Source organism: Heterodontus francisci, chromosome 20 (genome assembly GCF_036365525.1).
Source record: "Heterodontus francisci isolate sHetFra1 chromosome 20, sHetFra1.hap1, whole genome shotgun sequence".
NCBI classification, from domain to species: Eukaryota; Metazoa; Chordata; class Chondrichthyes; order Heterodontiformes; family Heterodontidae; genus Heterodontus; species Heterodontus francisci.
The window spans coordinates 33,214,091-33,286,179 of record NC_090390.1 but is presented as its reverse complement, the minus strand read 5'-3'; the positions used below and the strand labels follow the sequence as shown (position 1 = coordinate 33,286,179).

The window sequence follows — 72,089 nt, the reverse complement described above, 5'->3', positions numbered from 1 at the left end:
ACAATGGGCTGGATTTTATATGGCTGTTGGCGACTGGATGGGAGGTGGGGGATGAGCAGTCAAAATGGCGTGGGGTGACATCAGTCAACGTGTTCTACGTTGTCCTGCCCCCATGCCATCTTGTCTGCAGTGGATACCATGGCAGATGGGAAGTCCACTGAAAGGTCCATTAGGTGATCCATTAAGGGCAACCTCTTGATTCCGCTGGCATTTAGCCAATGTCTGAGGCGCCTAGAGGCCTCATATTGGGCTCAGGGTTGGGGGTGGTGGTAGTGGTAGTTGGTGCCCTTCTCTGGGAAAATCCATAGTCCACGGAGGTCCCCTCCCTAGTAACAATGGACCCCCGCCCTCACCAACCACCCCCTCGCCCACTCGTCGTGCCTGACTGATTGAACATCTCCAAATAGCATTTGATCAGAACCCCTCACTGAGTTTTGCAGTACTTGATTGGGTGGAAATCTTTGGAGAACCCAGAGAATATTCAAAAGCGATGAGATCTACGAAAACTTGCTGAAAATGAATGATTACAGCTTTTTGGATAAGCAACTAATACTTTGGTCGTACGGATTGTACCAGCTGTATGAGAAGAGATTGCAGCTGAATGCCATTTAGCGTTTCAAGGAATGCTTAAAACCCAAATTGAAGCAAATTGCTGAAGGTCGAGTGATTAAATATTCAAGAGACAGTGTAGCCTTTGGTATATTGGGCTGAATTTTATTTTGGCAATGGACTGGAAAACTGGGAGGTTGAAACTGATTGGCCCCGGCGACCCTGACCCCACTTACCTTCCCCGGGGCCTTGTCCATCATTGCCGCTCCCAATGGTGCTGCTGGTACTGTTGAGCTGCCGGTCCTCTGATTGGCTGGCAGCTCTTGGGGTGGATCTTGTCCTTTAAAGAGGACAGCGTCCCCAACAACAGGCAGTTAATTGCCTGCCCACTGTTGAATTCGGCAGGGGGTCCGATAGAGGGCTGAGGGGCCCAGAATTAGCCACAATACTCCAGCTGAGGCCTAACCAATGTTTTATAAAGGTTTAGCATTAGCCTGTGTACTTTATGGAGGGGATTTTCTCCTGGTGGTGGGGGGGGGGGGGGGGTCTCGACGTTCGGAGTAACTGGCGCTGAGATCCCCACATCACCTCTTCTTCAGAAGGCCCGCTGAATTTGGTGTCAATCAGGCACTTAAATGGACAGTGACGGGCCTTTTACAGAACCAACTACCCTGTCGCAGGAGGTCCAGCTCTTTCAGAGCTTCTGGCCAATCAAAAGCCAGCAGCTGCAATGCCTCCACAGAGGTGGTGGCTGCTGCTGCAATTGCACCCACCAGAGCCTGAGGGGCATCACTAGAACCAGTCTCGGGTAGGTTAGGGTGGGAGGGGTCTCGCGGGGTGGGGATCACGGGGATGGGGGGGGGAGGGGTTCGGCAGCAAGGGCAGGGGGGCTGCCTTCAGTGGGTGAGTGCTTCCTGATGCCAGGTACCTCGTTCAGGCACTAAATCCCTTTTAACAAAGGACCTGCCCCGCCCCCCCACCCCCAGAGCCAGGAAACAGCCTGCAGAGTCTTTCATGCCGCGCTTCCCTGTGTGGTGACAGGGTCATCTGCGGCATGGCTAACCCCCCCCCACCCCCCCCCCCACCTGCCAAGAATGAAGCATATTAATTTCGCCACATGGGCATTAAATTTCAAATTCTTGCTAGGAAGAAGAGAATGCCTGTTGCAAGGGGTAGCCAGGCCTCTGACTAGAAAGGCCTTTTTGGCATATTACCAGACTGTGTATGTAGGCCAAAAAGCATTCCCTGACTCACACAATACACTGAGCGAAGACATGGTCAGACCAGTTAGTCACATGACTAACTGGCTGTTGCAGAGTTTGAACTGAGAGTTTTAAATTGGAATTGAATCTTTGAACTGGGAGAAACCTCTTTGCTCCTGGACTGAAAAAGATCTCCTGCCTGTCTGTCTGCTCCCAGCTCTTTCTCATGGAACTCCAGAAACCCACTGAAGACATATGAACCACAAGAGAGAAAAGTCTCCTGCAGTGAACAAGGTTAAAGAAGAATACTGGGCCCCAACGAAAAGCGAGATCTACCTACAATCAAGGACTACAGTGAGCTCAAAGAACCGTAACAACAATTCCTCAGATATTGCCTCAAACGTTTACACTTTATTTTTTCTTCTGCTCTTTTCTGTCCCTATCTGCATGTGTGTATTGCGTATGCATGCTAGTGTGGGCACATCATGTATCTGTAGGCGTTAACCAAATTAGAGTTCAAGTTTAAATTTAATAAAATTTCACTTTTCTTCCTTAAACCTAAGAAAGCCTGCTTGTTCCGGATTCTTTGCCTTATAATTGGAAAGCGGTGAACAAGGATTCACCAAGGGGGAGCTAAAAACACAGTGTGTTTAAAATTAAACTCAGTTAATAAGACCAGGTGAAGGCTGAAATGGAACCCGAGACCTCTTTCTCACCTGGTTGTAACATTGGGGGTTAATTGTCTAGCTAAAGGCCTCCGTTGGCAGTGGGGCCGTTCACAGGCCTTCCTACCCTGGACTAAATTTTGGCGGAGGTGGTGGAAACTCCCCCCCCCTCATGCCCCCACCACCACCCAACCCTGCCACCATCCCACCCGATTTTTTGCTCTGCCCACCTCCAAACCCGCTGCGGGCGAAAGCATAAAATTCCCCCCTATTAGAATGATACTTTTTATGCCTTTTTAACAGCCTCCTTAATTTGTCCTGCCTTCAAAGACTTTTGTACATACACCCCAGATTTCTCTGTTTCTGCACCCTCTTTGAAATTGTATCATTTAGTCTATATTTCTTCTCCTCATTCTTTCTTCCAAAAGTAATTACATCACACTTCACTGTGTTAAATTTCATCTGCTATGCGACTGCCCACTTCACCGATCTGTTTCTGTCCTTCAGAAGTCTGTTACTACCCTCCACATTCCTTTCTACATTTCTGAGTTCTGTGTTATCTGTAAGCATTGAAATTATACCCTGTATACCTAAGTGCAGGTTGTTGATATATATCAAAATGAGCAGTGGTTCTCATACCGACCCCTGGGGAACGCGACTGAACACGTCCCGTCATCTGAAAAAACAACTGTTCACCATTACTCACTGTTTTCTCTCCCTTAGTTGATGTTTTATTCACACAGCCCTTTATCCATGGACTTCAATTTTGCTCACAGGTCTATTATGTGATACTTTATCAAATGTCTACAGTTGCTGGGTTTATCCATCTTTTTATCTTTCTTAAACAGGGGTGTAACATTTGCAATGCTTCAGTTCTCTGGCACCACTCCCATATTGAAGGAGGTTTGGAAGATTGTGGCCAGAGCCTCTGCAATTTCAATCCTTACTTAGATATGAGATGCCCTTATATATTCACATTTCTTTGAGCCTTACCACCTTCCAGAACCGCCACAATAAAGCCTTACTTTTAAGCAGCCCTGCTGTTGCCTCCTTCCTCCTGCACTGCAACATCCAGGTGCACTTTGCACAGTGGCAAGTCTGAAGCTTTGAGCATTCAGGGCCTGGGAGGAAGGTTTCCAGGGAAATTCCAAAGGGAATCAACAAGAGAAAGGATACTTGGTGAGCGAATAGCAGTTTTATTATGCATAACAACCATCGCAAAAATTTCCATTTCTGCAGCATTATCACCCATGATCCTCTAAGTGCATTAAGGTGATCTTCGTACATCTTTTCCCAGTACTCCTACATGGTGCTCCAGCTGCGCTGTCAGCTCAGGTGGAGGCAGGCTGCTGACCTTGCTGCCCCCTGCTTTGGGATTACTTTGGCAGCCGTCCTCTGGCTCCATGAGGCCTGGAGAGCCCTGGAACACTGAGGGACTCATGCAAACATGCAGGGACAAGCTCATTCAGCGGGGATGATGGAGGCGCTGGCGTCACTGGCAGAAGGGCTTAGGAGCCACTGTCACACCAGGAGCACCCTGAGAAGAACCTCCAGATGCAGCAGCCAGCTGCTGCCCCCCCCCCCCCCCCACCCCCTTTTAAGGCACACTTGTACCTCCCTACAACTTGAGAGGGCCATGGTCCTGATGGAGACTCCAGGTGCCTTGTCCCCCTCTTGCCTTGCCATTGCTGCATGGAGCTCATGGACAATGTGATGGCGTGTAGGTCTGTGTGCATCTCTGGCAGCGACTGATTGTTCTGCAGGATGAAGCCCTCCAGGAGAATTGCCAGTCTCTCAATGGAGGAAGCCAGATGTACAATCAGAAGAGACAGTGCAACCTGGATGGGCTCCTTCATCATCCAGGCTTGGGTACACATAGCCTCTGGCATCTCTGCCGGATGTTGCCTGACCTCTTGCTGCAGCTGCAGCATTTGCTGTGTTGTCGCTGACACCAGAGGCTCATCATCAGCCCAGGGCTCAGCATGGGCCTGGCCTCCCACAGTCCTCCAACTGCCAGGAGCTCAGCTATCACAGCCTCCATAGGCTGCCCTGGCACGTCTGTGCTGTGCCTACCAGGTTGTGTGTCCATATCTAAATGCACACAACTACCCATTGACGTGACAGTATTTGTGCTAGTGGAGGGTCCGGGGGAATGATGTGATGGTGGACCCTTTGAAGCTGTCTCCTTCTCCTTAGAGGTGGCTGATTGTCCCCAGCCTGTTGAGCTCTGTCTTCTCAGTCACCTTGGCCTGCATTAGAAATCATAGACATAGAAAGATTAGGGTCTGCCCATCGTCTCATTCATACCACCCCAAATATACCTCTCCATTGATGCAAAGGGGATCACAGGCTTCATGGCTCTTAGCCACCAGAGACACACTTGTGCCCCGGGAAATACTCGCTTACTCTATTGGGTAGGTGCCCCGTGTTGCCATCAGCTATGGCGTGGCCATCTTGTTTCCCTGCCAGTTCCATGGCCTCCTCCTCCATCAGTGTTAGGACATGTAGAAAAGGAACTCTACCACCAGTCTTGGCAAGCTCCTTCTTGTTGTGGGCAGTCTTCTTCTGCAGACACAATGATGAACAAAGTTAGTCTCCCAGCGGGTAAAAGCCCCAGACCTCTGATGATAGTCCATCAAACCATGATGGGGGCACACATATGTCTCCCGCATGTGGCCATTCTCGAGGGACTATGTAGGGGAATGCATTGACAAATGGGTACCTCTAACTGAGGTGCGGCTGTGCCTCAGGTCCCATTGGTGACTCCAGAACTGGTTAGTTACGGCTGGGTGGTCCCTCCCTCTCAATGAAACAATTTCTCTCACTCTGACACAAGCTTGGTTCAAAGGGTTAGAATTGAACACTCACCTTGGCAGATGGGTCATTGACTGTTTTCCTGCACTGGATCCAACTACTTGGGATGACCCCATGGCTGCTGACCTCCTCCACCATCTCCATCCAGCCTTGCTTGGTCAGGCAGGGTGGTCTCCTCCTCCCATCCCTGGGAAAGAGGACCTCCCACCTTTCCCTTGCAGCCTGAAAAGAGTCCAGATGGAGGCTACCTGGGGTTTTCATTCTGCCATTTTGCCTGCAGGCTTCCAAGACAATGCCTGGCGCTCTTGAATGCAGAGACTGGGCTGCATTTTACTGTGCTGCGGCCGACGTAAACAATGGCGGCCCACCCGCGCAGACTGCATGTCGCGGACCTGCCGCAATATTCAGCGTGGTAGCTCATTTAAATGGCCGGGGCTGACCACCCTGATGACATGGAAAGGGCCGGCTGTCTGGCCCTGGCAATGGCATCAGACGCCATTGCGCAGGTACTGATGCCATTTTTAAAGGCTTTCAAGCCTTATATCTCAATTGTAATATTTCAAGTAATAGTGACTTAAAATAGATTTGAAAAAATCAAATAAATCTTTCTAGCCCCTCTCCCAACCCCCAATAACCATATAATTCATTCTTTTCCCTCTTCCCCCCACCCCGAAATACTTTTCTTGTCCATCTGACCTTCTCCCCACCAAAAGTTCATACACTATGCACTTTACCCCTTCCTTCCATCCCTTTCAACAATTGGTTGAGTTTGACTCTGCTCCCCACCGCACTGAAAAACGTACCTCCTCCCCCCTCCGCCCCAGTGTTCTGCCTCGGATCCCTGGACGGGGATCTGAAGGTGCGAGAGTGCCAGCCACCAGCGCCAATATCGCTCCAGAATGGACGGTGGGAGCAGGTAAGTAATTAATTTGTTTATTTAAATAAATTTCAATATGTAAATGGGGCTCCCATTGCCGAGCAGCAGGAGGGCTGCCACGAGGCCTTGCCGCCACCAACAATATCGGGCCAGGCCTTCCCTGCGTTGAGAAACATAGCAGGCCTCTGCTGAAGGCATTTTCCGGCCCCCCTCACCCCGCCAAAACCCCCAATGTTGGAGGGGGGACTGTAAAATTCAGCCCACTGTCTTGAGGCTTACAGCAGTAAGGCAGGAACTGTCAGCCCTTTAATTATTGCACCTAGAGATTCCATGGCATCATCTGTTGCCATGTTCGCCACCTCAGCTGTCGCCTCCATCCTCTCACTGGACGATACAGGTGAGGTCCGACTTAACCGATTAATGAATTGACCTCTGCCCATTGGACTTTTGAAGAATGAGAGGTGATCTTATTGAAACATATTAGATTCTGAGGGGACTTGGCAGGGTGGATGCTGAGAGGAATTTTTCCCCTTGTGGGGGAATCGAGAACTAGGGGACAGAGTTTAAAAATTAGGGGTCTCCCATTTGAGACTGAGATCGGGAGAAATTCCTTCTCTCAGAGGATCATTAATCTATGGAATTCTCTTCCCCAGAGAGCAGTGGAGCATGGGTCATTGAATATAATCAAGGCTGACTGAGATAGATTTTTGATCAGAAGGGAGTCAAGGGCTAAGGGAAGCAGACAGGATAGTGGAGTTGAGGCGACAATTAGACCATTCATGATCTTATCGAATGGCGGAGCAGGATCGAGGGGCTGATTGGCCATCTCCTAATTCTCCTAATTCTTGTGTTCTTATAAGTCAACATTACCATTGACCAGAAACTGAACTGGAGTAGCCATATAAATCCCATGGCTACAACAGCAGGGCTTGGAATCCTGCAGCGAGTAACTCACCTCCTGACTCCCCAAAGCCTGTCCACCATCTACAAGGCAGATTGTTGCAAATGCTTCAGCTGTATCTTTTGCACTCATGTACTGGGCTCCCCCAACATTGATGATGGGGATATTTGTGGATACACCTCCTCCAATTTTGCATTGCGAGATCTGTTCTAAATCTATCGCCTTTCACGTGGTGGTAGTGCTACACAACACGATGGCAGGTATCCTCAATGTGAAGGCAGGGTTTCGTCTCCACAAGGGCTGTGTGGTGGTCACTCCTACCAATACTGTCGTTGACATATGCATCTGAGGCGGGCACATTGGTGAGGACGAGGTCACCCTCTTGTTGGTTCCCACCACCTGCCGCAGACTCAATGTAGCAGCCTGTAAAATCCGAGGTAAGTGCATCTTAATGTATCCAATTTATTCATTTACATATTTAAATGCAGGTCCCGTTGCCCAGCAATGCAGGGGCCACCACAGAGCTTAAAGGGACAGAACACTAGGATTTTTTTACATTTCACTGCAGCTTATCTTTTACCTGCGGGTATGTAATAACACAATAAACTCCCAATACCACTTGCTTCCTATAGATCCACAACTTAACTTTACAGAACATTAAATTGACACATGCACACTCAATAATCACATGCACACTTTCATATCCCCATGCACGCATATGAATTCCTGTAATGGTTATAAACTCAAAGTGCCAAAGAATATTTTAAAACTCGCACACATACATTATTACCGGAAGCTTCCTTTGCATTCTCCATTCTCACAACATTTGTCTTTACAACTTGAAACATAAGTCAGAACTCAAACAGAAGCAAGAAAAATAAATTACGTTCGTAGTTTTGATTCCTCTTTCCTTCAACTGCTTTTACCTTTCTTTTTACAGAAACTCCCAACCCCATATATCTCCGTATCGTCCGGGTCTTCCAGCTTTCTCTCTTCTTCTAGCTATTTTTTAATTCATTCATGGGATGTGGGCATCGCTGGCTAGGCCAGCATTTATTGCCCATCCCTAATAGCTATGTTATTAACCCCTTCACAGCCATCTCACAACCAAGAAGCTTCTTATCTCTCTCATCAAGCTCCTGACTAACTTTGACTGTCTTGGCCTCATAACCCCTATACTGATGCTGATGTGCCATCAGCCAAACTGCTGTTTCCAAGGCTCGCCTACAAGTGGACCCCTGTGTCCACTGTTCAGCCCCCACACCAGTTCACCCCTCTCCAGGATGATCTGTACCCACATGCTTTAGAGGCGATTTCCCTGTCACACGTTTCGTGACAAGCCCATCCAATGTCCGAATTGTCGTTTCTTTACCTTTCGGGGTTTCGCTCGTGGTCGGTAGCTGTAAGACTCTTAAAAAGGGTCTCACTTCCCTATAACGTCCTGACTCCATACTGAGTATCAATCGCATGAAACAGACTTTGGATAAAATTTCCATTTTATGTGGAACACTTTTATTAACTCACCAAGCAATAGTATATACTTACAATAGCAGTTGCTTAGTAGACCCACATACAGAAACTCACTCGGGGTGGTCATGTCTGCTGAACATGTCTTCTGCATGACTTCCTGTGAGTGACCATATGGGCTTTATACCCCATTCTGACCCTGGTCCCTCGATCTATAAGGTAATGTTTTGAATTGGATCATCTGATTGGGTTTGAGTGCCTTATCAAATTCACCATGGTTATGCAAGGCTACCTGCATGTGGTCATATCCTGCTCTCAGCAGGGGGAGTTCTCAGGTGCACGTTACCCATGGATGTGATATCTGCATCTTTTGATGAGGCAAGAAGGAAACCATTCACACATATTTCAAAAGGCCATTGTCCATGAGAGTGGTTGTAGACAGGCTGTTTGATGTTCCAACAGCCCAGGCTATCACATCAGTGGCATATCCTGATTTGTTTGTCTGTGTGTATATGTGGGGTCCTAGTTCACTTACATTGTCTTTTATTTTAAAAAGTCCAATATGAACCCCAGCGACGATGTCTTTGGTCAGAATTCATCTCCTTTTGTCCCGATATCCTTCACCTTCAAGTCTTCACCACTCCCAATAAACATTTACCTTGTCAGGTAGATAGAAGATTGGCTAGCTAACAGGAAACAGACAGTAGGCATAAATGGGCCATTTTCTGGTTGGCAAGATGTAACCAATGGTGTGCCACAGGGATTAGTGCTAGGGCCTCAATTTTTTACTATTTACGGTTGCTATTTATATAAATGACTTGGATGAAGGGACAGAAGGTATGGTTGCTAAATTTGCTGATGTTACAAAGATAGGTAGAAAGTAAGTTGTGAAGAGGACATAAGGAGGCTATAAAGGGATATAGAGAGGTTAAGTGAGTGGGCAAAGATCTGGCAAATGGAGCATAATGTGGGAAAATGTGAAATTGTCCATTTTGGAATGAAGAATACAAAAGAAGCATATTATCTAAATGGTGAGAGATAGCAGTGCTCTGAGATGCAGAGGGATTTTATTTTTATTTATTTTTATTTAGAGATACAGCACTGAAACAGGCCCTTCGGCCCACCGAGTCTGTGCTGACCATCAACCACCCATTTATACTAATCCTACACTAATCCCTACCACATCCCCACCTGTCCCTATATTCTCCTACCACCTACCTATACTAGGGGTAATTTATAATGGCCAATTTACCTATCAACCTGCAAGTCTTTTTGTGGTGGGTGGAAACCGGAGTACCCGGCGAAAACCCACGCAGACACAGGGAGAACTTGCAAACTCCACACAGGCAGTACCCAGAATTGAACCCGGGTCGCTGGAGCTGTGAGGCTGCGGTGCTAACCACTGCGCCACTGTGCCGCCCTTGTGTCCTAGTACATGAATCTGGGTGTCCTAGTACATGAATCGCAAAATGTTAGTATACAGGTACAGCACGTAATTAGGAAAGCTAATAGAATCATTTATTGTGAGAGGAATTGAATACAAAAGTAGGGAGGTTATGCTTCAGCTATAAAGGGCATTGGTGAGACCACATCTGGAGTCTCCTTATTTAAGGAAGGATGTAAATGCATTGGAAGCAGTTCAGAGAAGGTTTACTAGCTTAATACTAGAAGAGTAAGAGGCAACTTGATTAAAACATATAAGATTCTGAGGCGGGTTGACAGGGTAGGTGTGGAAAGGATGTTTCCTCTTGTGGGAGAATCTGGAACTAGGGGTCACTGTTTAAAAATAAAGGGTTGCCCATTTAAGACAAAGATGAGGAGAAATGTTTTCTCTGAGGGTCATGAGTCTTTGGAACTCTTCCTCAAAATGCAGTGGAAGCAGAATCTTTGAATATTTTTATGGCAGAGGCAGATAGATTCTTGATAAGCAAGGGGGTGAAATGCTACAGCGGCTCGGTGGGAGTTGAGGTTACAATTAGATCAGCCATAATCTTATTGAATGGCTGAGCAGGCCCGAGAGGCTGAGTGGCCTACTCCTGCTCCAAATTCGTATGTTCGTATGTACATGCACCCCCAGGTGCCTATGTTCCTGCACACTCTTTAGAACTGTGCCATTTAGTCTGTATTGCCTCACGCTATCACTTCTGCCAAACTGCATCACCACACACCTATCTGTACTGAATTCCATCTGCTACCTGTCTGTCCATTCTACTAGCCTCTCTATGTCCCATTGCTGGCGATTTGTATCATCCTCACTGTTTGCCACTCCTCCAAGTTTGGTATCATTGGAAAATTTTAAAATTCTACTCTGTATTCCAAGATCCACATCATTTATATATGGTAAAAGTAGAAGTGGCCCCAACACTAAACCTTGGGGAACACTGCTCTCTACCATCCCCCGTCTGAAAGACAACAATTTGCCACAACTTGTTTTCTGTCCTTAAGTCAACTTTTTATCCAATTGGACACTGACCCTCCTATTCCATGGGCCTCATTTTTGTTAACCAGCCTTTTATGTGGTACTTTTATCAAATCCTTTCTTAAAATCTATATGGACAACATCCACCACATTCCCTTCATCAGTATTCACTGTTGGTTTAACTGTTGATTTTAACTTTTAAACATTCCTTGAAATGATGAATGGCTTTCAGCTCGGATTCCTTTACATACAGCTGGTACAATCAGTAGTTCAAAAGTATTAACTTATGAACTTAAGTATTAATTTCTTCAAAAAGCTGTAATCGTTATGTCTCAGCAGATTGATGGCGATCTCATCGACTTTGGGAGATTTTTCCGGAATCTCCAAAGATTTCCACCAGATAAAGTATTGCTAAAATAAGTGAGTGTTTCTGATCAAATGCTGTTTGGAGATGCTACTTGCAAAGTTTCTGTAATTTTCTTCAGTCTTCATCAGCAATGTATCTGGAACATGTTTTCTTCAGTGTCGTCAGCTTTGTTTTGTATCGTAAGCTTATGTGCTGGTGAAGGAGTGGAGAATATGATTTAACCTTGAATGCCTTTTTCAATATTTGTAAGGATAGTCAACAGATCCTTGTTTTCTTCAAGCTTTAGCTGCATACCAAATCTAGTAATCTGTAAAATTCCTCTATCTGATTAAATTCCTGAAGTCTAAGAGCCAATATGATCTTAAGAAAAGAGTTATTTGGGTTCAGTACTAATGCACTGTATAACTGCTTCACTGTTTTGCAGTGTTCAGGAAGCTGTGGTCTCCAAATATTTCTCATGTTTCGACTTAAAGAAACCTTTGGAGACCACAGCTTCCTGAACACTGCAAAGCGGGGAAGCAGTTGCATGAGCTGCATTCCATTCAATGTTATCAGGATCCTCCTCCAGAGCCTTCTCAAGACATTCATTTGTCTTTTCATATTACTTCCTGCCAAATATCAACAGTGACTAACCCTTCTCCCCGTACACTTCAGGTATCATTGCTGTATACTGAGAGCCATCAGCAAATTGTTGACAAATCCTCTCTAGCTTGTCGAGGTAGGACTGAGCCTCTGCCAGTTCTCCCATGTGATAATATACCCAGGCTGCGATTCCATAGATGACAAAGCTCCATTTTTCAATTTCGAATCTGTGATTCTTGCTCAGCATCTCTTCAGCTTCCCGCACATTTTTTAAAATTCATTCCTGGGATGTGGGAATTGCTGGCTAGGCCAGCATTTATTGCCCATCCCTAATTGCCCTTGAGAAGGTGATGGTGAGCTGCTTTCTTGACTCGCTGCAGTCCATGTGGGGCAGGTACACTCACAGTGCTTTTCGGAATGAAGTTCCAGGATTTTGGCCCAGCCACAGTGAAGGAACAGCGATATAGTTCCAAGTCAGGATGCTGTGTGGCTTGGAGGGGAACTTGCAGGTGGTGGTGTTCCCATGCAACTGCTGGCTTGTCCTTCTAGGTGGTAGAGGTCACAGGTTTGGAAGGTGCTGTCTAAGGGGCCTTGGTGCACTGCTGCAGTGCATCCTGTAGAAGGTACACACTGCTGTCACTGTGCACCAGTGATGGAAGGAGTGAATGTTTGTAGATGGGTTTCCAATCAAGCGGGTTGCTTTGTCCTGGAAGGTTTCGAGCTTCTTGAGTGTTGTTTGAGCTGCACCCATCCAGGCAAGTGGACAGTATTCCATCACACTCCTGACTTGTGCCTTGTAGATGGTGGACAGTCTTTGGGGACTCAGGAGGTGAGTTATTCACCACAGGATTCCTAGCAGCTGACCTGTTCTTGTAGCCACGGTATTTTTCTGGCTATTCCAGTTCAGTTTCTGGTCAATGTTAGCCCCCAGGATGTTGATAGTGGGGGATTCAGCGATCATAGTGTCATTGAATGTCAAGGGGAGATGGTTAGATTCTCCCTTGTAGGAGCAGGTCATTGCCTGGCACTTGTGTGGCGTGAATGTTACTTATGTTTGAAGGAAGGTCATTGATGAAGTAGATGAAGATGGTTGGGCCTGGGACATTACCCTGAGGATCTCCTGCAGTGAGGTCCTGGAGCTGAGATGATTGACCTCCAACAACCACAACCATTTTCCTTTGTGCTCGGTACAACTCCAACCAGCAAAGAGTTTTCCCCTTGATTCCCATTGACTCCAGTTTTGTTAGGGCTCCTTGATGCCATACTCAGTCAAATGCTGCCTTGATGTCAAGGGCAGTCACTCTCACCTCACCTCTGGAGTTCAGCTCTTTTGTCCATGTTTGAGCCCTGGCAGAATCCACACTGAGCGTCACTGAGCAGGTTCGAGCTAAGCAAGTGCCTGTCGACGACACCTTTCTTCACTTTACTGATGATTGAGAGTGGACTGATAGGGCGGTTATTGGCCGGGTTGGACTTGTCCTGCTTTTTGTGTACAGGACATACCTGGACAATTTTCCACATTGCCGGGTAGATGCCAGTGTTGTAGCTATACTGGAACAGCTTGGCTAGGGGCATGGCAAGTTCTGGAGCACAGGTCTTCAGTACTATTGCCAGAATGTTGTCAGGGCCCATAGCCTTTGCAGTATCCAATGCCTTCAGTCATTTCTTGATATCACGCAGAGTGAATCGTATTGGCTGAAGACTGGCATCTGTGATGCTAGGGACTTCAGGAGGAGGCGGAGATGGATCATCCATCGGCACTTCTGGCTGAAGTCTGTCGCAAATGCCTCAGCCTTACTTTTGCACTGATGTGCTGGGCTCCCCCATCCTTGAGGCTGGGGATATTTGTTGAGCATCTTCCTCCTGTTAGTTGTTTAATTGTCCACCACCATTCACAGCTGGATGTGGCAGGACTGCAGAGCTTAGATCTGTTGGTTATAGGATCTCCTAGCTCTGTTTACGCAGTTTGCCACGCAAGTACTCCTGAGTTGTAGCTTTGCCAAGTTAACACCTCATTTTGAGATATGCCTGGTGCTGCCCCTGGCATGCCATCCTGCACTCTTCATTGAAACAGGGTTAGTCCCCCAGCTTGATAGTAATGGTAGAGTGGGGGGGTATGCCGGGCCATGAGGTTACAGATTGTGATTGAATACAATTCTGCTCCTGCTGATGGTCCACAGCACCTCATGGATGCTCAGTTTTGCATTGCTAGTTCTGTTTGAAATCTATCCCATTTAGCATGGTGGTAGTGCCACACAACACGATGGAGGGTATCCCCAATGTGAAGACCGGACCATGTCTCCACAAGGACTGTGCGGTGGTCACTCCTACCAAAACTGTCATGGAGTGATGCATTTGCAGCAAGCATATAGGTGAGGACGAGGTCAAGTATATTGTTATATAAATTATTGAATGACTGCTCACAGTTTCTGCTCATTCAGTTTACAAAAGCAAACAGATTGTAAGGCATGGCTTGCTATTCCACAACATCAGACTTTATTTTTTTTATTCTTTCATGGGATGTGGGCGTCACAGGCCAGGCCAGCATTTATTGCCCATCCCTAATTGCCCTTTAACTGAGTGGCTTGCTCGGCTATTTTGAGGGCATGTAAGAGTCAACCACATTGCTGTGGATCTGGAGTCACATGTAGGCCAGACCAGGTAAGGACAGCAGATTTCCTTCCCTGAAGGACATTAGTGAACCAGATGGGTTTTTACAACAATCGACAATGGTTTCATGGCCATCATTAGACTAGCTTTAAATGCCAGATTTATTAATTGAATTCAAATTCTACCTTCTGCTGTGGTGAGATTTGAACCCATGTCCCCAGAGCAATAGCTGGGTCTCTGGGTTACTAGTCCAGTGATAATACCAGTACGTCACCACCTCCCCTATTATTGTTCCAGCAAATCATTCCACTCAACATTTTCCATTTGTAGGTTTCTTCTGAAGTGACATTGTAGCTGAATTAATTTCACTTTCTGGGAGTCCCTTTCAGTGTCACTATAAGAAATATGTTAAAATATTTTTTCATTTTATTAAACATTCAGCAATAAATAGCGATGAAGAAATTATTTCACACTGGCCAACCTAGAAACTCAGAAAAGCTAATAAGCAGCTCCAAAAAAAGCTGACAACCAGAAGCTGAAACACACAAACAAACAAAAACAACAGATAGGAGAAGACCAGCTGTACCACAGAACTTGTCCCAAACCATCTTGGTGCACTTTAAAACCATGATCTATTCACCAGGACTCATTACTTTCTTTCGATTAATTAATGTCTTATTCACACAGCCCTTAATCCCATGGGCTTTATTATTTCTCACAGGTCTATTATGTGATACTTTATCAAATGCCTGGGATTATCCAGGGCTGTAACATTTGTAATGCTTCAGTTCTCTGGCACCATTCCTGTATCTAAGGAGGTTTGAAAGATTGTGGCCAGAACCTCGGCAATTTCCATCCTTACTTCCCTCAGAAATGCAAGATGCATTCCACCTGGACCAGGTGACCTTTCTACTTTGAGCACTGCCAACCTTTTAAGTACCTCTTTATTTTTATCCTCTCCAATTCCTCTATTTCATCCTTCTTTACTGTTATATTGGCAGCATCCACTTCTTTCGAGAAGACAAATGCTAAGTGCTCATTTAGTGCCTCAGCCGTGCCCTCTGCCTCTACAGAAATATCTCATTTTTGGTGCCAAATGAACTCTAATCTTCCTTTGACTACCCTTTTAATATTTAAAAACAGACCAACAGTAGGACATCCTAAAATGCTTAACAGCCAATGAATTACCCTTGAAGTGCAGTGCAAGATTGTTAGGTTGCTAAAAGTTACTAAGCTGCATATTCATTGTTAAAATCTAGCTATTATGAACTAACAAATTATTTATTATTATAAAGTACCATTTAACTTTATTAGAATCCTTCTTTGTAGTATGGTAAAGTGGGAAAACTTAGGAAATAGGGCACAGTATAGACAAGATGTCAAGGCAGAGAGATTCTGTCTTATGTCAAGTTTCAAAATGCTTACTTGCATGCTGACAGGGGAAGGGAGGGGAAGATGCGTTTGGTAGTGGCAGGGTTCCCCTTGTCCTCACTTTCCACCCCATCAGCCTAATCGGTAACTGAGATGCTGTTCCTCGAGCTTGCGTTGATGTTCACTGGAACACTGCAGCAATCCAAGGACAGAGATGTGAGCATGAGAGCAGGGGGGAGTGTTGAAATGGCAAGCAACCGCAAGCTCGGGGTCCTGCTTGCGGACTAAGCTGAGGTGTTCCGCACAGCGGTCACCCAGTCTGCGCTTGGTCTCCCCAATGTAGAGGAGACCATATTGTGAGCAGCGAATACAGTATACTACATTGAAAGAAGTACAAGTAAATCACTGCTTCACCTGAGAGGAGTGTTTGGGGCCTGGGATAGTGAGGAGAGAGGTATTACACCTCCTGCGATTGCAGGGGAAGGTGCCATGGGACGGGGATGAGGTGGTCGGGGTAATGGAGGTGTGGACCAGGGTGTCGCGGAGGGAACGATCCCTTCGGAATGCTGACAGGGGAAGGGAGGGGAAGATGCGTTTGGTAGTGGCAGGGTTCCCCTTGTCCTCACTTTCCACTCATCAGCCTCCATATCCAAAGGATCATCCTCCGCCATTTCCACCACCTCCAGCGTGATTCCGGTTGCTTGCCATATCAACACTCCCCTCTGCTCTCATGCTCACATCTCTGTCCTCGGTTTGCTGCAGTGTTCCAGTGAACATCAACGCAAGCTCGATGAACAGCATCTCATCTACCGATTAGGCACAATACAGCCTGCCGGACTGAACATTGATTTCAATAATTTCAGAGCATGACAGCCCCCCATTTTACTTTCATTTTTAGTTATTTTTTCTTTTTTGCTTTTTTACATTTTTTACAATCTTTTTTTTGCATTTATTTCATTTCATCTTAGGTTGTTCAGTTTGCTTACCCACTGTTTTTTTTTCATGTTTGCACTTGCTGCTGTTCAATATTCAGTCTGTTAATACCTTATCTGTACTAATGCTTTGTCTTTCAACGCACCATTAACATATTGTTTGCCTTTGCTCCATGACCTTTTGGTCAGCTATGTGGCCTAGTCCAATCTACACCTCCTTTGTTATCTCTTGCCCCACCCCCACCTCACTTGCTTATAACCTGTGACATTTCTAATATTTGTCAGTTCCGAAGAAGGGTCACTGACCCGATCCTTTAATACAAGACTGATTACTGATTGGTATGAGGGGAGGGTTAACTGGAAGGCTGCCAGAATAAATTGAAATCTGACTTTGCCACTATGTGGCAGAGGATTTGAATAACAACAAGAAACTATGAGAGAGAGAGACCGAAAGCTTGAAGACCACAAGCCGCAAGAAAGAGAGTCGTGCACTCTGCCAACCAGTCTCGAATACGGGTGAGACTGTTAATTACTGCCTAGGTTTGTGACTGTGGTTTATCTGAGAACTGAACAAACTTGTCCTTACTTTTATCTCAAGAAAGTCGATTCACAACAAGCTGTTGTAATGCCAAGTCTCTTCCCACCTCAGAAGGGAGTTTAAAAAATCCTTATCTTATTAAAAATCTTACAGCAGTCACTGCTGGAAATGCAGCAGCCACTTTGTGTACAGTAAGATAACAACAGCAGCAATATGATAATGGCCAGAGTATTTGTGTTTTAATTATGTCAGTTGAGAGATAAATATTGGTCAGGACGCAAGGGAGAACACCTCTGCTCTTCATTGAAATGAGTTCAAAGACAAAATCTATTTGGTTAGAATCAAGGAAGAATAGAGAAGCTATAACACTGCTGGGAGTACACAATAAATAATCAAATAGTGGGGTAGAGATAGAGGAGCAAAATTGTAGGCAAGTTGCAGAAAGATGCAAGAACAGGAGAACTCGTCCAGTAAAGTACAATTAGAAAAGAATATGATTTTAAATCAAATCATAATCTGAAAAGTGCTTTATGAATGCAAGTCATTGGAGTTAGAATTGGAGATGAGGCGGACGTAGAAAACACAATGTCGCATTGATTGCCTGTTACACGCCCCCACCCAATATACAGTTCCACTGATCTCAAATGAACACATCATCCGACACGTGTTACCGCAAGCAGCAAAAGTGATTTGTTCTAATTTGTCTGTCCCTCCTACAGCCAATTTCATCCACATTCTTTCTGTCTTTATCTAATCAGGTTAATCTGAATTGTCAACTATCTGCATGTTGTATAGTTTGAACAGTGCGCTGATTAAATATCCGTCTGTTGATTAAATGTGCAGATTAAATTTTGGCAACAAGTCAGTGTTTGCTGTCAGAGCTCCATGACTACAGGCAGTCAGTGCAGGTTAAAGTGTTCAGTTAAGACTATTTACACTTTGAGAGTCTTTAAGCAGAATCCAGTTTACATTCCATGACGGTGCTTCTGATATGACCTCCTTTTTCCTCAACCGAGGATTTCCCCCCACTGTGGTTGACAGGGCCCTCAACCGTGTCCGACCCATTCCCCGCACCTCTACCCTCACCCCTTCCCCTCCCTCCCAGAACCGTGACAGGGTTCCCCTTGTCCTCACTTTTCATCCCACCAGCCTCCATATCCAAAGGATCATCCTCCGCCATTTTCGCCACCTCCAGCGTGATGCCACTACCAGTCGCATCTTCCCCTCCCTTCCCCTGTCAGCATTCCGAAGGGATCGTTCCCTCCGCGACACCCTGGTCCACTCCTCCATTACCCCCACCACCTCGTCCCCGTCCCAGGGCACCTTCCCTTGCAATCGCAGGAGGTGTAATACCTGCCCATTTACCTCCTCTCTCCTCACTATCCCAGGCCCCAAACACTCCTTTCAGGTGAAGCAGCGATTTACTTGTACTTCTTTCAATGTAGTATACTGTATTCGCTGCTCACAGTGTGGTCTCCTCTACATTGGGGAGACCAAGCGCAGACTGGGTGACCGCTTTGCGGAACATCTCCGCTCAGTCCGCAAGCAGGACCCTGAGCTTCCGGTTGCTTGCCATTTCAACACTCCCCCCTGCTCTCATGCTCACATCTCTGTCCTGGGATTGCTGCAGTGTTCCAGTGAACATCAACGCAAGCTCGAGGAACAGCATCTCATCTACCGATTAGGCACACTACAGCCTGCCGGACTGAACATTGAGTTCAATAATTTCAGAGCATGACAGCCCCCCACTTTACTTTCATTTTTAGTCATTTTTAGTTATTTTTTCTTCCTTTTTTTTTTGCATTCCTTTTTACATTTTTTACAATCTTTTTTTGCATTTATTTCATTTCATCTTAGTTTGTTCAGTTTGCTTACCCAATGTTTTTTTCAGGTTGTTTTTCTTCAGGTTTGCATTTGCTGATGTTCATTATTCAGTATATTCACACCTAATCTGTACTAATGCTTTGTCTTTCAACACACCATTAACATATTGTTTGCCTTTGCTCCGTGACCTTTTGGTCAGCTATGTGGCCTGGTCCAATCTGCACCTTCTCCTTTGTTATCTCTTGCCCAACCCCCACCTCACTTGTTTATAATCTGTGACTTTTCTAATATTTGTCAGTTCCGAAGAAGGGTCACTGACCCGAAACGTTAACTCTGCTTCTCTTTCCACAGATGCTGCCAGACCTGCTGAGTGAATCCAGCATTTCTTGTTTTGATCCAGTTTACATTGCTTGCTGCAGTCTGGGTGTAAACTTCCTGTACAGCAGAGAGCTTTGTGCATTTCAGAAAACAACATGGTCAGAGCGGTCTGACAAAAATCACTGATTAAATATTAGAGAATGTGGAGAGCAGAATCTCAATTCTCTAAACATTGAAATTGTGGTTATGTAGGTTTCGAAAATACTCAAGGATTCAACAAGCCCCTTTGCAAACCACATATGACATCACACTTTCCTTCCTACTTCGTTGAAATCCCTATCCCCTCTTAGGTCTCCCCTACTTTTCCCTCCATTCCTCATTCCTTCTCCCCTACATTGCCCCCCATTTTGCTCCCTTCCCTATCCTCTCCGAGCTGCTGTTGGAGAGGAAGAGGGGAAATTGTGCGAGAAAAAGTGAGAAGGAAGTGAGAGTGATAGGCCGGCAATATCTTGCTTTATTGTCAATGAGTATTGTAGGACTATTCAGCTCAGCTTCTTTGACCTCGCTGTGATTCTCTCTCCTTCTCAACTGCTGTCCTCCTCCGGGCTGCTGTCAGGTCTGGGTCATCTCTACACTGCTCTCTTGAGCTTCTCTCTTGAACTTTTCTCCTCTCCAACCATTTTTCAGGGCTTTCTTGCCTCTTTGCTTTCCTGCATGTGCAGCCCCCACCGCCCCCAGTCTTCCCATGTTCTATTTGACTTCACTGCCCCCCTCCTCCCCCAGCGCCCACTTCACATGTCACCTTCTGAAGTGACATACCGCAGCTGCTCACGCTACTTCCAGAATGTGCGCTATTGTGCTGTAAATATTCAGCAGGTCTGGCAGCATCTGTGGACAGAGAAACAGAGTTAATGTTTCAGGTCAATGACCTTTCATCAGCCGAGGGCTAGAGTGATGCCAAGTATTGAGGAGAATTTTACAGAAGGCAATTGAAGGAGCAAGTTGGAGAGAATTTTGGGAGGGAGTTCTAGACAACACAACTCAGATGCCTGAAAGCCTTGCCATTGACGGCGGAGCAGAGGGGAATGGGGTGGAATACACCAGAGGCCCAAGTCCAAAGGCCGGGCTTTAAGTCAGAAAGGGTGCTGAGAGAGGAAGAGTGGGGTGAAAGCATGATCAGTCTGTGGACACTGTCCAGTATGGCCCTTCAAATGTATCACGCGTCGTGGTGATGTGCTGCACTCTGAACAACTTGACGTCAGAGAGAGGAATGGAGTTGGTATTGGAAGATGCAGAGGAGGATGAGGAGAAAGAAGGTTACAATCAGCTGGCACACCGTGCCCATCCAGAGGTGCTGCTGTGGCCTGTGCCCATTGACCTGCAGACCAGGGAAGCCCAAGCTGCCCTCATCCAGGCAAAATTTACCTGAGTATGGGGCTTCCTAGACTGCACTCTTGGCATTCGAGCCTTTGTGGCAGAAGTGCTGGCTGCTATCACGAGCTCTCCAAACCATAAAGATCTCCTTGACAGAACAAATCCCATGCTGCTACCCCTCCACTTTATCAATGTGTACCACAACATTCACTGATATCACATCCAGGCCATTCCTAATGGTGATTGTGCAATGGGACAATAAGAACTACTTAAGACGCCCACATCCCATGAATGAATAAATAACTTAGGCATTGCAAACACTTTCATTGTAATAAAGCACATCAAGTTGACAGCGGCACAAAATAAGGCACCCAAGTGAATCCTATAGTGCAGATGGACTCATTTGTGCATTCTCTTCTGTGAACTTCCACGTGCTGCTACCCCTATTGCTGGAGCAGATGTGGATCCAACCTGCTCAGATCTGTGCTCCGGTGAATAAGGTGCCCATCCTCTGGGTTGCAGTGCCAGTGAGGGCCCTGTCACAGACTGGCCCACCTGCTTCTTTCTCTACAGGGGGCAGGACACAGCATTTGTGTCTCTGTCAGAATGCCTAAGGGGTGGCCACAGGGTGGGGTGGCACTTTGAGGAGATCCCCCCATTGCCATGATCCCTGCTACCCTTTGTTCTTTCAAGGCTCACCTGCACGTCTCTGCTAACTGAGAGCGAGACAGCATCTGGCAGCGTTTCCATACATTTGTGAACAAAAACTGCAACCGAGTGATCAATATTGCTTAGGGTTGCAGATGTATATGAAGGTCACTGGGCTGATCCTGTATTCACTCGGTGGCCTCTTCATGAGGGTGGCCACTCTTTCAATGGAGGAGGTCATGCGCTCATATACCTGAGACATGATGGCACTCATGACATGGATGGACTCCTCCACCTTCTGCCCAAAGGTGTGCACAATCACAGGAAACTCTGAGAGATGCCCTCGTGTCTCCCTTTGCTGCTCCATATGCACCTGCTTGGTATATGACCTCGGAAGCTCAGCATCTGTGTGGAGCTGAGTATGTCTGGAGCTGCCCTCACTCCTCCAATGGGGACACCCACAGCTCTTGTCATTGCCTCCATCATCTGCTCCTGCTCCTCAGCTTGTGCCACCCATTCTCTCAGTGAATGAGGTCCCACAAATGTGCATGTATCTGCACTGGTGGAGGGTGCACTTCACTCAAGTGATGCTCCATCCTCAGACTGCTGACATTCCTCTGAGGTTTGTGCTGCCTCCTCATGCGGCTGCTGCACCTCCAGCAATATTCCCACGGGAGGGACAAAACCTCTGTTAGTGAAGCTCAGAGGTCTCAATCTTGTGAGATCTTGCTGGTATTCAACTGTGAACTTTTGGATAGTAACAATGGCAGGACAGGTGTTAGGTTGCAGCTGTGGTATGTGGGAGCTTTTGGATGCCAAGGCATCCAGGGCAAACACATCTGCAGAAAATGTAAGCAGCTAGAGGAATTCCAGATCAGGATTATTGATCTGGAAGCCGAACTGCAAACACTGCACAACATAATTGAGCTTCATGGCAATTGCCAATTGGCAGAGGGCAAGTAAGATTCGTGAAATTAATATGTGGCTCACAGATTGGTGTGGGAGACGTGGGTTTCAGTTCGTGAGGCACCCGCACCAGTACTGGCGAAAGTGGGGGCTGTACCATCGGGACAGTCTGCACCTGAACCATGCTGGGCCCAGTGTTCCAGCAAACCGTATAACTGCGGAAGTAGAGAGGGCTTTAAACTCAACAATGGGGGCGAGGGATCAAGCCTGGGCAGATGGAGCAAATCAAAGGGTAGAGTCAAGACAGGAGAGCAGAATAATAATATGGGAAATGAAGGTCAGAGAATGGCAGGAAGGGACAGAAGGAAAAACCTAAAAATACACCAACAGTCAAGACTAGATGTTACAAAAAGAACAAAAAGACAAAGATAAAGGCTCTGTATCTGAGTGCATGTAGCATTCATAACAAAGTAGACAAACTGATAGCACACATTGAAGTAAATTAATGTGATCTGATAGCCATTACAGAGACATGGCTGTAGGACGATAAGGATTGGGTCCTGAATATTGAGATGTATGTGACATTCAAGATGAATAGCAAGATATGTAAAGATGGAAGGGTAGCACTGTGAATCAAGGATGGCATTGGTGCAATAGTTAGGGATGACCTTGGTTCAGGAGATCAGGACACAGAATCAGTTTGGGTGGAGGTGAGGAATACTAGGGGAAAGAAGTCAGTGATGGGAGTAGTCTACAGGCCCCCAAACAGTAACCACAATGTAGGACAAAGTATACAAGAAGAAATAGTGGGTGCTTGTGATAAAAGGATGGCAATAATCATGGGTGATTTTAATCTACATATAAACTGGAAAAATCAGATTGGCAATACTATCCTGGATGAGGAGTTCATAGAATGCTTTTGAGATAGTTTCTTAGAGCAGCATGTTCTGAAACAACCAGAGAGCAGGTTATATGAGATTTGGTATTGTGTAACATGACACAATTATTGGCCTCAGAGTAAAGACAACTCTAGGTAGCAGCGACCACAATATAATTGAATTTTACATCCAGTTGCAAAGAGAGAAGAGTGGGTCTAAGACTAGTATTTTACACTTAAATAAGAGCAACTATGTGGGCATGAAAGCAGAGCTAGTTGAAGTGAACTGGGTTACTAGGCTAGGAGATAGATCAAGAGAGGAACTTTGGCAGACATTTAAGGGGATATTTCAGAATACTCAGAATAAGTACATTCCTACTATAAAGAAACATTTTCAGGGGAGGACCCACCATCTATGCTTAACTAAAGAAGTTAAGGAAAGCATTAGACTTAAGGAAAAAGCATATAATTGCGCAAAGATGAGTGGCAGGTCAGATGATTGGTCAGAATATAAAGAACGGCAGAGAATGACTAAAAGGTTAATCAGGAGAAAGAAAGTAGAGTATGAGAGGAAGCTAGCTAGGAATGTAAAAACAGATAGCAAGAGTTTCTACAGGAAAAGAGTATGTAAATTGAGTGTTGGTCCTCTGGAGAGTGAGAATGGGGAGTTAATAGTAGGTAATATGGAAATGGCAGATGAGATGAACAAATATTTTGCTTCTCTCTTCACTATCGAAGATACAAAAACCATTCCAGTAATAGCTGTAAATCAGGAGGTGGAAGGAAGAGCTGCGAGCTGACAAACCCTGGGTCCAGATGGGCTTCATTAAATGGGCTTAAAAGAGGTGGCGAATGAGGAAGTAGATGCGTTGGTGTTAATTTTTCAAAATTCGTTAGATTCTGGAAAGGTTCCAGCAGACTGGAAAGTAATAAATATTAACCTTCTATTCAAGAAGTGGGGAGGCAGATAGCTTGACCTCTGTCATGGGGAAGATTTTAGGATCAATCATGAAGGAGGCTATAGCTCAGCAGTTAGGAAAACTCAAGGTAATCAGGAATGGTCAGTATGGTTTTGTGAAAAATAAATCATGTTTAACCAATTTATTGGAGCTGTTTGAAGGAGTAACATGCGCTGTGGATAAAGGGGAGCCCGTTAACGTACTGTATTTGGATTTCCAGAAGGCATTTGAAAAGGTGCCACATAAAAGGTTATTGCACAAAGCAGGAGCTCATGATGTAGGAGGTAACATATTAGCATGTATAGAAGATTGGCTGGCTGGCAGAAAACAGAGAGTATGCATAAATAGTTCCTTTTCTGATTGGCAGGATGTGACGAGTGGAGTCCCGCAGGGTCTGTGCTGGGGCTTCAACTTTTTACAATTTATATCAATGGCAGAGATGAGGAGAGCAGTGGCATGGTAGCTAACTTTGCAGATGACACAAAGATAGGTAGGAAAGTATTTTGTGAAATAGACATAAGGAGGTTGCAGACCAGTATCGATAGATTGAGTGAGTGGGCAAAAATCTGACAGATGGAGGATAATGTGGGAAAATGTGAAGTTGTTCACTTTGGCAGGCAGAATAAAAAAGCAGAGTATTACTTAAATGGAGAACGACTGCAGAGTTTCAAGGTGCAGAGGGATCTAGGTGTTCTAGTGTATGAGTCACAAAAAGTTAGTACGCAGGTACAGCAAGTAATAAAGAAGGCTAAGGGAATGCTATCCTTTATTATGAGAGGAATTGAAAATAAAAGTATGGATGTTATGCTTCAGTTATACAGGGCATTGGTGAGACCACATCTCGAATACTGTGTGCAGTTTTGGTCTTCTTATTTAAGGAAGGATGAAAATGAGTTGGAGACAGCTCAGAGGAGGTTTATAGATCGATACCTGGAATGAGTGGGTTGTCTTATGAGGAAAGGTTGGACAGACTGGACTTGTTTTCACTGGAGTTTAGAAGAGTGAGTGGAGACTTGATTGAAGTATATGAGTTCCTGAACGGTCTTGACAAGGTGGATGTAGAAAGGATGTTTCCTCTTGTGGGTGAGTCCAGGGGGCACTGCTTTAAAATTAGGGGTCACCCTTTTAGGACAGAGATCAGGAGAATTTTTTTCTTTCAGAGGTTGGTATGACTTAGGAACTCTCTGCCTCAGAAGGTGGTGGAGGTGGGGTCATTGAATATTTTTAAGGTGGAGGTAGATAGATTCTTGTTAGGCAAGGGAATCAAAGGTTATTGGGGGTAGATGGGAGTGTGGAATTCGAAACACAAAGAGATCAGCCATGATTTTATTGAATGGCGGAGCAGACTTGAGGGACCATATGACCTACTTCTGCTCCTAATTCATATGTTCATAACTGCACAAATGAGGGGGTTGATCCAATCTGATTGAATTGTTAATACATTATGCTTTCACCCACTTTCTGTATCACCCCCATCTCGCCTTTAGTGACAGCCTGGCCTCCTGCCACCCTGCCAATCTCTAGGCCTTCCTCCTCCATTGGCATCAGGATTGCCAGCAAGGGGGCTACATCCCTGGTGTGACTCCTCTCCCAGGCACTGCATGCTCTCTTTTCCTACAAGGTGAAGGAGAAGAGTGTAATTTGTATAAGGGATGCACTGGGTGCTTCATGAGGCACTGGCACATATAATGATGCTCACACTCGAAAAGACAGCAACTGTTTATCAGGTTAGCTATGAATGAACGTGGTGTGAGCACTTTCGACTGATGAGGAAGGACCAGGACACACATTCCTCTGAGTTCCTGCCAATAGTGTGACTTACATCCAATCCGTGCAGAGGTCTGTTGAAGATAGGACAGATTCATGGCTGCCATCTGAGTGTTGCAGGGCACTCACCTTGTCAGACATCAAAAGGTCATTGAAGCGTTTCCAGCACTTTAACCATGTCCTTCTGACAACACTCGAGTTGCTGATGTTCTGTGCAACCTCCAGCCAAACCTGGCTGGTCATGATGGCTAGCCCCATCCTCCTGCTTTCAGGAAGCAAATCATGCCTCTGTACCCTCCCTACCTCCAACATTACCTCCAAGGAGTTGCATGTGAAGCATGATGTAGTCCCACCCCTTCCATTTCGGTTCATACTCTTGTGTTGCCAGTCTCTTCAGTAACACTCTCACCGCATTCACATTGCAGCCTGCCGGATGACCTTTAGATCATGCCTGCTAATTCGCTCTCCAGCCTCCTCAACCCACCCACCATTCCTAATTGGATGGCAATACCAGAGGTGGGTTCTTGATTGGCCTCCTCTGGAAGATTGAACCGGAAAGCATTCCATTCTCATCTCCGGGTTACAGACCCGGAAATGAAGCTCTGTTGCCTATAAAACTTAAGTTGGAAAAATTCAGCCCATAGTCACTGTTATAATGTTGGAAATATGGCAGTTGATGTGTACACAGCAAGGTCTCATAGCCACAATGTGATCATGGTCAAATAATCTGTTTTTAGTGATATTATTTTGTAGATATATTGAATTGCATACAGCCTACAGGACAGTAACAGGCCATTTGGCCCAACTGATCAATGCTGACATTTATAATCCACAAGCTTCCACCCACTCCTCCTCACCTAACCCTATCAGCATATCCTTCTATTCCTTTCTCTCTCATGTGCGTATCTAGCTTATCCTTAAATTCATCTAAGCTATTCAACTTAACTACTCCTTGTTCCACGTTCTTACCACTATTTGGGTAACAAAGTCCCTCTTGTATTCCCTCATGGATATACTCATGACTATCTTATATTGATGGCATCTAATTTTGGTCTCCCCCACAAGAGGAAACATATTCTCTACATCAGGGGTGTCCAACCATGTTGCGTGAGGGGGGTACATTACAATTTTTGTATTACATAGGGGACCGGTGAGACAATTTCGGAAAGATAAAGACATTAAAAATGTTATCTTACTATTAATCAAAACAAAAACAAATTTGAAATTTGCGAAGAATCTTGAAATGAGAAGACTAATTTATTGACATATTTTCTCATCACTCTGTTTGACACTGATTTAGTGAGAGAACTGGCATTTCTTTGCTTGCACAAGTAGTCACTGTTTGCCCACACACATGGCATGATGTGGAGTCTTGTGGATAGATGTCCATCTGTCAGGAATGATCTCAATCACTGTCTCTCCCTCTCTGTCACTCTGTCTCTCTGTCTCTCTTTCTCTCTCTCCCTGTGTTCCTCCTCATTGTGTTTCCCCCCGTCTCTCTGTCCCCCTCTCTCTCTCTCTCTCTGTCCCTCCTCTATCTCTCTCTCTCTGTTCCCCCATCTCATTCCCTGTCCCCCTGTCTCTCTCTTGCTCTTTGTCCCCCAGTTTTCTTCTCTGTGTCCCCTTTCTCTCGCTCTGTTCCCACTCTCTCTGTCCCCCATTTCTCTCTCTTTGTTCGCCCGTTTTCTCTATCCCCATTCTCTTTCTCTGCCCCTCTCTCTCTCTGTTCCCACTCTCTCTCTGTCCCCTGTCCCCTCTCTCTCTCTACCCTCTCTTTCTGTCCCCTTGTCTCTCTGTCCCCCTCTTTCTCTGTCCCCCATTTCTCTCTCTCTGTTCCCCCCCCCCCGTTCTCACTATCCCCACACTCTCGCTGCCCCCTCGCTCTCTATGTCTACCTCTCTCTCTGTCCCCGTATCCCCTTTCTTTCTGCCCTCTCTCTCTGGTCCCCCTCTCCCTCAGCCTCTCTCTTTCTCTCCCTCTTTACTCCTCTCTCTCTGCCTCTCTCTCTTTCCCTCTCTTCCTCTCTCTCTGTCTGCCCCCCCCCCCTCCCTCTGTCTCCCTGCCCACCCTCTCTGTCTCTGCCATCTGTCTCTCTGTCTCTCTGCCCCTCTCTCTCTGTCTGACAGTTTCAGGGAGTGGGAGTGCTTAGCACAGCATTTTATGGTTGATCAATTTTTTTAAATAAAGGATTGCGCTGTCAGTTTCACAGCTGACAGTTGCTGACATCGGAAAAAGCGGTTTCTCAACTTTGGACAGACTCTGGGTTTTCTGGTGCCCTTTTATAACAAATTCGGAATCCGCTGGAAAACCCCGAATCTGTTGGAAGTTCAGAAACCACTGTTCCCGATGTTAGCACCTGACAGCTGTGATATTGACATTTGCAATTTATTTAAAAAGCCAGTTTGGAGGAAGAAGACAATGGAAACATTTTCATCTATAAAATACATCCACAGGCCAGATGGAAACATTTGGCGGGCCGGATCCTGGGCTGCGGGCTTTATGTTGGACAACAATGCTCTGCATCAACACTACCAAACCGTTTAATAATATTAAAGACCTCCCAGATCACCCATAAGTTTTCTCGCTTCAAGACAAGAGAGATCCAGCCTGTTCAGCCTTTTATCATGCTCATATAATATGAATTTATGAACTTTAAAGTTGAATTTCTGAAGTGTAAACCTGAAATGGACACTTTCCTATAAAACAAAATGGAGTTGAAAGGTCAGGTGATCTTTTCTTTCCTGCCAATACACACAGAACTGCAAGAACCCCAAACTAATTTTCATGTCTTTACAAGGCTTGGCGAAGTCATTAAAATGCAAATGACCCTGTGGTAAAGGCTGCATTTCTCCAAATAAAAAGAACTGGCTTCACAACACTGCTGCAGATTTTTTGATTCTAAACTTGAAATCCAGAGATTGGATGTGAAAAGCTCTATTTTATCAAGATGGTGTGTGAATAAGTAATACCTGGACTCCATTGTCTGACAATGACCTAAATATGGGAAACTATTAATGAGGGCAATGGAAAGACATGCTGTGGTCACATGACTAGATTTGTGATAAGGATTTTGATCAGGTATATTCTGGGCAGATGGGCAGAAATATCTTTTGCCAATGAAGAGAAAGGACCCTGCCTAGGACCACCAGCTTTTAATCCTCATGTGGGCAGAGACTGGAATTTTCTTGAACTCCCCACTGAGGAATTGTACCAGGGCATCGCCATTGAACTTTAACTGGAATATTACGATAGAAATCTGCTACTGCGGATGCGAGCAACAGCAAATCCGTCCTCGTTAACCCCCAGAGCTTTTCTTCAGTGGACAAAAAAGGATTACAGGCTTGCATCGTTTCAAGTCTTCACCCCAGGGAAAAGCAAGTGTAACAGAGAACTCTTGAAATCATAAGACCTAAACACATGCTACTTTTATAATCGCAATCTTTTCTTGAGTGTGTATATCTGTATGAATGTGAGAGAGCTTGCAGTTGTGTATATTCAAATGTTCAACAATAAATATTTACTACCTTTTAAAACTTGAGAAAACTGTCATTTTTTCTGTCTGTTCCTCAAAATTAAAGCATTCAGGGGTTAAAACGCTTTTTAAAACACACTGTCTTTGGTCAGTCAAGAGGTTCAAAAAGGGGGAGCCATTCCTATCATCTCTCACCTGTCCTTAACACTTCACAGATAAGTACATCCTATAAATTCTGTTGTTTTTGTGAATTTTTTAATGCATTTTCTCCAGTGCCTCTTTATCTATTCAATAATATGGAGACCAGAATTGCACAAAGTACTCTGACTGTGGTCTAACCAAAGTTCGCTGCAATTTTAATATACAAGATAAATATTGGCCAGACACCAGGGAGATCTCCCGAGTCCGTCTTTGAAATAGTGCCATGGTATCTTTTACATCCAACTGAGAGGGAAGATGGGAGCATGCTTTAACTTCTCATCTGAAATTCGGCACCTCCGACAGTGCAGCATCCACTCAGTACTGCCCACAACCCACTGACTCAGAGGCAAGAGTGCTACCACTGAGCCACGTTTGCCACCTTTGCTATATGTTATTTACACGTGAAAATCTCTCTTACCTCATGAGATCTGAATGAATAGGCCAGTTTCCTGTTTACTTTTACACCCCTTGTTTGATCAGCTAAAAAAACAGCTCAGTGTATTTCACTTTTTGAAGATATTTACGTTCCATCTGCCCACTTTAGTCAGATGATTTTGCAGAATTGTACTTGACACAGGAGGTTGAAAGCAACAGATTCTTTATCAGCTGCAGAAAATGTATTCATTACTGTGACCAAAACAAAAGACCTACTTCTGCCTCAGTCCACCCACCCCCTTGCCCCAGATTAATTACTTATTCATGTATTGTTTAGAACTTGGTGTGTGCTTACTCTGTGAACATTATATTTTGTTGTCTAACAACAATGGCTGCACTTCGTAAATGAATTCATTTGTATGTTAATTACTTGGAATTATGATGACAGGGGAGTGAGGAATTTCTAAAAACTGTTTTCCAGGAGTACAGACAGCAAAGGGGGAATTTTATGCGCCCTCGAAGAGCTGAATATGTCGTGCGCGGGGTGATTTAATTCGGCGGGAAGTGATTTGTTGGATTCCCGACAGCGGGATTTTTTTTACCGAAATTAAGTCGACGGCGTGTTTGTGGTTCTCCAGGGTTCCCACTGCACGGTGGCGGATTGTAGTTTTGCATTCATTTACATGCTATGAATACTCATTACCCTATACTTAGTTACAATTAGCTCCTACCTGCCAGATTAAATGAATAGCGAGCTCTATTCCTGTGCCCGCTGGTTCATGTTTGTTTCAACGTGACGTACAGCAATCGGCTTTGTGCAGGTGAACCTGAGGTCAGTGTTTTTCTTTCTTAAACTCATCAGCAAAATGAACGCCATTATTGGAATGGAGGTTTGCCTCCAGGCTGGCATTGGAATGGATGTTTGCCTCCAGGCTGGCATTGGAATGGATGTTTGCCTCCAGGGTGGCATTGGAATGGAGATTTGCCTCCAGCTGGCATTGGAATGGATGTTTGCCTCCAGGGTGGCATTGGAATGGAGATTTGCCTCCAGCTGGCATTGGAATGGATGTTTGCCTCCAGGCTGGCATTGGAATGGATGTTTGCCTCCAGGCTGGCATTGGAATGGAGATTTGCCTCCAGGCTGGCATTGGAATGGAGATTTGCCTCCAGGCTGGCATTGGAATGGATGTTTGCCTCCAGGCTGGCATTGGAATGGATATTTGCCTGCAGGCTGGCACCAGCAAGGGTAATTCTTTTCAGGGAATGACGGCAAAGTTATGGGAGTGTGTACATGCAGGAGCAGGGGAGGGAGGAGCGGAGAGCAAAAGGTGGGGTGATCGGGTGCATGGAGGGGCGGGGGAGGGTAATTGGGGAGGAAAGGATGGGTGATCGGGTGCCTGGAGGATCAGGGGAGGAAAGGGTGTGGTGACTGGATGCATGGAGGAGCTGGGGAGGGAGGAGGGGAGTGTCCAGGGTGCGCAGTGGTTGTTACTGCTGCTGTTGCTGGATGTGGGTGGCTGTGAGGATGGTGGGTTGATTTGAGTTTTACAGTCAGCAGATAGTCATGAAGGGCCGAAAGGGAGGGATGAGTGCTGCCAGCAGTGGGGACCTTTGGAACGAATGCAGGGTACTGGCTGGCAGAGGGAACAGTCACAGTCAATGGGGTAAATGGATTCTGTAGGCGGCAAGGTCAAGTCCTATGGTTGGGTATTCTACAACACCAAAATGGGGGGATTGGAACTTCACGATAATATTAAGGTCGATTTGAGGAGGATTAAGAGTCAGAGTTGGCACGTCAATGGTAATGGGAGTAGGAGCAGGGGGAAGGGATGGCATGAATAAATAGGTTATGACACTTTCCAAGGTAATGGGGGAGTTTCAATGGTAAGGGAAGGAAGGGTTACAGTTACATTGGGTGGTTCAAGGGTGATGGGTTCAGGCTGGAAGGTTGCAGGAGGTTGGAAGGTGGGGAGACCTTCCCGAAATTGTACACACACCATTTTCTTCAACAATCATGCAAACCACGTGGACAGTCAAGGATTGCAAAGAGAGTGGGAGGAAACAAATGTGTATTCCTCTGGTTGCAATTCAAAGGCACATAAAAGCGAACTGCTCATTGCCTCGATGTTGCAGCTGACAGTCAACAGTGGGCTGAATTGGAATGCTCTGCTTATTTAATGTTTAGAAAAACTGCAGAGACATGGGTCTCATACACCCAATTTGCCTAGTACCATGGGAAGATGAGCAGAGGGAGTGACTAAGGAGGGCTATTTTCCCTGAACGCATGACGCCTGAATGCCAGCAACAAGCAGAACAAGGTGAGGATGCTCTGAATGATAACATTGAGTGTTACGACCAGGTGAGAAAGGTGTCTAGGGGTCTTTTATTGTCTTCACCTGGTCTTATCGTCACAGTGTTTGATTTTTAAACACATTGTGTTTGGAACTCTCCCCTTGGTGAATCCTTATTCACCACTTTCCAATTATAAGACAAAGAAATGAGCACAACAGGTTTTCTTCGGTTTAAAGAAGAAAAGTTAAATTTATTAAAACGTAAACTCTAATTCGGTTAACGCCTACAGATATACAACGTGCCCACGCTAGCATGCACATGCGATACACACATGCAAATAGGGACAGAAAAGAACAGAAGTAAAATAAAGAGATTTGAGTCAGTCTCTGAAGGAGGTTTCTTGTTACTGTTTCTGTGTTTCCAGCTCGCCGTATAGTCTTCGATTGCAGACAGCTCTTACTTTTCGTTGGGGTCCAGTATTCTTCTTAAACCTTGTTCACGTAGGCGACTTTTCTCTCTTTGAGTTTACATATCTTCAATGGTTTCCAAAGCTGGTGAGAGCGAGATGAGAGCAGACAGAGGAGAGATCTTTTCAGTCCAGGAGCAAACAGCTTTCCCGTTCAAAATTCTGTGACCAGTTCAAATTCAAAAAAACCAACAGCCAGCCAGTCATGTGACTGGGGGCAGCACAGTGGTGCAGTGGTTAGCACCGCAGCCTCACAGCTCCAGCGGCCCGGGTTCAATTCTGGGTACTGCCTGTGTGGAGTTTGCAAGTTCTCCCTGTGTCTGCGTGGGTTTCCTCCGGGTGCTTCGATTTCCTCCCACATGCCAAAGACTTGCGGGTTGATAGGTAAATTGGCCATTATAAATTGTCCCTAGTATAGGTAAGTGGTAGGGAAGTATAAGGACAGGTGAGGATGTGGTAGGAATATGGAATTAATGTTGGATTAGTATATAAATGGGTGGTTGATGGTCAGCACAGACTCGGTGGGCCGAAGGGCCTGTTTCAGTGCTGTATAATTCGATGACAGACAAGCATAGTGCCACCCAGCTGTTCAATGGCACAGAGGAATTGGAGGATAACGGTGTTATCAACTGTGTCAAATGCTGCAGACAGGTTGAGAAGGACAAGGAGAGATAGTTCACCATGATCACAGACACATAGGATATCATTTGTGACCGGTATGAAATGTGTGAATTGCCATTCACCAAATGTTAATAAGTGGCCATAAACATTACTGACTGCCAGAAATTATCTTGCAGATTTTACCCCAGATTCTGTTTCGCATTAACTGTCCCTCATTCACACAGATCAACAACACAAATAAAATCTTCGCCACAGTTTCATTTTATTCATCATTTTAACATTTAATCTCTGTTTATATGATCATAATTGAAATTTCTGTTTGGACAATCAGTATCTGAAGCCATTGTATTTTATTCTTTTTAACCTATTTCGTATGCTAGATGCTACCTCGCTCTTTGTCCATCACATCAGCAAAATGGTGACAGTCTTTAGAAATGGACTTTCCCGGATATTGTCCAAGCTGCTCTGTGTTGGCCAACGAGGGACTCCAATGGTTTGATGAAGAGCTGGTGAAGCTGACAAGTTACAGGGCAGGGAGACTCCCAGTGACAGCGGCTGTAATCTGAATGAACCCTCTGGATGGGAGTCCAAACATCTGTCAGCAAATCCTCAGAGCAACAGAATCAAGTTGTTAATTTATTTGAGGGGTTGCAGGGATCATTGGCCCTTTCTCAACCGTCACATGTGAAAAGCTTTTTACACAATGAGGAACTTTTCTGTGAAAAGGCCGCAAGTGAAAGATAGGATGACAGTGGTTTTATTACAAGCTCTACGGGCTGGATTGGATATATTTATTACATCATCATTACCATAAGAAGAGTATAAGTCACAAGGTCAAAGTGCACTGAAGTTTATGGTACTTCTAGCTATAATATTTTGCATGCATTGCTGTTAAAACACACTAAACAGATGACAATCATAATGAAACACATATTTTTCATATTTATTTGGACGTCACTGTGTATCAATATTTCCAGTTAGATTATATAAGAACATCATTTGGGTGATTATAAACCTACTTATTTGGGGAAACTGGTTTAAACTGCCTGCTCAAAGTGGGCGGGGTCCTCACTGACACACATGCACTGGGGTCTGGTGACATCATCAGGCCATGAGTGCGATGCTAACTCTGGTCTGAGCTGGGGAAGCTGCTGCAGCTTTTCCAACAGGATGAAGCAGCTCTGGAGAGAATCAGGATGTCAAGAGACAAGAGTTTTACCTTCCTTTCAGCAGGAATGCCTCACCAGGCCCCAAAATGAAAGTTTAGGGCTTCTCTCATCCACTCCTTCCAAATCATGAGACCCTCCCCGCAGCTCCTTCAAGGCACCTCCCTGCATGGTGTGTGGGCAGGAAGTGAGCTGGTGGCACAGTAATGAGGCTCGGGTTTTAAAATACCCCGGGCTCGATAGTTTCCAATTCTCCTTGCCACTCACCCACCCAAAATCGTTCTGGAATTAAAATCAGGGCACATGTAAAGTTTATTATTGCTTTTAGAACAGTTTCTATAATTCATCAACAATTATTGTTGCTCTGTCCTCAATTATCTCAAATACTCCAAAACTCACTTTAGTTTGTTTCTTTCCACCAACAGCAAAAGGTCTAAAAAGACAGATATAAATGCTGTTTAGTTAATTCACTAGTGTGGTCAATATTCCTGAGTGAAGACAGGGATTTAGAATAACTACAGCAAGATTATATTTTGAAAATTATACACACGAGTAAAATGTTCATTTGAAAGACGGTGAAATCAGAATATCAGTAAAAACATACCCTACCAAACCTGTTTATATATTAGAAAATATCAATGCACTTTTCAAAATTTTGTTTAGTTTTTCCTAGGAAACCTAGATAGAAAGACGTAATTCACAAAGAGCACTGAGATATTCTTCATTGCCGGGATCAAACTGCAAAGCTTTTTCAAAGCATTCAATAGCTTCATGTTTCTCCCCATCCAGCTGGTGCATGAACCCAAAAACACCAAAGGCCTTGCTGTCTCTTGAATTCCTGCTAAGACGTCTTTCTGCTATCTTCTTCAAGTTTTTGCGACAATTTTTCTGTTGTATTGAATCATACTGGACTTTCAGTCCTTCTAGAAAATGGCTGATGGCATTTAATTCCGATCTTTTCTTCAGTTCAAATAACCCAGCCTGTAAACATATTGCCTGCCTGTTTTCTGGACGAATACCTTCCAATTGCAGTAAATAGTTGTAGATCTCCTCTGCTTTGAGATATTCTTCATTTAATAAACAGATTCCTGCAAAATCCAGTTGTTGATAAATAGATGTTAATGGGCGATTCTCAAATGCCTTTTCAAAATGGCACTTGCACAATGTGACCAACTCAGCTTTCTGTTGGAAAGCAGGATTGTGATTACTGCTTGAATATTTGATCAGTTGATATAGTTTTGTTCTGTAACACTGACCTATTTGATAGTGTAAGAAGGTAGAGCATGGGGTAATTTCTAATGCTTTCTTCAACAGCTCCACAGCTTTTACCACATCTCCTACTTTTCTGTAAAATATTGCTGCATAACGAAGCACATATGGAAGGTCAGGGGAGATCTGCAATGCTTGTTCAACTAATTTCAGACCTTCCTCCTTTTGATTGAACTGTTGTAGTTTGAGAGCCAGCAGCACCATGGCTACAGAATGATCTGGATCAAGCTCCAGCACACGTCGCAACTGCTTCACTGATTCACTGGGCCCACGATTCTCTGGGGTACCAGAAAACTCTTCCAGACGAAACAGAACAGTTGCATAGCCAACATTCCATTCAGTATCATCAGGATCTTCCTCCAGAGCCCTTTTAAAACATTCCATTGCCTCTTCATAGTATTGACTAGCAGAACTCAACAGTGACCACCCCTTCTCCCCGTATACATCTGGTGTCATTGCTGTATACTGAGAGCCATTAGTATGTCGCTTACAGATCATCTCCAGCTTGTCGAGGTAGGACTGGACCTCTGTCAGTTGGCCCATGTGATAATATACCCAGGCATAGTTTCCATAGGTGATGATGCTTCTTTTTTCAAATTCATGTTCATGATTCTCTCTCAGAAATTTTTCAGCTTCCTTTAAGTTTTGAATTGCCTCTTCACAGTTGCCTTGCAGACAGTTTACAAAAGCAAGTTGGTTGTAAGACCTAGCTTGATATTTCACACTGGCCTTTATTGAATCTTGTAATCTTTGCTTCATATCATCCAAGTCAATGTTTTCTTTCTGTGGAGCCCACGTGAAGTGACATTGAAGCTGATCGAGCTTCACTTTCAACAAATCCTTCTGTGTATTACTGCAAGAGAGCAAAATACATCAAAATTCATGTCAGACTGGCAGAGGCGGCCCTCCCTTCCATCCAGTTTCTATATGTAAGGGCTGTTCCTGACCCCTGGACTCAAAGACCATGAAAGTTTTGATCACACAAAGATGCCCTCTGCAAAGAGCCCTGCAAAAGGAAATGTTATGACTGCAAAATCTTGGATGTACTTACACTTGTTTCCTTCATGCTGGCTGAAACACTAGGTCCTGGTCAGTTAGACATTTCGCCTAATGCAGAGTAACATTTCAACCACATTCACTGATATGAATAGGAGTACTAGTTGAAGTACTCAATTAGCCTTTTGGTTTACCTAATACATGTCCTTCTCATTCATACATTTCATTCCTCATTAAATTGGGAGTGCTAGTTTTTAAACACTTCCCCTCACATACAGGCAGTCCAAGTAACTCTATTAACTGGGTCGCCAAGCTACTCCTTGACAGGGACCCTACTGACTGTGAACCAGGTCATTCCACACCAACATGCAGCATACGAATATATCCTTAAAGCAGAAAAGAAGGCTCATCACAAAGTTATTTCCCTCAGCATTTTCAAAAGACCATGTTTCATGAATTGACTCTTATCCTGCTGAAAAGCTTCCACCATACCATCCTACAGATGTTAAACCAAGGCATCATTTACCTGTTCCATGGTTCAGGTAGATATTAAAGATTAAATGGCACTGTTTAACGAAAAGCAGGAAATACTATTTTCCAACATTCTCCCCTCAAGCAATACTTGCTAAAACAGAATGAGTGGTCATTCATCTCATTGCTATTTTTGGAAACTTGCTGTGCATTGAGCTTCCGAGGCCATATCCTCTTCATCACAAAGACCACCTACATCCAGCTCTGTAACATCTCCTGACCAGTCCCTGCCTCAGCACATCTTCTGCTGAAACCCTCATCATGCTTTTCTCACCACCAGACTGGATTACTCCAAAGCTTTCCTGGCCAGCTTCCCAGCATCTACACTTGAGCGACTTCAGCTCATACAGAACTCTGCTCCCTGCACCATCCCACTCACCTATCAGCTTTGTGCTCACTGACCTACATTGGCTTCCAGTCCACCAAGGTCACAAATTTAAAAATGTCATCCTAGTGTTCAACACCCTTCATGACCTCACCCCTTCCTATATCTGTAATTTACTTCAGTCCCATAATCCTCTAAGAGCTCTGCATTCCGCGAACCCTGTCCTCACGCTGCACAGAGGCACAGTGATTAGCACCGCAGCCTCACAGCACCAGCGACCTGGGTTCAATTCTGGGTACTGCCTGTGTGGAGTTTGCAAGTTCTCCCTGTGTTTGCGTGGGTTTCCTCCGGGTGCTCCGGTTTCCTCCCAGATGCCAAAGACTTGCAGGTTGATAGGTAAATTGGCCATTAGCAATTGCCCCTAGTATAGGTAGGTGGTAGGGAAATATAGGGACAGGTGGGGATGTGGTAGGAATATGGAATTAGTGTAGGATTAGTATAAATGGGTGGTTGATGGTCGGCACAGACTCGGTGGGCCGAAGGGCCTGTTTCAGTGCTGTATCTCTAAATAAATAAAATAAATAAAGTCAATTCCCAATTTCACCCCACCATTGGTGTCAGTGCCATCAGCGCAGAAAGGCTCAAAACTCTGCAATTCTCTCATTAAATCTCCCAACTTTACTCTCCTCCTTTAAGACTCTCCTTAAAACCTACTTCTTTAACTAAGCTTTTTGTCACCCCCTCCTTCTTTGCCTGGTATCAATTTTTGTCTAAATGCCTTCCTGTGAAGTGCCTTGTTATATTTTACTCTTTAAAGGCACTATATAAATGCAAGTTGTTGTTATCATACAAACTGAGCTGTCACATTTCTCCAGAAAGCAACAGTGACTGTATTTCAAAAGAATTCACTGAATGTGAAGCATTTTAGGATATTCCTGTTGGAAGTGATAAGGTGTTACATCAATGCACATTCCTGTTTAATTCACATTGACACACTTCATCCCTGAGCTATCCCAGTTCAGTCTTGTACTCTACTCCACCTGCCTGTTTGTTCATGTTGGCTCTCTTCTCTCTTCCCCCTCAATCCACGCTGTCATTCTTACCTGCTGCCCCATTTCCTCCCTTTGCCTCTCAGTCCAAACTAATTCACCTGTCTTTTCCCTCCAGTTCATGTGAGATTTCTTCTTCCCCACGTTCCCATTCTTAATTTCAGCAAGAACGTTTCCTTCTCCTACCCACTTTAAGCTGAACTCTTCGCCAACATTTCATGCTGCACTCACTCCCACTCATCACAGTTTATGCTGTACTCTCCCTTTGAGTTATAATTCTGACTGATTCATTTGGTACATATATAATTCTGAAAATCACCATTTTACATTAGTAAACCGCTTCTTGATTACCGTGGTACACAAAGTAAAACTTCTGCTCTTCAATGTCAACGACTTGAGGGCATTTACAGAATACAAGTTTCTCCAACAGTATAAAATTCTAGTTTTACTTTGTACATTCAACAAAGCACGAGTGGAAACTAATTTTTATTTGGATTATTACTGATGTAATATCATAAATTGATCTGCCTTTTGCCTCATGCTTTCTGATAATCGCCAGTCTCAATGCAGCACCATGTACTCTCACTGTGAATAAATAATTCGAGCTCTATGCATTTCAACTGCTTTGTTATTTGTTAGTTTATTTCTGAAAACCAGCTCTTTGTTCAATAGTCTACATGTTAATTTAAATACTGATGGAATTCCAATGATCTTTACCTCATAATGCCGATCAGATGGAAAATGTTGAATTCTTTTTTCAGCTTCACCTTTAGTTCTAATGGTGATTTGATCGAGAAGAGTGTTTGGTGTGTTATGTTTCCAGCTCATTTATACTGTCGCATTATATGTCATTTCCTGAATGTGAATAGAAACTGAACCTAAAATTCAACAGTGAATCAGCGTTTTTTCACAGGAGTGATGTCATTCCAGAAATATGGGGCTGAATTTGCCAGGACAAAAAGGTGAGGGAAACACTGCCTTGGCTCTTTGGAGATTACCATACCCCCACCCCCAACCCCACCCCAGCATAATTTAATGGCGTTGGGGCAATTAACTGCCCGGTGCCGTGTCGTTATCCAATCAAAGGGCTGGTAGCTCGGTAGTATCAGCAGTGCCATTCGGAACAGTACAACACCAGGCCTGGGAACAGGCCCATCGCTGGAGCCCTGGACCCGAGTAAAGTGTGCTTGGGTCGCCAGGGCCAGTCCAGCAGGACTCAGCGAGGGTAGAGGTGTGGTGTTCACGGAGGCATGGCCTTTGCCACCGCGGGCCCTCTATGAGTCACGGGTTGCCCACGGAGACGGCTCCCCCCCCACAAAGTCTGCAGGGAGGCCACCTACTTTTACTGGGTGATCTTGTGGGAACAGAATTTTCGAGAACAGAACTATTGGGGACATTTAAAGTGAATTAGTCAATCATGTATTGTTAACAAGCTAGCTTCGGAGCTGCAGAGACAGCTTATCAGAAATGACTTCATAACTTCAGGGCTGCAGAGGCAACTTATCAGCAGAAACAGACTAACTAGCAAGCAGAAACTAACAGGAATCTCACCATTGGCCTTGCAGCTGGTACAGCGCAATAGCAGAAAGAGACATTATGCTTCAACAACACTCTTCTTATCTCATCACCCAGACATGACACATTCCTAAGGAACAGTTAGTGTGAGAAACATACTGACCAGGCAAACCCACGCCCCTTGTCCGAGGGTGGCTCAGCCTAACGGTCCGAAGAGATAGGGGAATAAGAAACTGCTTGACGAGAGGATGACAAGGCAGTACCCCAATCAGGCCCTAACACCAAGAAACTGCAGAGTTTGTAAACCAATTGGAAACATAAAGGGGGTGTCACTGATTTGTAAGAATAACTATATTAAGGCTTGATTTGGCGTGAAGAGTTAGTTCAGTTCAGTTTAGTTCAGTGTTAGTTCAGTGTGTGTGTTGCTTTTAGTTTTAGTTCAGTTCATTGTTAAGTTTTCTGAAGATGTAACAATTATGTCCTGCAATAAAGTTTCTTAAAGCTACAGCCGGACTTCGTCTCTCTTTGTGCAACTAATGGGATCCAACAACCTCCATATGTGGCGGAGGCCTTCCCACCATTCATGTAATTCTAGCAGCGTGGGAAGAGGCCCTTAAGTGCCTATTAATTGGCCACTTAAGGGCTTCAATTGGCCTCTGGGCAGGAAAGCTGTATTCGGCCTTTCCTGTCCCCAACTTAATCACAGGGCAACCAGCACTCTGCCCCATCTTCTGTGGCTATTTTATGGCCCCGTTCCACCCATTGTTTCTCCAGGGGCCCCATAAAATTCCACCCATTATGTGTAGTCAGAGAACTCCATTTAGTCTATCATAAACATAGGTAAGTTTAGCAATGGAAAAAAACTACACGATCCAAACTGCCCAAATATTTTGGTTCATCTCAATTCTGCCTCCTCTGTTAGTTACCTCCAGTTGTCTTTTGAACACACTTATACTCTCTGCTACAATGGAATGTAGTGTGGATCATTGGGTATTGTTGCAATGCCCTGTGACATTAACCCATTCATGCTTGAGATTGACTATTCCATTCTCTCTGCAATCATGCTCAGTGTGCTTGGAAGGTCTGTCAGTATATTGCACATTCTCTGCTGTTCCTCAATGATTCTCCTTTTCCTCAATAGCTGCCAGATTACAGCATCTTTCTGCAGTTGAGCAGAGCTAGGACAAGGCTGTGCCATCCAATGTGGACTCTCCACAGTCCCTGCTAACAGTTTCTATTCTTGTTTATTTGTGAAGTGATGGTCAACAGGTGAAAAGCCAATTATTTGCCCAACCGGATGTGAGCACCTAAACATGAGTGGCTCGATGTCGCAGGGCATTGCAGTGGTGGCCGGAATTTTATGCCCCCCAAACGAGTGGGCCGGTGGTGGTGCAGTAGGGGAGGTCATGGACAATTTGGGGATTGGACAGTTGAAATCTTCAGCTTATCACCCACTGTCACAGGGGGCTTTACAGAGATTCCAGGAAACTCTCAAAACAATGAATACTGTCACAAATATCCACATGAATGGGATAAAGGACTAGACTTTCTTTTATTTACCTCCAGAGACTCACCGAATAAATCTACAGGCTTCAGTCCTTTTGAATTGATTTACAGACATGAAGTAAGAGGTACTCTAAAACTTATAAAAGACAGATTCTTGGAACAAAAGAATGAATCTTCAATACTTGGCTATGTGTCTGTGTTCCGGGAAAGGCTGACAAAAGCTTGTGGTGTGGCTCAGGAACACCTTAAAGTATCCTAAGCCAATATGAAAAAATGGGCAGACAAGAATGCAAAAGACTGCGATTTTCAACCGGGGAATGAAGTATTAGTGTTGTTACCGTTACAGGGAGAACCATTAAAAGCACAGTTCAGTGGCCCATACAGAGTGATCAAAAGACTGGATAAGGTAGATTACTTGATTGACACCCCTGATCACTGGACGAAGAACCAGTTGTGTCACATCAATAAGCTAAAGCAATATTAGCACAGGAAGGAGGATAAGCCAGTGCAGGTATGTCAGGTAATCGGAACTGTTCAGAAGGAAATGGATAGTAAGATTAAGGTAGAAGCAGGGCTAGGAAATTCTCAGATTGAACCTCCAACAATCAGATTAGTGAATACAGAACGGCTAGAAAAATTAGACCACATGCTTTTCCACTTAGAGACAAAACAACGTGAAGACCTAACCAAGTTTTTCACCATGTTTAAAAGAGTTTGTAGGGATAGGCCATGATGTACAACGTTAGTCACACATGATGTGGATATGGGGGGAAGCATTCCTTTAAAACAACATCCTTACCGCTTGAGTCCAGACAAACAGGCCCAAGTAAAAGCAGAGATCCAGTACATGCTGGGAAACAATTTGATTAAACCTAGTCAAAGTAGTTGGAGTTCACCAGTAGTTCTAGTATCTAAACCTGATGGGTCAACCTGATTTTGTATAGATTATAGAAAAGTCAATGCGGTAACGAAGGCAGACCCCTACCCAATTCCACGTTTAGAAGACTGTATCGACAGAGTTGGCAGCGCTAAGTTTCTTACCAAGATCGACTTGTTCAAGGGATACTGACAAGTTCGTTTGAGTCCTTGAGCCAAAGAGATATCAGCTTTTGTAACACCTGATGGTCTTTATCGGTGCCGGATGATGCCATTCGGGCTAAAAAATGCCCCAGCCTCTTTTCAAAGATTAATGAATCAGGTGGTAGCCAGTGTTCCCAACTGTATAGTATATCTCGATGATGTACAAATATATAGTTACACTTGGCAAGAACACTTAAACCAGCTAAAAATTCTGTTTAAAAAGTTACAAGCTGTGGACTTAGTGATAAATTTGGAAAAAAGTGAATTTGGAAAAGCAAGAGTAACTTACCTCAGACACATAGTGGGGCAAGGACAGGTATTTCCAAAAACGGCAAAGGTACAAGCGTTAAAGGAGTTTCTTACCCCGAAATTTGAATGGGAAATAATGAGGTTTTTAGGGATGTGCGGTTTTTACAGGAAATTTGTATGGAATTTTAGTACTGTGGCTGCTCCATTAACCAACTTGCTACAAAAAAAGGAAAACAAAGTAGTATGGTCAGATGAGTGCCAGGCAGCTTTTGCAAAGCTAAAGGCAATCCTAACTAATGAACCTGTGTTGGCTGCTCCAAATTTTGCTAAATCCTTTAAAATAGCAATCGATGCTAGCGGCCTGGAGGTTGGTGCACCTCTATTGCAAGATGATGAATCGGGCATAGAGAAGCCAGTGGGATATTTTTCCAGAAAACTAAATTGTCATCAAAAAAAGTATTTCACTGTGGAAAAAGAAATATTGGGACTTATACTGGCTCTCAAACATTTTGAGGTATATGTCCGCCAGGACTATAAAGAAACACTAACATACACTGACCATAACCCATTAATGTTCGTGGAAATGTTTAAAAACTGAAATGCTAGAATCTTTAGATGGAGTCTGTGTTACAGCCTTATCATTTAAAGGTTGTACACATTTCAGGGAAAAATGTCATCGCCAGTGCTTTGTCACAGATTTAGCCATCTTAACTTATGTAGATGGCAATGGTATAAAGAAAATACTGCAAATTATTAGTAGAGTGAATGGTGCATAAATGCAGGAAAAAAAATTAGTGTTTTTCCAATTTCTATTTTTTTTGAACTTGTAATGAAATGTATTTCAAGATTGGCGCTTCATTTTGCCAGGGGCAAAGGTGTCACGGTCTTTTTTTTTTCTCCTTGGAAGTATTGTGTATGCCTTTAAGGCGGTAAAAAGATCAGTGCACCTTTAAAACTGAAAGTTTCGGAGACTCAGTCTGCCAGTGTGCATTCTGGTTGCCAAACAACAGCAGCAAGAGAGAGGTCACATGATTTAATGTTGCAATTTGATTTTGAAAACTAACTGGCACAGACTGGTTTGAGCAGAGAGAAAGAGTTCTGATGCAATTTGAACTGAAGGAGCTGTGTTATTTCTCTCTCAAAATTCTACAAAGTGAAGCTATGTTTTCTCTCTCAAGATTCTACCAAACAACAAGCCAAATTAATTCCCTAAGAAAATAAGAAAAGCTTTTCTCTCTTAACAAAGTATCAGTATTGCTACAACAGCCGAACTGTTAAATTCCTATCTTTGAAGAACCTTTTTTTCCCATCAGACCACTGTGAAGACTTCAAGTGACCTTGGACTGCTTCTACATTGGAAGACCCCAATCTTCAGGAACATAATTTGCAAAGACTATTTTTATTTTTTCAGTCAGCTAATTAAAAACTGAATTCTGTTAATTTTAGTATATTTATGCGAATGCGGGAGTTAGATTTTTAAATAAGAAGTTATAAGGTCTTTTGACATTGGTTTATCTTAGTAGTGTTTAAGATTTTAGTTTTTTAATAAACGTAAATTTGTTGTTGTCTAAAGATACCTGGTTGGGTCCATTTCATTCAAGGGTGACTGGAGTGTTCAATTTGGCTGCTTTTTCCAATTTGGAAAGCTTAAAGAAATCTGCTGCAACCTGTGGAACGATGGAACTGAATTGACAGTGTGTTGTTCCCACCACGATCAGAATCATATATTTGAATTGGCGGCTTTGTCCTGCGCGGTCACAACAGTACAAGCACTATCGGGGAAAGAGGGAGCTCTTCCATTGGGATGGCTTGACTTGAGCTCTGGGGTGACCATCGTCCTACCGAATTGAATAGTTAGGGCTGGAGAGAGGGCTTTAAACTAAATAGTGGGGGGAAGGGTTCAGATCAGGGGAATTTTAGAAAGTTAAAGAGAAAGTACAAGACAATTGTGCAGAGTAGCGATATCGATAATGATAACCAGAGTGTAACAGGAATGGACAGAGTATACTGACGTATGATTGCAACAAAAATATTTATATAGTGCCTTAAATGTAATAAAATATCCCAAGGTGGTTTACAGGAACATTATGAAACAAAATTTGGCACAGAGCCACATAAGGAGATATTAGATCAGATGACCAAAACCTAGGTTAAAGAGGTAGGTTTTAAGGAGGAAAGTGAGATTGAAAGATGCAGAGGTGTAAGGAGGGTATTCCAGTGCTTCGGGCCAAGGCAACTGAATGGTGTAGTGATTAAAATCGGGAATACTCAAGAGGTCAGAATTAGAAGAACACAGATATCTCAGAAGGTTGTGGGGCTGGAGGAGATTACGGAGATAGGGAATGACAAGACCATGGAGGAATTTGAAAACAAGGATAGGGATTTTAAAATCAAGCCATTGCTTGACCTGGAGTCAATGTAGGTCGGTGAACACAGGGGTGATAGGTAAACAGGACTTGGTATGAGTTCAGACATTGCAGCAGAGTTTTGGATGACCTCAAGTCTACAGCGTGTAGAATGTGTGAGACCAAGATATGCAACAACAAATAGGGTCAGAGTAGGGAAAAATTGTAAAAGGCATCATTACAGGCTCTTTATCTGAATGCACACAGCATTCATAACAAGATAGATGAATTGATGGCACAGATAAAATGAAATGGATATGATCTGATAGCCCTTATGGAAAAGTGGTTGCAAGGTGACTAAGGCTGGGAACTGAATATTCAGGAGTACTTGACATTTTGCAAGGAGAGGCACAAAGGAAAAGGAAGTGGGGTATATCTGTTACTAAAGGCTGAGATCAGCACAATAATGAGAAATTATCTTGGCTCGGATGATCAAGACGTAGCCTAGGATTTTATCAGCTCTCTGAAGATGGGTTTGGAGGTGGGTGGGCTTGTAAAATGGCAGTAGAAGTCATTGGGATGGAAGACTGATGTCTTCTTACCATGACAGGATATTCCAGAAGTGGGAACGGCAGCGGCTCGGCCACCTGCCGACCAGAGGTGCGCGGCCAATTAATCCAATGAATTGGCTCATTAATGGCCATTTTATGTCCTAGCTGGCATTTTACCCATGTTGAAACAGTTATTTGCTGCATGGTGAGACTGCTAGGTACATCAAGGTGGCATCTCCGGCATCCCAGGGTGGTGGGGGGAGCTTCCTTTTTGGCCTCTCCATGGTCCACGGAGCGACCCACTGACAGCAATGGCCATCCCGCCGCCACTGATGGAGGAGTTACTCCTCTGATCACCAAGGCCTGGCTACCTGGCTTTGGTACAGAAAAGAAGTTCCAACTTACCTGTGAAAGCACCGCAACATGGAGGCACCCTCTCTTTCCTCTTGCAGCCTCAGCGGTGGCCACGTCTATTGGAGAGGTGAGCTCAGAGAGGTAGGCCACCATCCTAATTGGACAGCAGTCCCAGCGGCAACCTCTTGATTGCCCACCACTGATAGAATTGCCTCCGCAGCCCTGATACCTGGCCGCACGGGCTCGAGACATGCATTTTGTTTTGACATTGGTACCTACAGTGTGGGAATAAAATTCCAGTATTAGGATCATTGGATCCTTGACACTTGAAAAGAAGAAAAAATGTTTTTTGTTGAATGACTGGATCAGGCAAAGAATGAAATGGAATTGGGGAGCAAGACAGCTTTCAGATAGAGCAAGTTGGTGCTGCTGAAGAGACAGAGAAAGAACAAGCATGTGAAACTGGAAAACTTCATCAACTTTGCTTCCAATTTCCATCCTTCTCTCACCTTTACATGGTCCAATTCCAAAACTTCCCTTCCCTTCCTTGACTTTTCTGTCTCCATTTCTGGGGATAGATTGTCCACTAATATTCATTATAAGCCCACTGACTCCCACAGCTACCTTGAATACACTTCTTCACACCCTGACTCCTGTAAGGACTCTGTCCCATTCTCCCAGTTTCTCCGTTTCCGACGCATCTGCTCTGATGATGCTACCTTCCACAACAACGCTTCTGATAAGACTTCCTTTTTCCTCAGTCGAGGTTTCTCCCCCACTGTGGTTGCCAGGGCCCTCAACTGTGTCCAACCCATTTCCAGCACTTCTGCCCTCACCCCTTCCCCTCTCTCCCAGGGTTCCCCTTGTCCTCACTTTCCACGCCACCAGCCTCCACATCCAAAGGATCATCCTCCACCATTTCCGTCACCGCCAGCGTGATGCGACCACCAAATGCATCTTCCCCTCCCCTCCCCTGTCAGCATTCTGAAGGGATCATTCCCTCCCCAACACCCTGGTCCACTCCTCCATTACCCTAGACATCTCATCCCCTTCCCACGGCACCTTCGCATGCATCACAGGAGGTGTAATACCTGCCCTTTTACCTCCACTCTCCTCACCGTCCAAGGCCCCAAACACTCATTTCAGGTGAAGCTGCAATTTACTTGTACTTCTTTCAATTTAGTATACTGTATTCGCTGCTCACAATGAGGTCTCCTCCAAACTGGGGAAACCAAACGCAGATGGGGTGACCGCTTTGTGGAACACTTCCATTCAGTCCGCAAGCATGATCCTGAGCTTCCGGTCGCTTGCTATTTCAACACATCCCCCTGCTCTCATGCCCACATTTCTGTCCTTGGCCTGCTGCAGTGTTCCAGTGAACATCAACACAAGCTCAAGGAATGGCACCTCATTAACTTATTAGGCACTCTTCAGCCTTCCGGCCTGAACATTGAGCTCAATAATTTCAGAGCATGACTGGCCTCTTTTTTATTATCATTTTGTTTTATTTTGTTTCCTCATTGTTTTACCATGTGTCTGCCTTATACTTAGTTTTTCATGTTTGTACTTTTGGACAGAGCTGTCCATTATTTTGTCATTTCTCTGCACTAATGCTTTGTCTTTCACCACACCATTAGGACACTCCCTTTGCCTCTGCTCCATGACCTCCTTGTCAGTTAATCTCTCCGGCCCGCTGCCTTATCACACACCTTCCTTTTGTTCTCTTCCCGCACCCCCCACCCCCACCCCCATGCCTGCTTCATTTGCTTAATACTTACTACATTTCGAACCTTTGCCAGTTCTGATAAAAGGTCACAGTCCTGAAACGTTAACTCTGCTTCTCTCTCCACATATGCTGTCTGACCTGCTGAATATTTCCCGCACTTTCTGTTTTTATTTCAGATTTCCAGCATTCACAGTATTTTGCTTTCATTGACATGCATGTGGCATTGAACATGGATCTCAGGATGCGACAAGAGCAGTGGTTCGAGGAATGCTGAATATCTTAATGATATCCGTGATCTTGGGCGGATCTGAAACATGAAGGGTAGAATTTCAGTTGGAATCCATGTGGAATAGGTCAGAGATGAAGATAGTTGCTGAAGAAAGCATTGTACCTGTGAAAATGAGTTTTGGTAGATACCTGATCAAACACGAGAAGGGAAACAGAAAGCAATGAAGATGAACAGGGACAAAGAGACAAATGGAAATCCCGTCAAAGAGAAGAGCAGAACCTTTTCAAGGTGTGCATTCTTGGAAGAGAAGGGGCAATGAATTAAACACAAGTACATAAGTATAATTACTGCTGATGCTAGAAATCTGAAATAATAACAGAAAATGCTGGAAATACTCAACAAATCAGGCAGCATCTGTGTAGAGAGAAACGGAGTTAATCTTTCATGTCAATGATCTTTTGCCAGAACTGGAAAAGGTTAGAGGTGTAACAGGTTTTTGCTTCAATGATCTTTCCCTCTTTCTCCATATTTCTCTTACCCTTTCAAAGCTACATCCAGTATGTTTTCTGGGTGAATGCTTGAAGCATTGGCAAACCTGAGGTATTCTTGCCTAGAAGGGTTCTTCTGTTCTTGGACATATCCTTGGTGGTCTTTTTGTAGAATTTAGGGCCAGGAGAACAAAACTGCAGGAAATCCAATAGAGAGTGGTGTAGGCTGTCTGGGGTGAGATGGTAGAGATAGTCAGTGCTACCTCCACATAATATGGGAAAAGATTCAATGACCTCATAAGGGCAGATAAGGCAAGCCACGATACTCATACAATCCTCTAACACTCCTAGAACATTCACTTACAACTTTCCCTTTCACACTCTCTTTCCCTTAATTTGGGGAGTGGAGAAAGTCACTTCTGTAAAGGGGACCCTTTAAACGCTCAAACACCTTCTTTTCTAAAAACCACTCTCCCAACCCATGTTGCCTGCTACAAGGCCTGTAATAAGTCTACAAGGGCACTTTACTCTTGAAGAAGCAATGTACCTCCAAATCTTAGCATCATGGGATGCATGTATCCATATAGGAGAAGTGTATATGCCATTCATACGTCTTTAACATTGTCAGAAATACAGCCAGGGATAAAGAAATAGAACTGAGGGAAGGACCAGCAGATCCTGAGCACACATGAAGAGAAGATGCCTTACATCATGGACAGGGGGCAGGAGAACTTGTGCAAGAGGTTGAGATTGGAGGCACGATGAAAACAGAAGTCTGGTAAAAGTTGGGAAATGCTCATCATAGGTAGTTTCCACTGTATATGCGTTTTCAAAGAATCACCACAGACTCACCAATTTTTACTTCATGAGGGGAATGCCACCATGCGTGAGGTTAAATAAGCTCTTCTTTGTTTAAAATCCCAGGGAATGCCTTTTAGTCAAGAAGTGAGCCAGGATAATGACCACCCAGACACTTCCAATGGGATATTAGTTGCTGGAAGCACAGTCTGAGCTGCTATCACTCCCTCACCAATTGCATCATGGCATCCTGATAACACCAGCACCTGCACAGAGACACTGACTGGGGAGGAAGTAGCTGATGAGGCAGAAGGGTTGGCACTGGGTGAAGCAGTTGCATGGGAAGGGAGTGATTGGACAGGAGACTGAGTTGTTATGGTGTCAGCAGGACAGCAAGCAGCCAAACAAAGAGCACAGGTGGCCTGAGGTCTTGATCCCTTGTGGCTTTCTCAGTACAGCTGTGCTCAAAAATGTGTGGGATGGAAAACCTCAGGCCACCTGAGTCCGAGCAGCATGAAATCCCTGAGGAGGACACACGCAATCTCAGATCAGTGACACTGAGGTAGCAGTGGGACCTGGAGTAAGAGTGGCCTCTCTACTGGAAGCTAAAGGATCTAGACAGTTGTCCACTGATGGTTCCATTCCCCACAGACTAATCAGATCACTGGAGCAGTGATAAGAATATGGATCACATGATTTTATGGACTAAAGAAGCTGACAGAAGGGTAAGTGTTGTGAATCATGTGATTCCAATGGACCAATTAGAAAGCTATAAATTTACACTGAAGAGGACCCAGAAGTCTGCAATTTAATAGACTAATAGGTAAATGTTGGAAGCTTACAATATTCCATGACTATACCTGAAGCAATAGATTACATAGATCAAGCATGTTGATTAAAACACACAAAGAGATTCATTATCCCCTTATTTGGTACAGATCAATGAAGTCAGTCATTCCATTCAATTCAGACATGATCAATATTCTGGAGAATATTTCTCAAATAATAGGTTTGACTGACAGTCACATTTATGTTGAAGACTTGTGCCAGATGTGAGAGAGGGTCAAGGCCATGGATCTTTGTAGACCTTTGATGGACAGCTGTATATCTCTGCTGGCTTCAGAATGACTTGTGAGCTGAGTGCAGGTAGCCAGGTATAAAATTCTGTCAGAATCTGCAGGGTTTGTGAGCAAAGGCTTGTATTTGACCTCCTGCCCAGTCTGAAGCCAGTTGAAATACAAGGCACATTAGATAACTCCCCGGTATGTAAGAAATACAGCAGGTGTGTGTCAAGCTTTGTTAATATTAAGATCACAGGAAAAGATTCCATCTTATTTTGATCCCCAGAGGAAAAATAAAGTTTGCATTTTCTATGAATCTATGGCTTGTGTTCAGTACCATTCAGATATTTGTTTGAATTTGTCCTGTGCTTTATAGGTTGAGCTGTGATCTGATAGCATTATTCATTCACTTACCAATGAAATCTCATGACAGCACATGACATATCCAATAAACTAGAGTACTGTGATACAGGTTCTCCGTTCAATACACTGGATCTTACTATATTTACCTGAATCTGGGATGGGTCAAGGGACACTTGGATCTGCTTACAAGAATGTCCAGTAAACCCGAGAAAATAACAGCAGCTTGGAAAATGTGACAAATCATGTGAAGAGATGATTGATTATAAGACTTCTTGAAGCATCAAGTGTCTGAAGGTTGTTCAGATTCTCACTGCTGTTATATCTGCTGTACTAGTCATAGGCACAGGATGTAATTCCCGAGCTTTCTTTGATGCCACCTCCATAGAAAGAGCAATCTTACACGTTAGTTCAAATGTAAAATTTTGTGCATTTAGTAACTTTGATTGGATACTTTCATCCACCAATTCACACATAAATCTGTCTTGTAATGCATGGTCTAAGAATGTGCCAAAGTTGCAATGTCGTGATAATTTCTTCAGTACAACAATATAGTTACCAACAGTTTCATTATTTTTCGGATTTCTGGTTCCAAATTTGTGGCTTTCTGCTATCTCTAATGGCTTAGGGTTGAAATTTTCCTCCAACTTGATGACGATTGTTTTGTATGTCACATCTTTTGCAATGTTGGGAGCAAGAAGGTTTGTTAGCATGCCATACACTTTCTGGCCTCTTCACTTTCACCTTCAAGTTCCAAATGTGATTAGCTCTGAAAAACATGTCCGTTCTTTCAATTTACAAACTGAATGGATCTCAAGACCTCTCGTGTCCCTAGACTTCCGATATATCCTGTGGGTGCAGCCATATTGTCCAGTTTCCAAATTCACAGTAACCCAGTAAACTCTTTACTGTGGCTGTCCGTAACAGTCTGGTCATTGATTGAAATTATTCCCTTACCCAAATGAACACTTTGAATCCAATGCACATTAGAACCCTGTGGCATCCCATTCAACTGAGGAGACAGTTTGAGGCTCAGACTTCACACAATCCAGCCAAAATATCCACCATCTGAACAGGTAGGTCACTGGGAGCTGGCTGATCTTGTTCACTCCAGCCCAAGCTGCTGTTTAGTGCCTATATTTAGGGACTTTGATCTCATTCTTTTCACTATTTTCTGTAATATCTTCAAGTGGCACAAGCAGGGAAAATAAACAGCAAGCATGGCCAGTTCAAGGAAGCATTTATTTACATCATGATGTCATCATGTTCTTACGTCTCATGTTATTATGTCGTAACCACCAGCAGGACAGACCCAGCAGAGGTGGGGGCACAGTGTTATACAGTCAGGAGGGAGTTGCCCTGGGAGTTCTCAACATCGACTCCGGACCCCATGAAGTCTCATGGCATCAGGCCAAACTTGGACAAGGAAACTACCTGCTGACTACCACCTACCGCCCTCCCTCAGCTGATAAATCAGTACTGCTCCATATTGAACATCAGTTGGAGGAAGCACTGAGGGTAGCAAGGATGCATAATGTACTCTGGTGGGAGACTTCAATATCCATCACCAAGAGTAGCTCGGTAGCACCACTACTGACTCAGCTGGCCAAGTCCTAAAAGACATTGCTGCTAGACTGGGTCTGTGGCAGGTTGTGAGGGAACCAACAAGAGGGAAAAAAATACTTGACCTTATCCTCGCCAAACTGTCTGCCGCAGATGCATCTGTCCATGACAGTATTGGTAGGGGTGACCACCGCACAGACCTTGTGGAGATGAAGTCCCACCTTCACATTGAGGATACCCACCATTGTGTTGTGTGGCACTACCACCATGCTAAATGGAAGAGACTTCGAACAGATCTAGCATTGCAAAACTGGGCATCCATGAGGCGCTGTGGACAATCAGCAGCAACAGAATTGTACTCAACCGCAATCTGTAACCTCATGGCACAGCATATCCCCCACTCTACCATTACCAGCAAGACGGGGGACCAACCCTGGTTCAACGAAGAGTGCAAGAGGGCATGCCAGGAGCAGCACCATGCACACCTCAAAATGAGGTGTCAGCCTGGAAAAGCTACAACCCAGGGCAACTTGCATGCCAAACAGCGTAAGCAGCATGCAATAGACAGACCTAAGCAATCCCATAACCAATGGATCAGATCTAAGCTCTGCAGTCCTGCCACATCCAGTCATGAATGATGATGGACAATTAAGCAACTAACTGGAGGAGGTGGCTCCACAAATATCCTCATCCTCAATGATGGAGGAGCCCAGCATATCAGTGTGAAAGATAAGGCTGAAGCATTTGCAACAATCTTCAGCCAGAAATGCCGAGTTGATGATCCATCCCGGCCTCCTCCTGAATCTCCCAGCATCACAGATGCCAGACTTCAGCCAATTTGATTCACTCCGAGTGATATCAAGAAACGACTGAAGGCACTGGATAGTGCAAAGGCTATGGGCCTGATAACATTCTGGCAATAGTACTGAAGACATGTGCTCCAGAAATTCCCTCGCCAAGCTGTTTCAGGACAGCTACAACACTGGCATCTACCTGGCAATGTGGAAAATTGCCCAGGCATGTCCTGTACACAGAAGGCAGGACAAATCCAACCCGGCCAATTATCATCCCATCAGTCTACTCTCAATCATCAGTAAAGTGATGGAAGGTGTCATCAACAGTGCTATCAAGCAGCAATTGCTTAGCAATAAACTGCTCAGTGATGCTCAGTTTGGGTTCCGCCAGGGCTACTCAGCTCCTGACCTCATTACAGCCTTGGTTCAAACATGGACAAAGGAGCTGAACTCAAGAGTTGAGATGAGAGTGACATCAAGGCAGCATTTGACCGAGTATGACATCAATGAGCCCGAGCAAAACTGGAGTCAATGGGAATCAGAAAGAAAACTCTTCGCTGGTTGGCGTCATACCTGGCACAAAGGAAGATAGTTATGGTTGTTGGAGGTCAATCATCTCAGCTCCAGGACATCACTGCAGGAGTTCCTCAGGATATTGTCCTAGGCCCAACCTTCTTCAGCTGCTTCATCAATGACCTTCCTTCAATCATAAGGTCAGAAGTGGGGATGTTCGCTGATGATTGTACAATGTTCAGCACCATTTGCAACTCCTCAGATATTGAAGCAGTCCGTGTAGAAACACAGCAAGAGCTGAACAATATCCAGGCTTGGGCTGATAAGAGGCAAGTGACATTCGTGCCACACAAGTGCCAGGCAATGACCATCTCCAACAAGAGAGAATCTAACCATCTGCCCTTGACATTCAATGACATTACGATTGCTGAATCCTCCACTATCAACATCCTGTGGGTTATCATTGACCAGAAACTGACCTGGAGTAGCCATATAAATAACGTGGCTACAAAAGCTGGTCAGAGGTGATGATTCCTGCGGCGAGTAACTCACCTCCTGACTCCCCAAAACCTGTCCACCATCGACAAGGCACAAGTCAGGAGTATGATGAAATACTCTCCACTTGCCTGGATGGGTCTAGCTCCAACAACACTGAAGAAGCTCGACAGCATCCAGGACAAAGTGGCCGGCTTGATTGGCACACCATTTGCAAACATTCACACACTCTACCACCGACGCACAGTGGCAGCAGTGTGTACCATCTACAAAAAAAAAAAGATGCACTGCAGTAATCCACCAAGGCTACTCAGGCAGCACCTTCCAAACCCGCGACCTCTACCACCTTGAAGGACAAGGGCAGCTGGTGCGTGGGAACAGCACCACCTGCAAGTTCCCCTCCAAGCCATACACCATCCTGACTTGGAACTATATCGCTGTTCCTTCACTGTCGTTGGGTCAAAATCCTGGAACTCCCTTCTTAATAGCACTGTGGGTATACCTACTCCACATGGACTGCAGCGGTTCAAGAAGGCAACTCACCACCACCTTCTCATGGGCAATTAGGGATGGGCAATAAATGCTGGCCTGGCCAGTGACGCCCAGATCTCATGAAACAAATAAAAAAATACATAACTATAGAATTCTATAGGATGAACAGCACAAAAACAGATTATGCAACTCATCTGGTCAATGCAGGTGATTCCACTCCACACAGGCATCCTCCCACCTTACTTCATCTAACTGTATTAGCACAACACTATTTCTTTTTCCCTCATGTTCTTATCTAAATCTCTCTATTATTATCAAGTATTCCTGCACAACACTATGTAAATGCAAGTTGCAGAGCTGGATGGCACTAGGGAAGACTCTACAGTACAAACTGTCCCTTACTGTAAAACAACTGTCAGTCTCACTTAGAGGATGTTTGTGTGGGAAATTGAAGAAATATGACTGGAACATGTAAGAAAATTGGGATGTTTAACCTGCCAAGCGAATGAATCAAGGAAACAGATAAATCCTTGATTCTTCACCTTAACTCCTGCAGATTACCACTCAGTCTATGTCGAGGAGTTAACGATGTCTGAATTTAACTCACCAAAATACGTAACATCAACCAGTTCAACCTGTATAATTATTTACGCTTCCAACTTGAATCTGCATGAACTGTTGAATGAATGAGTTAACCCTTTCTTGTCAATTATCAAAGAAGATGTTCGACAGCAAAGCCATGAACTAAGAATTGGCTTTGAGGTCCAGTCAACGTACTAAGATCCTAATTAACATTCATTTAGGAGCATACCAGTAACCCTTAGAGCTTGTTCTGCCATTCAATTAGGTCATGGCTGATCTGTACCTTAACTTCATCTACCCACCTGGCTTTCGTAACTCTAAATAACCTGGCAACATAAAAAAATGTATCTCAATTTTGAAATTTTCAGTTGAGCCATTGTTTCAAAGTTTCTGGGGGGAGAGAGTTGCAGATTTCAATCACCATCTGTGTGAATAAGTACTTTCAGACATCAGCCCTGAATGACCTTGCTCTGATTTTAAGGTTATGCCCCCTTGGTCTGGATTCTTCCACCAGAGGAAATTTCTCTCTATCTTCAGTATCAAATTCTTGGATCATCATAAACAACTCAATCAGATTACCCCTTAATTCTCTTTACTCAAGAGAGTAAAAGCCTAGTCTATGCAACCTGTCCTTATAATTTAACCTTTTAACTCCAGTAACATTCTAATGAATATGCACTCCACCCTCTCTAAGGCTAATACATCCTTCCTGAGGTGCAGTCCCCAGAACTGAGTACAATATCCCAGATGGGGGTCTCACCAAAGCTCTGTATAGCTATAACATAACTTCTATCCCTTTGTATTTCAGCATTCTTGAGTTAAATGCCAAAATTTCATTTGCCTTTTTAATTATTTTTGTATTTGTCCACAAGCTTAGTTATGGTGATGTCTATACTTGAACCCCTAAATGTTTCTGCCCATCTACAGTTCCAAGCTTCTTGCCATTTAGAAATTACACTGATCCCAGTTCCAAAGTGGATCCCTCACACTTTCCAACACTGAACTCTATCTGCCAATTTTAGCCACTCACTTAATCTTTCTGCTCCCATCTATACTTGTTACACTTGATGGCGAGCACCATTTCCTCCATAAGGGTGAGGACGTGCAGCCATGCCTATTCCCTGCCAGTTAGGTGCTGCTTTCTGCAGTTATGTGCCACCTTGTCCTGCAAAAGAGAGGGATGTGTCTTTGTGTATGTGGTGCAATGATGGGTCTGTCTTCGTTAATTCAGTGGCAGTGTGTGCAAGCTGTGAGATGTGTGTGTGAGACCTCCTGCAGTGCTAGGTGTGTGAGGGTGAGGTGAGGCTATGAATGTTAGGCATGAGTCATGCTTGATAGACACTGCTGGTAGGTGAGTGAATCAGGCATGGTGAATGGGGGAGTGTTTGAGACCACTAATTCATTTGTAAGGATATTGCATGTAAAAATGCATTCACTGACCTTGACTATTCATGTGAGGTCATTGAACTTTTTTCAGTACTGTATCCAGGTCCTCAGAGTGAGACTTCTGGCATTGACCTCGAGAGCTATTCGATGCCACTGCCTTTGTGGTGTATATTTAGAGGGCCTACTGTCCTCTGATGGAAGAGGACCTCTTGCCTCCTGTCCACTTCCTGCAGCAAGGCCTCCAGTGCTGCATTGAAGAACCTAGCAGCATGCTTACAGACCGATTGCGCTGTTTCCACTTTTCTTTCTGCTCAGAGACTCTTCTGTAATCAGTTCCCAGCATCTGCTGCACCTTGCCTTTAAGAAGTGCAGGCTGGCTTTAAGTTCCACTAGCCTCACATGAGCTTGGACCCCTGCTGAGGTGTGCAGCAATGCTGGTGAAGCACAGAATCTAATCATGTGATATTTCTATCAGAACTTTCAAAAAGTGGAATAACTAGGTTTTAAAATTACCATTACCATTTAAATTAGCAGGTAGCATGAAGCTTGCGTGCTGCATACATTGCTATGAATGAGAGTGGGTTAATCATGCATCATGATCCCCACACCAGTTTTCCAGCCTTATCCAATTTCTTCCCCCCTTATGTTCTTATCTTCTCACTGTGAACAAAGCTTTATGTGTTTCAATTGTTTTGTAACATATTCTATTGTGTATGCTATTTTATTCTTGAAACAAACTCCTTATTCCAATATTCTAAATGTAAATTTAAATACAGTAGGAATTCCAATGACTTTACCTCATAGTTCTGACAAATAGAAAATGCGACAAATTCCTTCTTCAACTGTATCCCAAAACTGTGTGTTTTCATTTTCAGATTATTTGTTTCCTGAATGTGAAATTAGAAACTGAAACTGGTAAATGAAACTTATCACCACTGTTTTGCTCTTTGTCTTATCACCACACCTCCTCTGGAATGCATTTATATAACATGTGTGGGAACAGAACTATTGGGGACATTTAAAGTGAACTAATCAATTAAGTATAGCCTACTAACAAAATAACTTCGGCGCTGCAGAGACAGCTTATCAGAAATGACTTCATAACTTCAGGGCTGCAGAGGCAACCTATCAGCAGCTGTAGACTGCTTATTAATAACCCTTTGTATAACAGTCAGCCTAAAGGTTCACAAGGAGATAAGGGGATGGGAAACTGGAGTAAGAAGTTAAGACAAATTGACAAGGCAGTACCCCAATCAGGCCCTGACACCAAGAAACTGCAGAAGTTTGTAGACCAATTGGGAACAAAGAGTAGGTGTTACTGATTTGTATGAATAACTATAATAAGGCTTGATTTGGCGCGAAGAGTTCAGTTCAGTGGAGGGGGGTTAGTTCAGGGTTAGTTTAGTGTGTGTGTTGCTTTTAGTTTTAGTTCAGTTCATTGTTAAGTTTTCTGAAGATGTAACAATTAAGTACTGCAATAAAGTTTCTTAAAGCTACAGTCAGACTTCGTTTCTCTTTGTGCAACTAATGGGATCCAACACATGCTTCAGTGACATTTCCATGGTAAATTGATCTCAGTGTTGGTAACACCTAGAGTTCACCAAGGCTCCTCAGACAGCACCTTCTAAACCCGCGACCTCTACCACCTAGAAGGACAAGGGTAGCTGGTGCGTGGGAACACCACCACCTGCAAGTTCCCCTCCAAGTCAGACACCATCCTGACTTGGAACTATATCACTGTTCTTTAACTGTCACTGGGTCAAAATCCTGGAACTCCCTTCCTAACAGCACTGTGGGAGTACCTACCCCACTTGGACTGCAGTGGTTCAAGAAGGCAGCTTACCACCACCTTCTCATGGGCAATTAGAGATGGGCAATAAATACTGGAATGCTGGCCTGACCAGCGATGCCCACATCCCATGAAACGAATAAATAAAAAAAATGCTAGTCAGGCTTCTGCGCCACTGGAACTGGGCTGGGGCAGTCTGCCTGAGTACTGACATCATCCCCAATCCTGGGATCAGGGCCATTTGTATAAAAGGGGTGGTCACTTCCAGGACATTACCACCCACCACCATTCGCTCCCCCCCACCCGCTCCCCCCCCCCACCACCCTAAACCCGAAGACCAAAGAGCTGAGTTCCTGATCCTTTTCTAGCTGTATTTAATATTTAAATATACAAAATAACCTTTATACAGTAAGAAGGGCAGGGAACATGAGACCAACAGCTTCAAGGGGACAATTTCGACCTCAGACTGGTGAGGTCAAGGTGGGATCAGGACCGGCTGAAACAAGCAATCAGAGTGGCTACCATTATTGAAGGAAAAGAAACCGGTCAGTCACCTCTTGAATGTTCCCACAGACCAATCAGATCACTGGAGCAGTGTTAATGTCATGGGTCACATAATCCCATGGACCAAATAACTTAGCAGAGCAATAGAGCTGTGGGTCATGTGCTTCCTATGGACCAATTATATCTGTAGGAATCAATCCCAACTGAAATAGTAACAATAGATAACTGTTGGAATGCAGTAGGAAAGCTTGCACTGTGCTTAATGATTGTACTTGAACCAGATGGGTACATAAAGCAAGCAATATAAATAGAAAATGCTGGAAATAGTCAGCAGGTCAGATTGCATCTGTGGAGAGAGAAATGTTTCAGCTTGGTGACTTTTCATCAGAACTGGAAAATGCTCGAGATGTAATAATTTTTAAGCAAATACAGAGGCAGGGAAATAGGGGAGGGGAGGAATGAACGAAAGGGAATATCTGTAATTGGGTGGAAGACAGGAGAGATAAGATGAGAAAAGTATGATGGTGCAAGGCAAAAGGGAATGATAATGGGACAAGTAAAGAAAGAAAAGATGGGTCTGGAGGAGGTAGAGATGGCAACAGCAGAATCATCACCAACACCTACAGTCTGAAAAAATGGGAGCAATGGTTATGATCTGAAATTGTTGAACTCGATATTGAGTCTGGATGTCTGTAAAACGCCTGATCAAAGATGTGGTGCAGTTCCCTAAGCTTCTGTGGAGCTTCAGTGGAACCATGTAGGAACATGGGAATGGGAGGAGGCCATTTCGTCCCTTGAGCCTATTCTGCAATTCAATGAGATCATAGCTGATCTGTGACCTAACTCCATAAACCCGCCTTTGTCCCATATCCCTGACTAGCTTCAGTTAACAAAAATCAAGCAATCTGAGTTTTAAAATTAACAATTGATCAGGCATCAATTCTCATTTGCAGAAGGGTATTCCAATCTTCTACCACACTTTGCATATAGATGTGTTCCTAATATCATTCTTGAAAGGTCTAGCTTTAATATTTAGACTATGCCTCTTAGTCCTAGACTCCTCAACCAGCAGAAATAGGAAGTTCCAGAAGATTCGGACAATGGACAAATCTAACATTGGGAAAGGTTGCAGAGTCCTCATATATTTAGACCTATTGGTAAAGCAGAACTGGAAGGGGCCAGCCTTTGTTTGGAGGTATTGTTTCAGGTATGTACAATGTTGCAAACTTCTTTAAAGCTATCGGAGGATGTCCAGTGCCCCTGGGACTATATACCACTGATGGGTCAACTTCTGGAGAGGTGAAGAACCAAAAATTGACACAGACTATTAAATGAGAAACAAAACTCTTTGAGGCTCTTGGGTCTTTCCAGGCCCCAGGTTATGTTTTTTTTGGTACAGGCACTCTATCGACCTCTACTCAAGAGGTCACTTAGAGGTACACATGGTATATTGAAGGGATGACTGAAACATGTCTACATAGAAAACAGAATTGGCAACAAAATATTGCACCATTTAACACATTGAGGAAGGAAAGGGGAGGTGGAGTAACTGTACTAGTTATAGATAACATAATGACTGCCGAACACAAGGATGTAACCAGCAGTAAGATAGATACAGAATCCATAAGGATTGAGTCAAAAGATAAGAAGGGATCCACCACCCTAATAGGGGAATACTATAGACCACCAAATTGTAGAAGGGAATTTGAGATAAAAATATGTAGACAAATCTACGATGTGAGTAATAGGAATAGAATGATAGTCATTGGAGATTTCAAATAGCCCCAAATAAGCTGGTAGGAAGAAGTAACAAAAGGACCAAAGGGAATTGAGATTTTACAGTGCTGCTTTCTCACTCAGAATGCATGAAGTCCAACAACTAAAGAATCATTGCTGGATCTTGTAATGGGTGATGAGCCAGAACAGATAGAGAAACAAGAGTAGGACAGCATCTTCGTGGTAGTTATCATAACAGAGTAAGATTCAAGATTAGGATCAAGAGTGACATAAGTAGGTCAAATACTAAGGTAATTGATTGGAAAAGAGCAAATTATGAGGAAATGAAGGTGAAACTAAAAATGATGAACTGAGAAAAAATCTTGAAAAACAAAGGTAAAAGAAAGTGGAAAATCCTTAAAAAGGGAAGCAATAGAGTCCAAGAGAAATGCATTCTACTAAAAGCTAAAAACAAACAAATGAATTATGGGGCACTGTGGATGAATAAAGAACTAAAGGGAAAATTGTATCAAAAGAAAACAACATTGTGCTTAGATATTAAAAGAGGATAGGACAAAAGGGGATCTGAGGAACTTAGGAGAGAAGTTTAAAATAATCAGGAAGGCAAGGGGAAATGATAAAATCAAAAAGAAATATAAAAATAAATAATAGTGTTCTGTAGGCAGATAAATAACAAAATGAAAATTAAAGTAGTGAAAGGGCCGATGAAGGATGATCCAAGATACATCCACAGGTAATGACAGAGAAAAGACTGAAGTATTGATTAACACCTTTGACCAGAATTTTACAGTGGTGGGGGGGCACCAAAAAGTTGGTGACAAGCGTGCCTCTGGCGGGCATGGAGATCCAAACTGGAGTTTATGCTCCCAAGGCCCTTAATTGGTCTTGGGCAGGACTTCCCCCTCATTAAGGCAGGATGTCCCACCGAGAGGCCTGCTCAGGTTGGGAAAAAAGAACCCGACCTGAACCCAACCGAACCACAGCGGACCTGAGCCCGACCCGGCCCGAGTCCCTCCAATTTTGCCCTGAGCCCGGCCCAACCCGACCCGAGCCCAACCTGACCATCCCTTTACTTACCTTCCGACTGGGAAGCTTCACGTAGCTGCAGCACCTGCGCGATGACGTCATAGTGACATCACTCACTCACTGCGCAGACTCAGTTTCATCCCAGACTCCCAGCTCAGGTAAGTTTTTTAATTTCAATACTTACCAGCAGAGCACTTACCGCGTGTGTGTCCAGCCCAACCAGACCCAACTCAACCTGGACACGGCCTGACCTGACCCGAGCCCGAACGCCGTACCTTGAAGATGCGTTCGACCCCACCCGAACCCGACACATGTCTCCAGATCCTGTTGGGTTCGGGTCGGGTAGTAGGCCTCTAGTTTCACCTAATGGAGCTCCGGGCCAATCAGCGAGCTGGCAGCTCTTAGTCCCAGCAGCACCACCAGGGGTGGTGGCCACTTCTGGGACTACACCCATCTGCAGGGGGAAGATGACGGACGGCCCCGGATAAAAGATAAGCTTTTAGAGCCTCGCCGGGGACAATTGGTCGGGTCCTGGCGAGGCAAATGGGGCAGTTAAGGGGGTGGGGAGAGCATTGTGTATTGGGGGCTTTGGGGGCAGCCCTCCGAGGGGCACAGGGAGACCGATCAGGAGGATCCCCCACCCCCCTCAGGTCCCCAGAAGGCTGCCTGGTTTTATCAGGCGGGTTTTCTGAGGCCTCAGCCACCCACAGATCAAATGTAAAATACCCGTGGCGGCGAGCAGAGGCCCGTAAGTGGCAGCTAATTGGCTATTCAAGGGTCTTGATTGGCCTAGGGCAGTCGGGCCATTTATCACCACTGCCGATACGCGTAAATTGGCAGCAGAGGTAGAAGAAGGTCGTTTTACTCCATTTTACGCTCTCGCCACCAGCCCGCTCTTTTAGGGGTGTAAAATTCCGGCCTTTGTCTCAGTTTTTACTAAAGAAGACAATGAAATAGACACTTCACTAGAGGATGAGCTTAGAAAGAACATTAATACAACAGGGATTAAAAGGAAGAAAATAATTAACAAACTAGCAAAGTTGAAAATGGTAAGACCCAGGCCTTTATGGTATTGATCACACAAACTCAAGGAAAATAGGGAGGAGTTTGCAGAGGCACTAGTTTATAGATATTAAAGTCCATAGAAGAGGGGATAGTGCCAGAGGACTGGTGAACAGTGAATGTTGCTCATACATACAAAAAGGGTGATAGAACAAAACCTTGGAACTATAAATCAGTCAGCTTAATGTCAGTGACAGGAAAGATACCGGGATCTATACTTAAAGAAGTGATAGAAGAGCATCTAGAGAGAGAAACTATCATAAAAATAGTCTGCATGGATTCCAAAAGACTAAGTTGTGCTTAACTAACCTGATAGAATTCTTTGAAGAGGTATAGCAAAGAGTAGACAAGGGTAACCTCAACCTGTCTGCAGCTTTTGACATGGTTATCACACCATCCTCCTCCAATGCCTCTCCACTGTCATCCAGTTAGGTGAAACTGCAGTTGCCTGGTTCCATTCTTATCTACCTAATCATAGCTAGATTATCAGTTGTAATGGCTTTTTTTCTTGTCCCCACACTCTTACCTCTGGTGTCCCTCAAGGATCTACCCTTGGCCCTCTCCTATTTCTCATCTACATGCTGCCCCTTGGTGACAATATCCAAAATCACAGTATTACTATACACATGCAAACTAATAACACCCAGTTCTACCTCACCACCATCTCTCTCGACTCAAAGGTTGCTAAATTTTCAGACTGCTTGTACAACATCCAGTACTGGATTTGTAGAAATTTCTTGCAACCTAACATTGGCAAGAACAAAGCCATTTTCTCAGTTCCCTAGCTATCGACTCCATCCCTTTCCCTGGAAAGATTGAGGCTAAGTTATTCACCTTCTTACACTTAACACACTAGCAATAATTACTTTGTAAAGCTAAGGTATAGCAGGACAGCTCTGCCGAGTTGAATGTACAGCCTGTGGTATGTGGGAAGTCACGGACGCACCATGTGTCCTTGACAAACACATCTGCAGGAAGTGTCACCAGCTGCAGAAGCTTGAGCTCCAGGTATCAGAACTCAAGCAGCAGCTGGAGTCACTGTGGTGCATCCACAAGGCAGAGAACTACATGGATAGCATATTTAGGGAGGTGGTCACACCACAGGTTAAGAATGTGCAGGAAGAGAGGGAATGGGTGACTGCCAGGCAGTTGAAGAGAACCAGGCAGATACTGCAGGAGCCCCGGAGTTGATCTCGCTTGCTAACCGGTTTTCTATTTTGGATACAGGTGAGGGCAAGGGCTCCTCAGAGGAATGCAGAAACAGCCAAGTCCCTGACACCACAGGTGGCTCAGCTGCACAGGAGGGGAGGAAGAGGAGTGGAAGGGCAATAATAATAGTGGATTCATTAGTTAGAGGAACAGACAGGCATTTCTGCGGCTGCAGATTTGACACCAGGATGGGTGTTGCCTCCCTGGTTCCAGGGTCAAGAATGTCACAGAGCGGCTGCAGGACCTCAAAAGCAGTAATCTCAAGATTACTCCCAGTGAGCATAGGAACAGGAAGATTAAGCAATTTAACACGTGGCTGGAGAATTGGTGCAGGAGTGAGGGCATCAGATTTCTGAGACATTGGGATCTGTTTTGGGGTGGGTGGGACCTGTACAAGATGGACGGGTTGCCCCTTAGCAGGACCGGGACTAACATCCTTGCAGGGAGATTTGTTAATACTGTTGGAGAGTGTTTAAACTAAATTGTCAGGAGGTTGGGAGCCTAAGAGGGAGCGCAAATTGGAGGGAAGCAAAACTGGTAACAGGAAGTAAGGAAGTAGGAAGCAAAATTGGAAGGCAGCTGAGGCAAAGGCAAACATCAAATAGGATCAGAATGAGGAATAATTTTAAGGCTGTTAAGGGCAGACTATCTGAATACAGGCAGCATTCGCAACAAGGTAGATGATTTGAAGGCACAAATGGGTAAATGGGTATGATTCAATTGCCATTACCGAGATGTGGTTACAGGGTGACCAGCACTAGGAACTAAATATTCAGGGATGTTCGTCATTAGGAAGATAGGTATAGAGGAACAGGATGTCGAGTAGTGCTGTTAATAAGGGACGAGATCAGTATATCAGTGAGAGAAGATCTTAGGTCGAAGGAGCAAGATATAGAATCAGTTTGGGTGAAGCTAAGAAACAGCAAACATTGGTGGGGGATGTTTATAGGCCACTAAACTGTAGTGGTAATGTTGGGCATGGTATAAATCAGGAAATTAGAGCTGCATGTAGCATGGTAATACAGTAATTATGGGTAACTTCAATTTACATATGAATTGGGTAAACCTAATTAGCACTAATACTGGGGAGGATGAATTCCTGGAATGTGTACGAGATGGGTTTCTGGATGTTGAAGAACCAACTAAGGATCGGGCTATTTGAGATGTAGTATTATGCAATGAGAAAGGACTAATCAATAACCTTGCTGTAAAGGAGACATTAGGAAATAGTGACCACAATATGATAGAATTCTACATGAAGTTTGAAAGAGATATAGGTGGGGAGGCGGTGGCGTAGTGGTATTGTCACTGGACTAGTAACCCAGAGACCCTGGGTATTGCTCTGGGAACATGCGTTCAAATCCCACCAGAGCAGAAGGTGGAATTTGAATTCAATTAATAAATCTGGAATTAAAAGCTAGTCTAATGATGGCCATGAAACCATTGTCGATTGTTGTAAAAACCCATCTGGTTCACTAATGTCCTTTAGGGAAGGAAATCTGCTGTCCTTACCTGGTCTGGCCTACATGTGACTCCAGAGCCACAGCAATGTGACTGACTCTTGCATGCCCTCTGAAATGGCCTAGCAAGCCACTCAGTTGTATCTAACTGCTACAAAGTCAATAAAAAGGACTGAAACCAGACGGACCACCTGGCATCAGCCTAGGCACAGGAAAGGACAACGGCAAACCCAGCCCTGTCAACCCTGCAAAGTCCTCCTTACTAACATCTGGGGGCTTGTGCCAAAGTAGGGAGAGCTGTCCCACAGACTAGTTAAGCAACAGCCTGACATAGTCATATTCACGGAATCATACCTTACAGACAACGTCCCAGACACTGTCATCACCATCCCCAGGTATTTCCTGTCCCACCTGCAGGACAGACCCACCAGAGGTGGTGGCACAGTGGTATACAGTAGGGAGGGAGTTGCCCTGGGAGTTCTCAACATCGACTCTGGACCCAACGAAGTCTCATGGCATCAGATCAAACATGGACAAGGAAATCTCCTGATGATTACCACCTATCGCCCTCCCTCAGCTGATGAGTCAGTACTCCTTCATGTTGAACAGGACTTGGAGGAAGCGCAGAGGGTGGCAAGGGCACAGAATATACTCTGGGTGGGGGACCTCCATGTCCATCACCAAGAGTGGCTCGGTAGCACCACTACTGACCGAGCTGGCTGAGTCCTAAAGGACATATCTGCTAGACTGGGTATGCGGCAGGTGGTGAGGGAACCAACGAGAGGGGAAACATACTTGACCTCGTCCTCACCAATCTGCCTGCTGCAGATGCATCTGTCCATGATAGTATTGGTAGGAGTGACCACTGCACAATCCTTGTGGAGATGAAGTCCCGCCTTCACATTGAGGATACCCTCCATCGTGTTGTGTGGCAATACCACCGTGCTAAATGGGATAGATTTTGAACAGATCTAGCAATGCAAAACTGGGCATCCATGAGGTGCTTTGGGCCATCAGCAGCAGCAGAATTGTACTCAACCACAATCTGTAACCTCATGGCCCGGCATATCCCCCACTCTACCATTACCATCAAGCCAGGACACCAACCCTAGTTCAATGAAGTGTGCAGGAGGGCATGCCAAGAGCAGCAACAGGCATACCTCAAAATGAGGTGTCAACCTGGTGAAGCTACAACACAGGACTATCTGTGTGCCAAACTGCGTAAGCAGCATGCGATAAACAGAGCTAAGTGATCCCATAACCAACGGATCAGATCTAAGCTCTGCAGTTCTGCCACATCCAGCCGTGAATGGTGGTGGACAATTAAACAACTAACTGGAGGAGGTGGCTCCACAAATATCCTCATCCTCAATGATGGGGGAGCCCAGCACATCAGTGCGAAAGATAAGGCTGAAGCATTTGCAACAATCTTCAGCCAGAAGTGCCGAGTTGATGATCTATCTCGGCCTCCTCCTGAAGTCCCCAGCAACACAGATGCCAGACTTCAGCCAATTCGATTCACTCCGAGTGATATTAAGAAACGACTGAAGGCACTGGATACTGCAAAGGCTATGGGCCCTGACAATATTCCGGCAATAGTACTGAAGACCTGTGCTCCAGAACTTGCCATGCCCCTAGCCAAGCTGTTCCAGTATAGCTACAACACTGGCATCTACCCGGCAATGTGGAAAATTGCCCAGGTATGTCCTGTACACAAAAAGCAGGACAAGTCCAACTCAGCCAATTACCGCCCCATCAGCCTACTCTCAATCATCAGTAAAGTGATGGAAGGTGTCATCAACAGTGCTATCAAGCGGCACTTGCTTAGCAATAACCTGCTCAGTGACGCTCTGTTTGGGTTCCGCCAAGGCCACTCAGCTCCTGACCTCATTACAGCCTTGGTTCAAACATGGACAAAATAGCTGAACTCAAGAGGTGAGGTGAGAGTGACTGCCCTTGACATCAAGGCAACATTCGACCGAGTATGGCATCAAGGAGCCCGAGCTAAACTGAGGTCAATGGGAATCAGGGGGAAAACCCTCCGCTGGCTGGAGTCATACCTAGCACAAAGGAAGATTGTTGTGGTCGTTGGAGGTCAATCATCTGAGCTCCAGGACATCACTGCAGGAGTTCCTCAGGGTAGTGTCCTAGTCCCAACCATCTTCAGCTGCTTCATCAATGATATTCCTTCAATCATAAGGTCAGAATTGGGGATGTTCGCTGATAATTGCACAATGTTCAGCATCATTCGTGACTCCTCAGATACCGAAGCAGTCCATGTAGAAATGCAGCAAGACCTGGACAATATCCAGGCTTGGGCTGATAAGTAGCAAGTAACATTCGTGCCACACAAGTGCCAGGCAATGACCATCTCCAACAAGAGAGAATCTAACCATCTCCTCTTGACATTCAATGGCATTACCATCGCTGAATCCCCCACTATCAACATCCTAGGGGCTACCATTGACCAGAAACTGAACTGGAGTAGCCATATAAATACCGTGGCTACAAGAGCAGGTCAAAGGCTAGAAATCCTGAGGTGAGTATCTCACCTCCTGACTCCCCAAAGCCTGTCCACCATCTACAAGACACAAGTCAGGAGTGTGATGGAATACTTTCCACTTGCCTGGATGGTTGCAGCTCCAACAACACTCAAGGAGCTCGACACCATCCAGGACAAAGCAGCCCGCTTGATTGGCACCTCATCTACAAACATTCACTCCCTCCACCACCGACGCACAGTGGCAGCAGTGTGTACCATATATAAGATGCACTGCAGCAACACACCAAGGCTCCTTAGACAGCACCTTCCAAACCCGTGACCTCTACCAACTAGAAGGACAAGGGCAGCAAATGCATGGGAACACCACCACCTGCAAGTTCCCCTCCAAGTCACGCACCATCCTGACTTGAAACTATATCGCTGTTCCTTCACTGTCGCTGGGTCAAAATCCTGGAACTCCCTTCCTAACAGCACGGTGGGTATACCTACCCCCAAATGGACTGCAGCGGTTCAAGAAAGCAACTCTCCACCACCTTCTCAAGGGCAATTAGGGATGGGCAACAAATGCTGGCCTGGCCAGCAACGCCCACATCCATGAATGAATTTTAAAAATTCTGAAACTTGGGTCTTAAATCGGAACAAAGGAAATTATGAAGCTATGAGGTGCAAGTTGGCTCTCGTGGATTGGGAAAATACATCAAAAAATTTGACAGTAGACAGGCAATGGCTGGCATTTAAAGAATTATTACACGGTTTACAAAAAATATACATTCCTCTATGACAGTGAGTGGGCAAAGACGTGGCAAATGGAGTATAAAGTGGGAAAGTGGGAAATTATCCACTTTGGCAGGAAGAATAAAAAAGCAGCATATTATCTAAATGGTGAGAGATTGCAGAGCTCTGAGAAGCAGAGGGATCTGGGTGCTCTAGTGCATGAATCACAAAAAGTTAGTATACAGGTACAACACGTAATTAGGAAAGCTAATATTATGTTATTGTTTATCGCGACGGGAATTGAATACAAAATTAGGGCTTTGGTGAGACCACATCTGGAGTACTGTGTACAGTACTTGTCTCCTTATTTAAGGAAGTATGTAAATGTGTTGGAGGCAGTACAGAGAACATTTACTGGACTCATATCAGGAATAGGCGGGCTGTCATTTGAGGAAAGATTGGACAGGCTAAGCTTGTATCCACTGGAATTTAGAAGAGTGAGAGGTGATTTGGTTGAAACATATAAGACCCTGAGGGGTCTTGACAGATTGGATGTGGAAAGGATGTTGCCTCTTGTGGGAGAATCTAGAACTAGGGATCACCCATTTAAGATAAAGATGAGGAGCAATTTTTCTCTCAGAGGGTCGTGAGTCTTTGGAATTCTCTTCCTCAAAAGGCAGTGGACGCAGAGTCTTTGAATATTTTTAAGGCAGAGGTCGATAGATGCTTGATAAGCAAGGGCGTAGTAGGTTATGCAGGGAATGTGGAGATGTAGAGTAACCAGTTCAGCCATGAAATTATTGAATGGCGGAGCCGGCTCGAAGGGCCAAGTGGCCTACTCCTGCTCCTAATTTATATGTTCGTACACAAAAAAAAAGGAAAGGTGAATCAACTGTGGCTAACAAAAGAAGTTATTTTTATTTTTTGTTCTTTTTTATTATTTATTTGTTTATTTTATTTTAGTTTGTTGCATTTGTACTCTATGCCTCTATTTATAAAGCCAAGGATCTCATATGTCTTTTTTGTAGCGTTCTCAACTTGTGCTGCCCTCTTCAAAGTTTTGTATACTTGTTTGTGAGGAATACCTTAAAGAAGGAGAGGTAGAGAGGCAGAGAGGTTTAGGAAGGGAATTCCAGAGCTTAGGGCCTAGGCAGCTGAAGGCACATCTGCCAAGAGTGGAGTGATTAAAGTGGAAGATGCCAAGAAGCCAGAATTAGAGAAGCACAGAAACGTTGGAGGGTTGAAGGGTGGAGGAGGTTTCAGAGAGAGGCAGGGTTGAGGTCATGGAGGAATTTGAAAACAAGGATGAATATTTTAAAATTGAGATGTTGCCAAATTGGAAGCCAATGTCGGTCAGTGACACAGTGGTGATGGGTGACCTGGACTTTTTTTTTTAGAGATACAGCACCGAAACAGGCCCTTCGGCCCACCGAGTCTGTGCCGACCATCAACCATTCATTTATACTAATCCTACACTAATCCCATATTCCTACCACATTCCCACCTGTCCCTACATTCCCCTACCACCTGCCAAGTGCAAGTTGGTGCAAGTTGGGATACGAGCAGCAGATGAGCTTTAGTCAGAGGTCCCGTGGTGGGATAAAGCTGACATTGGTAGTGTGGAGTCAGCTTGGAGCATCAACGAGCTGTTGTCCTGGATCAGAGACAGGTGTGAAGGGCGAGTGAGTCTGGAATCTATTTGAATTATACAGCATCAACGGATGCACTGCTATAGGTATTCTTGTGGGAATGAAGAGCTAGAAGATGTGCAGAATTGATCACAGGGCAGAAAATAGTGGCAAAGTTAGAAAAAAAATAAGATGCAGAAACAACAAAGAAATGGATTACAGTCCAGGAGAATGAATTTCTAGTCAATAGTAACACCATATTTGAATCTGAGAAACCAGTAGGACAGTCACGTAAGTGGTGAGAGGGTAAACCAGGGCAAGGGAGTTCCGAGATGCCCCTTGAGGCCCCAATGAACATTCCTGCTCCTACTGGCCTACAAGGAAACCAAAAATTTTTGGCAAACTTTCTTTCTGGAGCGCTCCTGGCCCATAATCCAGTTTCTGTCTGGTTTGGCATAGTGGAGCAGCTGTCATTGCTGCATCACTCAGGCCTCCAGTTAAAATAGCAGATTGGGGACCCACTAACATCCAGGTTGGGGCAGGTGTTCCAATTTATATTGCAGGTGGTCAGATCAGGACAGGAAATGAGGGGGTAAATACAAAGAACAAAGAACAGTACAGCACAGGAACAGGCCATTCAGCCCTCCAAGCTTGTGCCGATCTTGAAGCCTGCCTAAACTAAAACCTTCTGCACTTCCGGGGTCCGTATCCCTCTATTCCCATCCTATTCATGTATTTGTCAAGATGCCTCTTAAACGTCGCTATCGTACCTGCTTCCACCACCTCCCCCGGCAGCAAGTTCCAGGCACTCACCACCTTCTGTGTAAAGAACTTGCCTCGCACATCCCCTCTAAACTTTGCCCCTCGCACCTTAAATCTATGTCCCCTAGTAACTGACTCTTCCACCCTGGGAAAAAGCTTCTGACTATCCACTCTGTCCATGTCACTCATAACTTTGTAAACCTCTATCATGTCGCCCCTCCACCTCCATCGTTCCAGTGAAAACAATCCGAGTTTATCCAACCTCTCCTCATAGCTAATGCCCTCCAGACCAGGTAACATCCTGGTAAACCTCTTCTGTACCCTTTCCAAAGCCTCCACGTCCTTCTGGTAGTGTGGCGACCAGAATTGCACGCAATATTCTAAGTGTGGCCTAACTAAAGTTCTGTACAGCTGCAGCATGACTTGCTAATTTTTATACTCTATGCCCCGACCGATGAAGGCAAGCATGCCGTATGCTTTCTTGACTACCTTATCCACCTGCGTTGCCACTTTCAGTGACCTGTGGACCTGTAGGCCCAGATCTCTGTAGTAGGCCCACATTTGTCTTTGCTAATCTTTTCGTGTTTACACATCTATAGAAGATTTTACAGTTCATTTTTGTTTTATGCTACTTTACTTTCATATTCTATTTTCTTTTTCTTCATCAGTTTCTTGGTCCTTCTTTGGTGCATTCTAAAATGATCCCAATCCTCAGGCTTACTACTTTTTGGCAACTTTATAAGCCTCTTCCTTTGATCTAATACAATCTTTAACTTCTCTTGTTAGCCATGGTTGGATCACCTTTCCAGCTGTCTATCCCTGGGTCCTCCTCTCTCCTGCTCTTTTCGGCGCTGCTGTCTGTCTCCGGGTCCCCTTCT

The 72,089-nt window shown here is 44.6% G+C and overlaps 2 protein-coding genes and 1 pseudogene across 3 annotated transcripts in view; all 3 read right to left on the bottom strand.

Moving 5' to 3' along the window:
* LOC137380555 (interferon-induced protein with tetratricopeptide repeats 5-like) overlaps window positions 1-3,206 on the bottom strand; it is a 20,078-nt gene extending 16,872 nt beyond the window's left edge. The window contains exon 1 of one of the 2 annotated variants that reach the window (XM_068052552.1): window positions 3,123-3,206. The gene's annotated coding sequence lies outside the window, so the exon portion shown is untranslated. The remainder of the gene's footprint in view (window positions 1-3,122) is intronic. The other variant, XM_068052553.1, reaches the window with a different exon arrangement.
* A 7,866-nt stretch (window positions 3,207-11,072) lies between these two features.
* LOC137380858 (interferon-induced protein with tetratricopeptide repeats 1-like) lies at window positions 11,073-20,253 on the bottom strand (annotated as a pseudogene).
* Window positions 20,254-32,673: 12,420 nt separating this feature from the next.
* Window positions 32,674-39,554, bottom strand: LOC137380554 (interferon-induced protein with tetratricopeptide repeats 5-like). Its single transcript, XM_068052551.1, has 2 exons — window positions 39,448-39,554; window positions 32,674-36,682 (listed from the first exon to the last, which is right to left on the bottom strand). The coding sequence occupies exons 1-2, from the start codon at window positions 39,450-39,452 to the stop codon at window positions 35,239-35,241; spliced, it is 1,449 nt and encodes a 482-aa protein (XP_067908652.1). The 5' UTR covers window positions 39,453-39,554; the 3' UTR covers window positions 32,674-35,238.
* Window positions 39,555-72,089: the final 32,535 nt, after the last annotated feature.